The sequence below is a fragment of the Varroa jacobsoni genome, unplaced genomic scaffold (genome assembly GCF_002532875.2).
Source record: "Varroa jacobsoni isolate VJ856 unplaced genomic scaffold, vjacob_1.0 scaffold_1020, whole genome shotgun sequence".
NCBI lineage: Eukaryota > Metazoa > Arthropoda > Arachnida > Mesostigmata > Varroidae > Varroa > Varroa jacobsoni.
The window spans coordinates 18,097-90,185 of record NW_019213922.1 but is presented as its reverse complement, the minus strand read 5'-3'; the positions used below and the strand labels follow the sequence as shown (position 1 = coordinate 90,185).

At 41.9% G+C, this 72,089-nt stretch overlaps 2 long non-coding RNA genes across 5 annotated transcripts; one reads left to right on the top strand and one right to left on the bottom strand.

The window, feature by feature from the left end:
• Positions 1-13,049: 13,049 nt before the first annotated feature.
• On the bottom strand, positions 13,050-18,114 carry LOC147752754 (uncharacterized). The gene is made up of 2 exons (XR_015313235.1): positions 17,294-18,114; positions 13,050-13,494 (listed from the first exon to the last, which is right to left on the bottom strand). It is a non-coding gene; the product is annotated as an uncharacterized LOC147752754 (long non-coding RNA).
• An 8,400-nt stretch (positions 18,115-26,514) lies between these two features.
• Positions 26,515-71,280, top strand: LOC111265882 (uncharacterized). 4 transcript variants are annotated; one of them, XR_015313233.1, is made up of 4 exons: positions 26,515-26,647; positions 27,818-27,897; positions 31,888-31,960; positions 69,927-71,280. It is a non-coding gene; the product is annotated as an uncharacterized LOC111265882 (long non-coding RNA). The 4 variants fall into 4 exon arrangements; XR_002683735.2 differs by lacking the exon at positions 69,927-71,280 and adding an exon at positions 35,804-36,076; XR_015313234.1 differs by lacking the exon at positions 27,818-27,897.
• Positions 71,281-72,089: the final 809 nt, after the last annotated feature.

Genomic DNA, 72,089 nt, shown 5'->3' with positions numbered 1-72,089 from the left:
TTGCTTTCTCCTTTTAAATATCTTCTTAACCCTAGTATTGCGCGTCGTTTCGTGTATAAGTGAAGGTTCTTATCAGTTACTCAACTTTATTATCTGTACGCAGTACAACAGCCGCGCATCGGTGGTATACTATAGCAACTTTTTGATTAAAAGCGCTTTCTCTCTGCGAAGTAGACCAGCCAAGTGCTTCTATTCGGGACGTCAGACAAAAGCGGAACCAGCTGACCGTTGGTTATAAGTTATTCGAGTCACGAAAAATCGTCGCCTAGAACCGCATTGCATTCGTTCGATTAGCCTGTGTTAAGCTTGTCATTCGCTAGACACTATTACCAGCAGTGAGTACGACCATGACGCTTGCCGCTGCTGCCGGTGGCAGCGGTGGGTAATTCTATTTTGGTTGATGTTGACCTATGACCGTAATTGAAGGCTATCAAATTTGTCATCTGCAGATGCGTTTCTTTCTTTCCACGATCACTTTCGTTGCGACCGCTTGCCGCTCTGCCAGCTACCTCTGGTAAACCAGAGGTAGTCCCTTTCACTTCAGCGCTTTTTTGTGCTTCAGTTTCGTGTGTTCTCCTTTTCTTCGTAGTTCCCCCGCTTAAATTCCCTCTCTTCCAAAGCATCCACAGGCTTCGCTTTCTTGGCATATGTTGGAGCTGCCTAGCGCTACTGCTTCAGCTGCTGCCGTCGCTAGCCTGAACCTCTCCATCACTTCTTCTTTGCGATCTGTCAGTTTAACAAAGATGATTCGTGCACCGCTCTTGCCGAAAGGGTCCGAGGCCTGCGCCAAGCTCGCCGCCGTTACCACCGGTTCGTGTCTGTGTTGTTTCCATTCATCACTGGGTTAAAAATATAAGGACCAGGCCTCAAGAAGAGGCCGATAGAGAAAGTTAGATAGAGGTGGAAACACTGGTAAAGGAGTGCGCGGGCAAAGATAAAAAGGACAAAGTGGGGCCTGGGGATGAGTCAGGGTGAAGAAGGAATGGAGGGTAAGGAAAATAGCGAACGAACGAAACCCAAGTGACTGGGTATGTTGCGTTGTCATTGTCTGTGCAAGCGAGCAGGCGAACCTTTCGCAGACCAGCAAGTCTGGTAGAGAGCCACTATATCCATTGCCTGCTGCTCCGTCCTAAATACACTGTATCTTTCTTGCGCTCGCTCACGTTCTGCTGGCGTCTGCCGGTGACGCCCCGCAATTCAATCTAGCTGTTGTGCCCCGGAGCAGCAGGCAGCGGCGGCGCCGGTTTCGACAATAACAATTCGCTTGCCGGCCATGGCCCCTCTTTCCACCGCTGTCTAAACACTCCTTAGACTTTTCATCGAATTAAATCTTCCGTTCAGAATTAAATCAGACAAACTGCGACCGAAAACGACTGTTGAGGAAGAGGAGTGGTCTGCTGCAGTGGCATAGGGACCTTGACTACAGCTACTTCATCACCTGGAGATAAAGCTCTATTGTCCTTCTGTCTGAGTACACGAAGCTCGTAAAACACTACACCTGAGCCGATTAGCAATCCGCAAACCACGTTACAAACCACAACCACAATAAACGGACATGCGTAATTTTGTCGATTTTTCCGCCGTGTAGCGGTACATGCTCCTTATCGATGTCAAATCGTTTCGTTAACTGATTCAGTCGTCTTTTTCCGACTTCATCTAGTGCCTACTGCAACGTAACGCGCGCGTCTGATTTACGACAATTATATTGCTGCTCCGTATCGACTTCTATATCTCCCTAAGGTGCAATCAATATTAAATGCAATCTATGCAAAAAGAGCAGGGCAAATATGAAGTGACAAGCAATATGTATGCGACGGAAAACAAGACATCTCTCCTGGTACGTTGTTAGTATGGCTTCAGAAGTTTTATTTCCTCGTTATGCGTTTCTTCGCTTTTGCTTCGGGAGAGAACAGTATGCATCAGACTGAGGTTGCTTTGCAAGACGCAAACTTGAAGCTCCATGAACAAAACACACTAGGTCTTCGATTGAACCAATTAGCACAAACGGGAGATGATGGTGCCGCTCGTTTTGTTGCATCGATGGCATTTGGCTGTCTTAACCTACCGGAAAATACTGCCATTAATTTTTTTACCTATCTTGTGTGTCCATTAATATTCATCTTCTCTGTTTTCCCGCTCGCTACCCCCATCAATAAATGCAGTAGTCTCAAAACCGAAATCCACTGAACATTCTCAGCAATAACTTTGTACTGTTCACAATTCTCCATCGCTAGGTAATACAACAGCGGAATTGTGGCAGGGTAGACCTATGGTTGTTGCTGCAGGCGCACCTGAAAAAGTTGGAATCGATGTAGTGGTAGTACATAGAGCAAACGAGATTCCACGTTTTGGAAATTGGGAGGTAACAAATGTGAGCCGCGGAAGAGCAGGGGTTTTGCTAAGGATCATTTTGGTACAGAATGAACCGGATGGCTCAGCGGCTGTAATCGCCTGGGATTTGGCGTTTACTGTCGCTTCTTGTCAGGCCTCACCCACATTGATCGTTGATGAAACTTATGAGGCTCTGGCGTGACCCACAGCGGTTCAATTTAGTTCTGCCCGCAGCCCGGGATGCCCTGGCTTGATATTTGTCCCCCGTTTGTTTGCCCTACTGTCGGCAGCTCAATACCCGTTCCTGACCTCACTGTCGCCATTCTTTCCCGATTCCTATACAACTAGTACCGTTAACACAGTTCAAGTGAACACCAGACAGAGCCGAATGGTTCCTTACGGATAGACTTTACTAGCCCCACAGTATCCCTACACGAGGAATCTTCCAGCAATAAACAACCAGACAGCTGGAATATTTCCTAATTTTGCAGGTGTGCCTCCTTTCAACTACATGTATGGCACCTCCATTTCGGCCTGTCTGCTCCTTTATATGTATGCCCCATATGTATTGCGATTCCCACTTTACGGGCCCCGACTGCTATGCTCAGTGTCTAGCACGACGCGACTAATGCTACTAGTAATATACGTTGCTAAAAATGTATTGAAGAAATTTGCATAATTGACTGTCGGCGTTCAATGGGAAGATTCGCGATAGCGTACGTACACGGACTCGAACGCTATCGAGTACGAACTGACTGTAGTATTAACATCTTACAGATGAGGGTACTATCGACTGGTATGTGGTGACATCGCCGTCAACGGAAAGAATAATGATGGCTACGATCAGATTGTACCACGCTGCCATGGTGATAATAGAGACGTCGCCCCAATCAAACTACTGCAAACTAATATCACTGCTATTTCTGTTTAAATGAAAATTCGGCTGTGACGCTATCGATGAATACGTTGCGAAGATTTCGTTACCCAAGCGAAGACGATTTATCCAATGGGAGCTTTTGTTTTTTTTTTTTTTTTTATCTTTACTCGATGTATAGTTGAGATTATGGAATTGCTTTTGCGAGGGATTTAAAATAAGGTGGATTGCTCGACGTGTGACAACATTCGGTATGCGAATTTTCTCCAGGCCGATGAAGGAACGCTATTACGCACAAGACTGGGCGGACGTGATCCTTCCGGATTCAAGTTAGTATGGAGTTGATATTTCTGCCTTGCCCCAAATGAATCTAGCTTCTCTTCGTGACTTGTGGGCTAAGCCTGCTGCGTTCTACTAGTTCAGCTAGTTAGAAAATAAGTTGGCTGCAAACAGCCTACCTCAGTATTAGCCTTTCTTCATTCAACTCGTGGCATACTTATATATTTTTTTTTCTCTCTATACTTTTTTGTTCAAGCATTATGGCTATCGAGTTTCCTCTGCTGTACCACGTATAGAGCTGTACCAGCTTAAGTTTGCCTTGGGAAGTTTAATCATATAGATTCACTATTTGGAAAACAGTGTTCTAGTATAACAAGTTATTTGATAAAAACGACAAAGGAACGTTTAGACGTAATGACCAGCCGCCGTTAAATGTAATGCTGTAGTTGTTTGCGGCCGTGGTCTGTTGGGCAGTTGTACCGTGTTGAACAGGCCTAAGTGTTCAAAATCGTAGGTAATCTATTACATATCTGAATTTCGCTCAGACCCAAAGGATTTTTTCGGGCTAGCGCTGGGCGTTATGGCTAGTCAGAGCCGTTCGGCCTTATTTATTTCTGACAATGTAACAAAAGTCATCGATAATACAACAGCGCTAACTCGTTTCGACTCACCAACACAGGTACGTTTGCCATACACAACTCATAGCAGTCAACCAATTTATATGGATCATAAAGTAGTTTATGTGTAAAGTACGACTGCCGTATGTAGACACGCGTCTAACACTAAAAGTAGATTAGATTTAAAATGTTCCGAACAAAGTGCAGATATAATGAAATAAACAGCCAGACAGCGACTGACAACTTACCCCCGGCTTCTTACTAATTGTCGCGTACCTATCAATACGATACGTTTCGGTAGATAGAGTCAGCCACGATGGGTATTTTTCATTTGTAAAAGTAATTTCTACTGGCAGAGTTTAATGCGCCCAGTCCCTGAACCGATCTATTCAGCAGTTTGTTATCTCGTTGTTTACAGAGAACGTTGACACAAACAAAGAAATAACAGGAGGTCAAAAGGTATTAAATTGTGCAGCGTACAATTTGGACCATCAATGATATCATCGCGTCGATAGACACTCGTTTAAAAACGGATACACCAATTAATAACTTATATTTTACCATCGGATACTACATAATTGAATTTAAATCGATATTGATATTCATATTGTACAACAATGTAAGAATAATTCGAATATACGTTGAGGAAGCCAAGTAAGTGTATGAAAACAAATAGACAATTTCCTTTTTTTTGCAGTTTGTAAAAAAATGCTGAAAGACTATGGAAGAAGGAAATTTACTCCGTTCAGAAATTGTCAGTTGTCATTAAGGATGTCCCAACGGTCACGGTATCGGTAGAGGCGATGGACACTGACCTGGGTTAATAAGAGGATTGAATAGCCCATCCCTTGGTGACCCTAACGAGGTTAAGTTTGATCATCTGGAGATGTTACTGAACTAATTATTCGCCTGGCGTGAACGCCCTCTCCGTTAACCAATTGTCACGTAGAAGCCAACTCCTTAAGAGGAAAGCGTCCATCACCACGAAATGGCAGTGATAAAGCGCGTTGTCAAAAAGATTTTCAATGATACGATATTGCGAATACGTTTTCACAATAGGACACAGCTCGTCACTAAAACAAGAGTCGTCAAGTCGTCTAGTTGGTCTTTGAATTCAGTATACTGTTTTCTCAGACAAACTCTGAGGTCCGGTTGCCGACCTTAAATGATCTGAACGAGTTCTAGCTCAAAATGGACAATTCCCAGCCAACAAGCTTAAAGGTTTACTGTATCGTCCACCAAATAATTTTACGAGCATGCTATTATTATTATTATTATGTCCAGAATTTCATGTTATAACACACTTAACCCTTAAAAAGCTGATTACCACGTGTAGGCAGATACATGCGTTTAACCATTAATAGAGCCGTTAATCCCTGATACCAGAAGCAGACTTTGTGGCTCCAACGTGATCGACCGTGTAAGAAAAGCTGCAAATAGAAGAACGCTGGCTATACTTAAACTTACCAGCACAGTTAGATATAGACGTGTACTGGATACGTGGCATCCACATTATCAGGCAAGCACCCCGCTCCCTACTAGCCTTATAATAATACTATTATCATCATAGTTGTGATCACCCCAGACGCTGCCATCCATGCCACGGGCTGTGTTGTGTTATTGATCTTCTGTGTTGCTGTTGTTTTAGGAACACATTTTGGGCTCCTGACGTCCATGGTATAAAGGATGATTATCTTTCTGTGGAGAAGTCTTCTTTTCTTCGCAAATTTGCCTTCGTTTGGCCTTGTATTCTCTTCTAAACAATCGCCGTCTCCTAGCGCGTTTGACTCTTCACTACTAAGCAGGAATGGTAGGCTTTGACGCGGGTAGTCCTTTTCGTGGAGCTCTGCTTCGAAGCGACGGGTTCCCAGTGAGTGTCGGCGGGTTGTTTGCCCTATCGGCTTCTCGTGTAATGGACCCTTTTAATGGGCCTGCCTGTATCAACTGAAGGCAACGCAATGGACAGTCAATGTCTCCCTAGCGCCTTTATAATGGCAGTCCTGGCATCGTCGTTGGACCGTTTTGCCCCAGTCGATTTTACATGGTGGGATCATTCTCTCTCCTTTCTGTTTGTATGGCACGATAAATCCCAACCAACTGTTAGATGATGGCATCGCTGCTGGAAACCTTCGCTTGTCCTCGTGTTCTTACCAGCGATCGACTGTTATATGTCGTAGCAGTAGATGTATCGCGTATGTAGCTACCTATGGATACGATAGAAGCTGCAAACGTTAACTTTTCTTATTGGTCCACTAGTGTTAATATCGTTATCAGTACTGACTTTTCCGTGATGCTATTGATATACGCAGTCTATGTTAGCGGTCATTCCACTAGTTGCCTTTCTTGACCAGCACAGCTCAGTGGGTGATATGCTCATCGAAAGTGGGATCACAGAAACGGTAAAATGACCAAATGTACTACTATTGGTCATGGTGAAGATGACGCCAATAAGAACAATGACTCCTGTGAGCATTCTGCACGACCCTGTAGCCCTTCGCTTTATTCAGTATGGAATGAAGTACTGAGCAGGGAGTACAACAGGCTATTGGCGGGATAGAGTATTTTACAATGGAAATGTATAGAGGAGACTGGATGGACCCAATAACACAGCTCGTTGGCAACCGAATCCGGGTAAATGAAATGCACGAGGGCCTTAAGGGTTATAATAAGACTGAGAGGTAAGAGGAGACATAGAGGCGCAAAGAAGAGGATTACCTAAATTCTGCTTCGTTTTTGAACGACGAATAGAGCGCGAGGAGATCAGAATGAAGATCGATCAGAAAAAATAGTAAAGAAACTGAAACGACAAGCGCATTCCGAAGTAAGATTGGAGGTTGAGTCCGTCGATCTTTTAGAAGTCACAGGAAGCAGGTTCAAATACGAAATGTCTTTTTATACCGGAAAAAGCCATGCTTTTCACGTTTAAGCACCACCGAACGAGGGGAATGAATGGATGGGGTAACACCTGCAAGCGATGGATGAAGTGCTTTTTGACAATATCATATTATGCAGCGGCACTAAACAATGTATTCTGATAATATAGCTTACAGTCAGTGAAGATATAAGTAGCAACTAGAATCCTCAGAGGTGTTAGTTTGCATTTAAAAGGGCAATGGTGTCAGCTAAATTGCGAAGGATCTGCTTGTCAGAGCAGATTGTTTTTACATAATTTAACCTGGTTAGGCTAACTACAGGTTGCATTAGCCAGTTATATAACTTCAGTTAACGTTTAGCAATTTTTAACTTCCAGCGTCTTTTCTGCCTTGAACAACTTAGAGTATTCCCGAACAATTTAAGGGTAGTAGGTCGATACTAGCACAAAATTAATACGACAAAGCTCTTATGCTTGTCACATCCAGAGGATAAGCGAAGTTGAGAAAGATGAAGTCAATAAATGGGTGCGAAACATGATTTTAGGTAGACTGGTCACCAGTTCGGAGGTTCAAATCGTGCAGAGCTCTTTTTGGTAGAGAAAGTTAAAAACAGAAACGACAAATTCTTATGCTGATAAATTTCGCCAAAGTATACATATATTAAGCAGGAATTACTACACAAATCAATGATGCTATGAACTGGGAAATCCTAAAACAAATAGAAGGGAAGGGTAAACACTGAAGTGGCGAAGATCTGTCGTCAGGAGAAATTGGTTTCCAACGGGAATGGTCAACCAAAAAATGTGAGTGAAGGTAATTGTTAATGTGTAAATAAAAATATTATGCAACCCGCGAAAATTTGAATCTTTTTATTATTCAGAAATAATCGGATTACAACAGAGCTAAAATAAACGCGGTCTCATGTCTTGTGTCCAAAGTCTCCACCAAATTGCGCTCTGCTCACCGTAGGAGGGCCAACAGTGTTCGAATGCATTAATGGACAAAAAAACTCGGAACTTCCACTTGTGCAGTTTAGTTAAAGTTACCACTGTATACGCTCTGATTTGGCTAAAGCACTTGATTTTTTTAACTCGAGTTTTCAAAGCCAATTTCGAGGCGTAGAGACCCAGGAGACGATACCGTGTTAAGTCGCCTTAGGCCATACATATACTCTTTGACGGGTAGTAATCTTATGGTGAGCTATGATAGGCCGACGCTTTTTTCGAATGACCAGCACGACCTCACCAGACCCCAGCTCATCGGCGTTCTTTATTTTAGATGGTACTGAAGATAAAACTTTTCTAGGAAGACCTGTATCATAACGGCGAACATATATTTTACTATTTGCAGATCTACGTGTTTCTTACCTCTCTTTCAACCGTAAACTTATCTTCACCCCCTTTAACATACAATATGGTTGCAGACCGCTGAAATGTTCATCTATGGTAATGCTCGCCAGTTCTTGAAACGATAGTAGAATTCGTGATGAATAGTTTAAAGACCATGAAAGTAAAGGTCTATGTGAAGTACACGAGAGCACAGCCGGCCTTCCGAAACAGAAATGCGCCGCTAAAAATACGTCGCAACAAAATTACTGCGGTTTTGAAAGGATGGTCAACAATCTGTCGTCGTAACGTTCTTTTGCTCTGGTTGACGACTTCGCCTCCGGATACAACAATTAAAAATACATGAAAATCACAGTCGACGAGGAGCGTATGTTAAAATATACACAAACCACAAATATTGAAAGACGTTTATTAAACGTACTAACAACATATCTAACAACAGTCTCGTAGACGTCTGCTATCGCTTTTTGCGCACTGACATGCACAGGCCAACTACTCCGCTTGATAGGAGGTTATTGTTATTATTGAATGACTGCTACATTTTGCCCATTATAGCACGTAGCTCTAACCGAAGCCGCTGTTAAGTACTATGTTAAACAGGCTCTTACTTTTTCCGACCTCGGTTTCACGTTGTAATCTGTGCCTCAACTGCAAATCTATCTTTCAAACTGTAACCCCGCTGCTTCCCAGCATTTACCCGTAAAGTACGACGATAGATTTCCAAGACTACTCTTGTCACACCGTCCATTTTGCTGGAATCTGTTGTGAATATTTGAAAGAGCATGAACGCGGCGAAGGTCCACGGGAAGCTAGCAAATGTCCAGGTGTTCCTGGACATGAGTGCGTCATTGATCTTTGCGCTATAGTTACTTCGGAAATATATCGCAATAAATTGACAACAGGTCCTTCCGAGGTCTGATCAACGGCATTACTCGCAGATACTACGGCTAAAAATATATGAAGATTACAGCCTATGTACGGACGTACGGCAAGCAGTGGAGAATTGACGCGAAGAAAGAGTGTACATGGATGATCCACAACATTCACTAAAATCTTCTATCGGTTGCTGAGTAAATTCGCGTCCGCAGGTGGCTTGTGATAGAATGACGACTTAGATGTGATAGGCAGATTGTTAAGTTAGAGCGAAGAGAAAAATAGTTCGGCGCCCACCTGGACCTAGGAGTTACTTGAACGACAACATCTCAAACCAATTTTAAGGATGTACAACCAGTAAATAATACTCGGTTGATTCTCTCTCTCGGCCTTTGGAATACATCTCGATCTGGTTACCAATTATGAATTTCATTTGCCTGGCGTGCGATTTCGTACCATTGTAGTAATTTACCCATTTTCGAATTTCGACACCGCCATAGATGATGACGATAGTGACTCAATAGTAACAAAACAGAGAGCTTACAACGCAAAACAAGACTAAGTACCTTCTTACCTGTAGATGATCGGTGTGCTAGCTTCAAATACGAACCTGTTCATCAATCCAATTGAACTTATAAATTAGTAGCTTTCATGTACCGGACGACTACCTGCAGGCTCCGACAATGCTAATAAGAATCACTTCAGCTAGCGAACTACCGAAGAAGTTCCGCACATGATCGACGGCCCGTGCACAACTTACGACTTACGACGACGACGCTAGTGTACGTATATAGAACGATGGAAACAATGAAGGATTACGCTTTGAACTTCTGCAGAAGTCATTTGTTTAAATGGTTCCATGTATTACTATTATTTCCCTATTTATTTTTGGCGTTATTGAATCAATGCTGATTATTTACATTCTACAGGACGGTTCTGCCGCCGTTGCATCCGTTATCCGTATTGACCGAAATACGCTTTGTAACTGTTACGGTGCATGGCCGAACGCTGGCAAGGAACATTTTTCACACAGACAGAAAATGGAACAACAGAGCGAGGCCAGCGAAAACCGTTATCACTGTTACTATTGCTAAGGTTTTTATACATCGAAATTTATGCAATTTAATTGAGTACATTGTGTAGTGCAGGGAAATAGTGGGTAGGGTAGTCAACTACCTCACAGGGGGATTAGCTACCACTCGAGTATGGCTCCATCCGAGACGCGATCACGCACAAGTGATATAACACTACAGTATAGGTATTTCATTATGGAGTAAAATTATTAGTGTAGATGTCGAAAATAGTCGATGTAAGTAAAGTTTGTGTAGTAATAATCATATTTACGAAAAAATAATTACGTCTAAATATATTAGCGCGCAGGTACCACGAAATCATTTTTCTGCCCGACACGTGCCCAGCTGCAAGATCCGTAAAACTTCAAAATAGTAAATAATGGTACTTCGATGCCGGGTTCCTGGTACTGAAGCTCGCAGTAACCTGAGAAAAATTGTACATCCTAAGTAATCGCGAGTTGTTCGTGCTTCTTGAGATCAGCATTTATCAAGAACCACTCAATTGTCGATCCCACAATATCCACAGCTCCGTGGATACACTCGTGTTGCCCAACGCATCGGAGTTCTGAATATAAAATCACAGACATCATTGAGGTCGCATACTTGAACATAAAACGCTTTCGCGATGCATATGAATAGCACAAGCTATGGTAGACTATGAGTCACATCGCATCCAGAACTGAACTTTTAGAATCAGTTGCAATGTAATTTTAGGAACAATCAAATCGGTGCTATAAAAGTCAGCAGGGATCTATAGCGTGAGGCCGATTTGTTTTATACAACTTTATTTTTAAGAGGCGTAATTGCCTACCCCTTTAGACCAGTTCTTATATGTCGTGTACTCAGTTTGTCCTATCGTGGCTATTTATATCTATTCTGTCTAAGGTACGTAATAGCCTTTACATTTGCTATTGAAGGATTGGTTCAGCTTTTGGCAAACATTTCAATACGCAATATCGTTGTACCTTATTAATGCGTGATATTCATGTGCCTCGAACTGGACGACAATTTAGTCTGCTTTATACATATACATACAGAAAACACAATGTTGATCTATTCTAAATACCGGACCTTTTTTTTGCAGACTTACTGTACATGGACCTGAAATAGATTTATAGTAGAGCAACATCTTTAGCTTAACTTTTCCCAAAGTTCCCCTCATGATGGAATTTTGGCGCGATGCAAATTCAGAAACCTAACATTGAGGAGCAGGTTAAGCTGGCGACGTACACGGCCAAGCCGCACTCATATGCGTCTTTAGGGCGCTAAACAGGGCCAAGAATTCTAGTACGTCGAAGTGAAGTCCGTTATAACGAGAAAAGAACCCACACACAGTTAGACGAATCCTTCATTACCTCATTTGAGATACGGTCGGCTTTCAGTCCGCCGATAGATATTCCAAGGATTGGCCAGCCGCTTTGCGTGACAACCAGGATTCTCACACCGCAGGGAAAAGGAGCTGCAAGAAAAGAAAATCATTGGGGCCTACGTTGAGCATTCTACATTGGCAACTCAGTTCATGTTGGCCTATACTCCATTCTGTTCCATATATATACTTACGTAACATTGCGATAACTACAAAAACTATTCATTCTCCAAGTAAACATGACCTTTTTTTCAAAACGGGAAGTTGAATAATATATTGTATAGGTTCTCTATAGTATCGTGATTCCCTCAGACTTCTTCAGCGTTGTTCCGACTCTATGCCTCGTATGCCGGCGGTTTTGTAGTCAGTGCAGGAACGATGTGGACCAGTTCTGTCCGGTTTCTTTAAAATACTATGTCCGCATCGTAGCTCTGTAGCTTTTTATGGCCTTTCTTTGCATGAGCTTACTTCGATCTATTTGTCTAGACAGGACAGCTAGGAAAATACAGTAAGGTCCTTCACTTTTCCCTTCTACCCCATCTTATATCATATGCAAACAGGCAGTACACTATTAGCGTAGAAAATGTGGATACCGTGCGTTGGCCCCTCACACTTCAACGGCAATCACTACCTTATATATGAATATATAGATTCGAAAAGGTAGCTTCAATGCGTACGTCGAGAATTTCCTTTTACTTTTGCGTCCGTTTACTTTTTATTCACCTTCGATAGAGTTGCCTTTTAGCAGCAGTGGCTAAATAGCTGAACGAATGCACAGAGATCTGCAGACTGAAACAATGGCGCTAACGTTTCGGACGGTTCCTGAAATTACTGCAATTTTTGTTAGGGAAAAATGTATCCTGACAATCGACTCGGGTCTCGGGACTTTCGAAGCGATTCTCGTATATGGAGGAAAGTAAGCTTTGCGTTCTGATTTTAGAAGTACTCCCGGTTATTATTACATCTTTTATTACTAGACGGATCACAAAGTTATGGCATTTATACACTTTAAGGCATTATAATAAATTTATGACAAAGCCAAAGTTTATGTGGGTATTCGTTTGTGTTCATATTTGAAAATGTGTGAAATAGTAAAAAAAAAAAAAAGTTTAACCTACATCATCTTTTTGATCATAAACACACGGTCGTCTAAGTGGTAAGACGATTCTATCACCCATATGCCTTAGTATATGATGAAGCTCTTATTACTTCTAGCAGTCATCGAAGGGGATGAAGTGAAACGTTTTGGCTCTGTCCTGGGGTCTTGTCTCTCTTATCTCATTCAATATAGTAATATCGTTGGTCGTAACATGTCGTTAACTAGACTTGAATCGTCATTATAATATCGTCCAGTACAATGATGATTCGCATATATCCTTTAATGATAGAACAAAATCAAAGATCGAGCTTCCTGGGATTCCAGAGTGAAAATCTTTTTAAATATTATTCATAAAACAGAATTTTCGACTGTCGACGCCAACAGTACTTACATTCCTAGCTATGCTTTTATCGGTTTTTCTTAAACATGTCCCTATAATATACGATCTGGCCCGACTATGAACATGGCCGGTGTTCCAATAACTTGATTGCATTTTATCCTTAAACTTCAGAAAACCAGTGCCTTCGGTAACTTTGACTCGTTCTTAGCCATACAAAAATTCCTAAGAGCGTACACTCAGCGCATTCACTTGGTCTGTTCTATTGCCGATTAGGCCAAGCTCAATTAAGTTTCTAAAATTTTTCCGCCCTTGATTGATGCTGCTAGATAGATAGCCCTCTAGGTCCTACCGGTGCGGGCAGCATGGGACATTTAGGACGCCACAGTTTCCTTTGTTGAGAGTTGGTGCAGCATTTAATTAAAGCTGAAAGAAAAAAATTAAAGGATGTTCATTACTGTCGTTTTAATATCAAAGACTGAATCAAGCAAGATTTGTAATAGTTGTCGATATTTGGCAGTTCTTTCATTTTCAGTAGTTTACTCCCGCTGATTCCTGATAGTCCGCCGTGTCAACTATCATAGTATTCAAAGAAGGCCCAAACTTGCGAGAAGTTCTGACATAACAAAAAGAAATTAGGCGAAACGTCATGGCCTAATACCGTGACAATTTTGTAAACCGCCCTTCGCTTGGCCGCTGTAGAGCAAACATTAAGCTGGCGATCACGTATAACTAATTTTATAAGCAACCAATTTAGATCATTATTCATTAAATATAAATAGCACTTCAGGCTGTTTGTTTTCCTGCAGACGGGTGATCAGAGGACTAGTGAAGGACAGTTGACGGAATTCGTACGTAACACCTTCAAATAGGGTTTATTCTTTTGTGAGAACGTATCGATAAACAGCCATGTATAAAGATGCTTGGTTTTGAAATGAAATGTAGCATTTTCTTAAGGGAAGACTGCACCTGAGTGGTTATGGCCGTTTATCAGCCTCGGCAATATTACGGCCTACGATGGGTCGCTGCCCTGCCGTTAATAAAACTACCAGCTGCCAGTTAATTGACCTTTTTCTATTTGGTAATAATAGCCAGTGATGCAATAGTTAAGATATTTTCCTCTATCTAACTTCGGCATTGGAAGAAGTAGAAAAAGTCATCATACGTCTGATTACGTCAAACCGGAAACCCGCTGTCTGAAGACATTAATAGCAGAACACTGATGAGCACTGAAGCACAGATGTACAAAGTATGATACTCAAATAGTAAGCGAGGGCTGCAAAGTTTTAGAAAATTAAAGAAGACGAAATTATTCATCGCTGTTTTGATAGCTCAGCACAGTATCCATTATCAAGTTATAATACATAAATAGATACTGGGCAATTTGGGGGTTACTTATAATGATCGTTGAAGAGTCTTCTAGTGAGTCGAAGAGAGATGAAGGCAAATAGACGAGGAGCATTAATAAGACATTTGTATTAGAGCTGCTTAAGGCCACCCTATTTTTCACTCAGGCCAAACTCGCATATGCAAACACACGTGACGGAATCGTCACAAACATTGACATAAGGCGAGTCGTTACATTGTACCTAGCACTGCGCATCTATAGCACGAGGCAAAGGTCGCCGTACGATTACATTTCTGTCCGAGTTCCTATGCTAATTTTTTGACCAGGCTTCATTAGCAAAGATGCAGACAAACCTGCTATAAGGCATAACCCATGAGACTGATTAGTTAAATGAATGATCTTTTTAGGCCTGTTAGACTATGACTTTCCTCGGATACGACACCGGTGAGAGGAACAGTCAAATAACTATGGCGAAAACAAAGACACCACTTATCGTGTAGATAAGGCTGCTCGAATATATTAGTTAGCTATGTTTGTAGTGTAATTTAGGCCGTTGGCCAAATTTAATTCAGAAATTAGTAGCTTTTTGTCAGCCAAAGCCGTCGAAATCGTTTTGCGGCCAAAACACTAGAGATAAATGACGAATATATTTTTCAATGGCCTCAAAAGGGCTTTAAAACAGCTCGGCTTAATCGGTTCTACTTGAATTGTTACACCTTCAGTGAGTAAAAAGAATGGTTGGTTTAGCAGTGCATCAAGAGTCAAACGTTGTTATGAAGTGTAGCAGGTTATACGAAGTTTAGCCTACTTGCTTCACAATATATGGAAGCAATATACTTACACAAAGTCTTCATTATGTCCCAGCTCGCAGATCTTCTTCGCCTTGACCCTTCTAGTTGCCCTAGTTTGGCCTAAAACGGACCTTTCTTAGCGACACATCTTCTACTACTATAGCTTTATGTGCAAGATAATTTTTGCGTAGTTTGTTCCGATCAATCTATCCGTTTAGATCTTACTAGTGTTTTTTTAAAACATCACCCTTACCTATGCTGATAAACCAATGAAGTAGATAACCTATTTCTTTGCGATCTAACTAGGGCGTTCTGCATAGCTAGAGGAATTATATGAACACAAATCCGAATTTCCCTTTTCAGTGGTAAACGCGTGGCTTGAATCGGCAACAAAATTTGCCGTTCTGCTTGTTTCCTCTATTTATATTTATTTATATATTTTTTTATTTATTTATATTTATTTATTTCCTCTATAGTTTAACATTTCTGAAATGTGGCCTCGCCATGGGTCCAAACATAGCGGTAACTCTGGTTGTCCAAATGAGTATTATCTATTTGAAGCTTCCATGAGCTTTGGAGCTCAAGCCTCAAGAAATTAATATTTTGTATAAAGCAAATGGCAACTTTGTTTTCGGAAACCCAAGCAAGCTAACCGTTTTGTATAAATGATGTTTTTTAGTCGCAGCTGCTAGTTAGACTGCACTACAGTTTGTACACGGTTTAATGACACGAGCCAGACTATTTCACCGCGTTGCCTACTTAGGTCGTATGCGACTTTCCGTATATTTCCCTTGAGATTCAAGCAACGGTTTGATCAGCTGATTTTTTTTTTGAGTCAGCTGTGACCCATTTGAACGATCACGGGCTCCACTTTGAGGATGGACTATCTTTGTATTGATTCGTTTACATGTGCGAGAAGCGTGCTGAGGAGACGTTATCCATAGCAAGCTAATGACACTGCTAGAGCTTCACAAATATACATACGCACACCGCAGTGAAACCCACCAGTTTAAAATATGTAAATCCCTGCTAAATTTAAATACACGATATTCAAACGCACTACCCGCCATTAACTAGAAGTGGAGGAAAATCGCATGTTACAACAATGACCGGGTTTTCTATTACCGCTCTAATCACTTCTACTCCTGTACATGCTGAATCCTTTATGCCTATTAATCCCGAAATCCGTTGCATAAAACGAGTATAAGTCAGCTCTTTGTTTGCGACCTGCGTGGACGGGGCATCGCAGACCGACAAGGGTAGCTCGCTAGCGAAAATTTAAGCCAGCTAACATACTACAGAAACCAATTAGCACACTTAATTAATATACGGATAGAATGCATACGAAAGCAGGACGCAACGCCCTTATGATATGTATGACGGCCAATGGTGCAGCTGTGTTTGTTGCAGACCGATATTATAGTCCTTTCGGTCCCGGTAGCTACTATGGTGGACCAGTCAGGCTCGCCCCAACGTTATTATGATTATTACCATGCTCTGACTGGTCACTTGCAAGTTGTTGCTTGCCCCCACTACAAATGCGTCTGTCTAGCAAACAAACTCAAAGAATGGCATCAGGACGTTGGATGCTGGGGCTGCAAGACTTTTCGAAGAGAAATGCGGAGACCGCTAAATGAGCAACTGGTTGGGCTACTGCTCCGTATGTGAGTGAGTCAGTGCGCACGGCTATCGCAAAGAAATATAACGGTGGGGGAAACAAGGTCACCCGCGCGTCGTGCTCATCAACATCCACGCACTAAAACGTTCGGGATTTTTCCTGAAGCCTCAAACGCATGTCCATGCAATACTCTTTATATTGTGAGTCACACAGGATTTTAGTGTGTATTCGAGGATGCGGACCACGAGCCCACGATTGTGTGATCGTTTTCTAACAGCAATGCCGTAGTTTATCAGAACTATTATCTTCATTAACCGCTTGTAGCGTATTGATAGACTGTGCTGAATCAAATATACATGCAATGACAAACCCACATACACCTAATTTATGAACAACAACGGTGTGGAAGTAGTAAGTCTTCGACTAATAGCACTACCTGAATTTGTAAACATTGATCTGAATATTTACCATCTTGCCGAAAAGAGCTGCTTTGGCGTTCGCTTCGCGTAGATCATGATGAATGGCAACAGAGATCATGTCATACACACAGAAACGCGCACTCGAAGTGGCCAGGTCCTAGACAAGCAAGGTAATTTCGAGCAGTAGTTGCACTCGCCGAGTCGAAGGGGCATGTCTTGGGGGTCTGTGTCCTTCCCCTCCGCTGTTATCGTCGCAATCGCTATAACAACGCGCTTCGAAATCATCGTTCTTCTCTTGGTGAAAGTGCCATGTCAGCCCTTCGGCTGACTTTGGTCTGCTCAGGTGTTTGGCTTTCCAAGGTTGGCAATGCTTTTTCGGTCGCACTACTACTTACCAGCTTGGGCGGAAATTAAATTTAAGAGTCGAAACGGAAGCGACGCCGGAAGTTCTGTTACGATGGTCTTCGAAGTTTGCACACTCATTCCGCGCGATTCTCGCCCCTCGTCGTCCCACCACGGTCTCCCATCCCAATCTCCGTTGCCCGTCGGATCCCACTGCTAAACCACCTTCTTATCGACGACTTTACTCCGTGTCCTCTGTTCGCTGGCCACAATCAGGGCTGCAGCGAGCTCTACAACTCCCTGATGTCCATCGCTGTCATAGGCTGTCATTTTGCGTTCGACGCGCATGCCTTTACTTCGTTCCTGAAAGCCTAGCAGATTCACGCATATAACAGGCTAGGTAGCCTCTCCACTAGGCTGTTATGCTGGAGAACTTCGACAGTGCTGGTTCTGTAGCCGTCGTTCTCAGTCTAATCCGTAGCAAATGCTGGAGATATTTGCTTTGAATTCGTATGGTAACCTCAAAAAGCGGGACCACTGCCACAGTAGAAAACTGCAAACGAAAACTGTTGTTGCGGCTCAGATAAACAGTAGAACTCCCGATTTTATGAATGCTGCCCTGTGTCTACCCAAGCTAATAGTAACTACTGCCCTTAGTCGTTGTATCTTTTCTATTTCTCGGCCGGCGGAGACGAGATTAGTCTAGCCCGTTGAATTGAAGTGGTAGGTTAGGCTAGAGCCAAAACTAAGATAGATATAGAATAAGAGGCCGGCGTACCTATAGGTATAATATAAGCTTTTCTATAACGGCCAGCTTGCTCTCATCGAAGTATGTTAAAGTCTCTGCCGATGAAGCCTGCACGCCATCGTAGGCTCAACAGCCAACGTCTTTACGCGGCACAGACAGTGAGATCGATCCCGACACAGAGAAAAAAATCTGGTAACCAAAAAAACAATTACTCAGTGACGTCATTTTCACACCACTTTTTTTGTTTCTTTTTTTCGCTATCACATTGTCGCTTTGTATAGCTGCTGGATCACGGCCCGGGGCGCACGCCACACCTGCGAATCCTCGTCCGCTGAACAGCCGTTTGATGAAGGTAGCTATTCAGCGAGGCAGATGCGTCCTACCTTTCGCAATCGTTCGCATGCAGCTCAATGCGGCCAGGTTTTATGAAGTAATTTTATGAAAAGATTCATTGGTGCTTAATAAAACACGACTGTTGCAGCGGCAATGACGGTAGCAGCAACGGAGACACTAACATCGTCAAGAGAAGCAGCCGCCGTCGCAGCTGGCACAGCAGCAACACGAATACGCACGTCAGCTATGCGTAGGACCAGTTTCCAAAAGGCGCCGGCCAGTGAAATAACACGCCACACCAGCGCCAGTGGTATAGGCTTTAGCAGAAAGCGCCAAGAGGAATACAATAGGCGTCTCCCTTTCGTTTTCTTTTGCATGAAGGTACAAAATTATTATTCGAATTAACTCATAGGTTGGTCGTACCGTTGTCTCGCCGTTGTTTCCGTCCAGGTACTTCTGCCGTCTGCTCTAATGCTGCTTCGCAGACAGTGAACGCATCCATGCGCAGTATGTGTGAAAGAACGAAGTAGTGCATGGTGATGATAGGGGAACTGGAGAAAAGGGCAGTGCCTTTGAACAATACGGGTTCATTGCGACTTCCCGTTTTGGACCCCTTCAGCCTCCTCCGCACCCGCCCCGGCGGCAGCCCTGACAGGATCATAGCAGAGTCAGGAAAGTTGGAAAGGAAGCAAGCGATGGTGGCGTCCCCTTGCGCATGTTTGTAAAAAGCTCGGAGCAACTTGATCCGATTATACGAACTGTATAGTAGATCATATAACTTCATATAAGTTCTGTGCTGTTCACACGAATAGGTCTCTCAATGGGGCAGGTAACCAGAGTATTTCTATTTAGAGCATTAATTTATGAACACACGTGCTCTAAATACACTGTATAATAAGTGCATGGGCAATTTCTAGTGCAATCATGCAAATATGGTGCTTTCCAATATTGCAGCTTATTACTACCACTGGGAAAAGTACCTGTCAGCGTATCTACAGTAAATGTAAAGCTTTAAAAAGCCCATGCCGAGAAGCGGCTAAGCAGATATTCGATAAAATCGTTCGATGCGTCCTCGGATTTCGTAATTTAACGTAAGCCCTTCAAAACAGCTCGAAATGATACTAGTTTGCCGGAATACTAATGACCCTTTTTCTCGCCGGATAGCATTTAAGCCTTATGTTTTACGTCGCGTCAGGTCAGCGTTGGTTGCAACAGAAGCTGGGATTTGGTAGTAGTAGATGCGCTGAATACTGTTTGCATCTTGAACATGGGTGCAGTTTCTGAAAACAAATCGCTATATGTTTCAATTTTGCTAAGAGGCACAAACGTTACCCAGGCCCATAAGAAAATTAAAGTTGTTTGTAATCAAGATGCATTATCGGACGAAACGGCCTTTTCGTTCTGGAAATTTTGACGTTGAAGATGCTCCTCGTAATAGGCGACCAATTGCAGAAAAATTTCGTGGTGTTAGGTAAGATCTATACGGGGACACCTATGTTATCGGCGAGGAACGATCTTAGGCCGCTTGAAGAACACTGAATACAAAAAAAAGGCTCGATATTTGGGTATCGAAATCGGAGCATTTTCAAATCGATTGATTACAAATAATAATTGATGGACCAGCTACGATTATTATGCGCAAATTAAAAAAAGCAATTCACTGTGGCAGATTGATGCTAAAGGTGTTTGATTGAAAGGAATTGCGCATTATGAGTAGATGCCACCAGGCAAAGCAACTGATCCAGATTTTTACTGTCAATAACTAACAGAAGAGAAGCGAGCCATTGAAGAAGATCCAAATAGTAAACAGCAGAAGAACCACGACGTCTTTTACCACGACAACGCCAAATTATATGTTATTTATGATTGCCCGATAAAAACTTAGGAGAACCTGGACGGGAATCTTTAATGCATTCGATTTCCCCTTTGGTTCGGTCTTCGCAAAGTTCGTTTAATAGAGGGATGCAAAAAATCACTTGTGACGGAATTGTGGTCATCAATCAACATAGCGCATATTCTGTTTCGTGACATTATTTTAGGATATAAAAAAGGCACCGGTAGCATTGGTTTTGGCACGAGGGAAAGCAATTTCCAATATATAACGAGTAACGGAAATAATACATACACTAGTCAAACGCAATTGGATAGGAAACTGATAGAATAACTTGAAAAATATAAAAGATCACTGTTTTAAAACGATATCTAACATAGTTTACCCGTTAATTTCTAACTAATTCATCAAAGATCTGAAGTAATCCACTCCGAGCATACGAGTTCGAATTAGCTTTCTAAAAGAGGCATATATATATATGCATATTTGAGTAAATCACGCTCCAATTTGGAAAATGGAAATTTACTAAATATGTGTTGGAGGTATGAATACGCTTATACAGATTTTGGTATATTTAAATATGTATATATACTTACGTATGGCTATCTTGAAGGCTTCTCCCGCCTATTGCTTACAACTGGTATTAGTTATTTACAGAAAAAGGTCTTCAAACGAACTTACGTTCTTTTATATATATATATATATATATATATTATATTTATATATATATATATATATATGGCTACTTCAAACCAGCAGACCTTGAAATTTAACTTTTGAGCTATGTGCCGCTAAACTAATAAAATATGGATGCTAAGTATGCCAGTTTTCTAGCAGCTTGTGAGTAAAACTGGTTGAGTTCTCCTGGAGAAATTTGTGCAAAAAAAAAGGAACATTTTTCTCGAACATCTACGTTACGTGGTCAAGTTTTTGTTCCTAGAAGGCCACAGCGCTGCTCATCGAAAGTTGGACATTACAGACAGAACAAAAACGCAGATTAGAGCGTTGAAAACCAGCAGGGATACGATCAGATGTCAGGACTCGAAGGACACGGGCACATTGCTACAGTCGAGGAAGCTTCTGGCACAATCAAAGCTCGGAGTTAGAAGGCTAGAATCGATATTTCACACGTAATGTGTTATAGAATTTTAACTCAGATACTGAAAATGCGAAAGGTGACAACGCCGGAGCTTATCATTATGCCCTAATTACTTCCTTGATTAGGCAAATTGAACATTGAACGTTGGCCTACTCTCCCTATCCAAGTCCGTGATCATGCCATGTGCTGTACTCTGACAAGCTATAGATATATAGGAGTGCATATGGTAGGTATATAACTGTTTAAAAATGAAGACCAGTGTGTAAAAATAAAAAGAAAAACATCTAACAAGATCAGCTCAAACATTTCAAAGCCAGCCAGCCAGATTCTTCTGTAATAATTTTGTAATGTACAGAATTAGGCAAAATTTAAATCGCGTGACTGTCCAAAAATTTAAGAGTCACTCTGTAAACAATTTATAGCGAAAAGACATAGGACCAGAGGGCAAACGTTTTCGGTAACGAACAGTATCGAACTGGCGACAATTTTTCTATCTATTGCTTTGTTTGTAGTCTGTCTCATTTGATTAGGATCGTTCATGTTCTGTTCCTCCTCTGAATCTGTGGACATGTTTATATCCGTCGACTTTATTAAAGATTCGGTCTCTCCTGCGTTTCTTTACACGAACAGCAACAGTTATTAAGCAAAGCAGACAAACTTCCTTGGGTCGACATAGTTTATAGAGGAGATGTGAAATTTATAGAATATAAATCAGGGGCAGATGTTTCATAGCGATGCTACGCGCGGTGTTCTCCCGACAGGCTGTTGTGCTTGCATTCTCGGTATAAAACAAAGACAGTCCTATATCGAGTTGCATAACCATCCCCACAAATGAATATTTACTAATTTCGATTCCGGCTAACGAATGGACAATATTAAAATAACAAACAATCAGGAAAATAGAATCCGATATGTACTTTATCATAGTACCGATTATTTTATGATAGGTGAGTGCCCTGCAACTTCGTTGGTTTTTCTAGAAACAGAACTCCGCATACTGGTACAATCTCTCGTCTTCCCCGTTCCGTCAAGTCCATTATGGGCGTGCTTCGCTTCAAGACCTTGGCTTATTCAAGGACAAACGATCGCCTAGTAAGGACGTTATTAACGACTAATAAGGCTAAAGATATATAAATCTTTGGCCTGGTGTTATTCATCCCCGCGAAACAATTGACGACTGAATGGACATGCCTTGAACAAATCAATTCCAAATGGAACATTATTTTAGTAAAACAGGACGGGGGTTCTAGCACCTGACTAGACTATATAATTGCAGGCAGTAGTAAAATACAATTCCAGCGGTACCTCTTGAAAAGGCAAAGCTGTGACTATCGACAATTCCTTCAGAATCTATAGATGATTGATTGATATGGGCCTCCACTTGAGTTCTCTTCTTATTTCATGCGATAATGGCAAAAAAGCAGCAATGAAAGTTTTCAGTTAAAATAGCAGTAAGTTAGAATTACCGGTACTAGAAACTGCAGAGTATCCAAATCGCATTTTGAACTGCACTAACGACTGCACTAACTGCACAAGAAGCACTAACGAAATAAGTGATCCAGCTTTACTGAAATCGAATTGTATAAATTTACTAGCCTTGATCCTTCCTGAATATGAAACCTGGCTACAAGCTCTTAATTTAAAAGATCTGAGGTAAAAACCATGCCACAACTGACTTCAAACGTCGTCGTGTCATTCACATGATTCATTCGTTTAATGAAGCCTTTTTTTGCTACTAACGCAGTATGTTTTTTGCCTAAAAATCTTAAGGCCTCATCATCAAAATTTTGTACTCCGATAAAAACCCTGTTAATGATGTCCTCAAAATGCTTTTATTTCAACCTTGTTTTTAGTAGAGTAATATTTATCTACAGTTTTGTGCAACATATCTCCTCGAACTTGTTGACATATATATATATATAAATTTCCTGGGTTTTAGGATGTAACAATTTAGTCGCTGTATAAAACTCGTAGCTTCTTGACTTCCATCTATTAGTAGTACTTTGAAAAAATTTTAATTCCATTTTTCTATGTGACACGGTAAAAATCTTGTCTAGCTGGGATAGTTAGCACTACCATCTGAACAAAAATAGATTATTCTTTCAACGCCTATCCTACATTTTTTGTTAATTTTTTCATACTAAAAAATTCTCTTCACCTACCGTATTAGTAAGAAGCGGCGCAGTTGGCAACATAATTTGATAAAATTAATTATGGAGATTTTATGTATTGTTTAACGTATTTATTTTAGCATCCTCACGTGGCGTGTTGAGGCAAGGTGTGCATTGAAAAAAACGATTTTGTTATTAACATTTTTAGATCAGAGTTTGGATCGACAACTAAGCCAGTAAACCATTTTCGTTTAGTTCTATTTTCTTCTACCCAGCAAAGTTTGGTGTTGTGACAACAGTTCGTCATGGTAGGTATCTACAAATAGACAAATACGCAGATGTTTCTGATACAATAATATATATATAGGAACTACAAAAGTTACGCGTGCGGCTACCGAGCATAGCTGCTACTCGCGTCGCGTTTTTTGCACCGTTTTTTTCACTGTTCAGTGGCGATGATCCCCGCCTAGTCGCCACGAGCGTTCACGGAGCGAAACGGAATGCGGAAAACGAAATCCGCAACACGAGGAAGAATGTAGGTGTAGAGACCGTGACTATCTGTTTTTGCTGGACCTAGCCCATTGTGGGATGTTGCTAGTCAACCAGAAGACACCCCACAGCTAGCCGGATATTTTCCGTTTCCAGCACACCTCCTCTAACTGCCCGCCGTCTTCTTCCAAACAGAAAATCTTTTCTGGGTGTTTGCCTTTTTTCTATTGCCGCTCTCCATATGCTGCTCTTACTGTTGTACTTTTGATTCAAATGCCGAACAGTTCTCTAGCCAATGCCTCGTCCGTTTCTCGGCCCTACGGGGTTCTTCGTAATCCTTCCGCTTTCCGGCGTTGAGTGACTACATCGCTATACGTTTTTGTATCTTCTACTTTTTCGAAGCGACTTCGTATCTTGCTATGGTTAGGTCTAGGATTTTCGTGTACCATTATACAGAGTTACTCATTCGTTTGATGTTTAACATAGCTGAGCATCATAGCCACACCCGGTACGGCTGACGGAACCTTGCGCGACGTGCAGTTGGATACACAGAATGGGTCGCCGTTTCGCTTCTGTATCTTGCTTACTATTACTCAGTGTATCGTTTTTGAAGGGTAGAATGTGTCCTGGGGGACCGACCGCAGCCATTGGTGCAGGAACAGGCTTACCCAACAGAAGGTTGCTAATGACGTAGCCACTGACTGGATGGGCCTTTTGGCAAGCGGAGACAAACCACACGCCACGACATCGAGTTTGGGGATCTTTAAAACGATTACTAATGTTGGAGTGTTATTAGCAGCATTGTTATAACGAGGCATCGCAAAAAACCTTTTTAAATTAAATGCTTTACTTTACAAACTGAGAAAACGTTTCGTGGCTAGCCACGCTGTCGCTTAACATTTGTGGATATTAAATAACGTAGATAGTTGGAATAAGTAGTAAGATATTATTTTATAAATATAAAGTACGATTTTTTATCGCATACAACGCTAACAACAGCCCAGGTTGATGCTCCAGACCAGGCTATATATACATCTTAATTAAATCAGTAGTTTTAGTTCTTTTACGATGATTTAATATCAACCTATTTTGCGCATCAACTAACACTGGATTAAATCAATTGTATACAGTGAAACAGATTGTTAATTAAAAAATGCCTATGCCTATGAAGTTATAGCTATGTTATTTGGTTAATCTTTAGAACGTTTCCGCAACAGTTACCTCTCTGTACGATTTACTACGATGGCTTAAAATTTGACTACCTAACCTGCTTGCGGATTATGTTTTCAGCTCTCTCAGCGCCTGCTTTCGGTGTATGAGTAGTGATGATAAAAGTACGCGTTCTTATGGCCTTTATATATATCAGTGTACGCCCATTTTGCGTGTTCGGCTTGTCCCAGAGTCGACTACTATATGCGCTACACTCCTTTTTGCCCAAAAACGTTTCTCCGCTTTGAAAGCGCGTCGTCATTCCACTTACAGCAGCAGGCAAGAGCTTGCTGCTAGGCGTATGGCAGCAGCGGTAGTATCCTCCGTAAGGCCGTTTGAAGGCGCCTTCTATGGGAAGTTATAGGGAAATTGTGGAAACCTTCAAGGGATGCCGGGAGGGTGAATGCTTTGTGTTGATATATCGCATAAGTTCCCAGGGGTCAGTCTCCTCGTTTCTCTTTCCCGCGCTTAACCGTTACCGACAAACCAAGTTGGGCCAGCGCACTCCACTGCTATGCCTATGCGAACCCTCCTCAGCTTTTCGCCTTTTAGCTTGAGCTAGACTGCAGCTCATATATAAGGGTGTAGGAAGGGGCAGCGACGGAGATGTGGGCTGAGATTGAGTAGAGCGCTGGACGTTCTTTTCCTCACAGACGCTTTTTTCTGTACCAACTTGCGGGATACTAGGGATTGGCCGGTACTGGTCGGCCAGTCAGACCCTTTACCCTGACAGCCAGGCCCTCAGACAGATGTATATGTGTGTGCATAGCCGAGTGCACAGTTAACAGGGCAGAGTGCGCTCAGTGCCAGCTGTATTCTGCTGACGTCTTATGGTAACAGCAGTTTGCACTGGAGGCGCTCATTTTTAGGGTTAAATATGGCATCGAGGATAGGACTGGCGGATTACTGACGAAACCGGCCTCTCCAGGCTATCCGCTGCATGACAGCGGCTTTGTCCTGTTGTTGGAGGGCCATAGGAGTAAATGCGACAAGACCGTGGTGTGAGAGAAAGACGGAAAGGGATGGCAACTGTGCTTGGCACCATCACTTGGCTTTAATAGGCAACAACTGAGATAAACGGTATCGCTTATATACGTATACGTACACATATTCTGGTGGTCGGCTTGTGTATGATAGTGGTCACGTAAATTCTGTTTAGACGTAACTATGTGAGTGGTAACGACCGAGGGGTGCTGAATAGTGGAAATAGTCTACTTTGACTTCACTCATCACATCCTTGTGTACGTATGCTGGAGTTTAAAAATATGGCTGGTGTAATTTAATAATTTATTTTTATATTTATATTTAATAAAATAACTGGTGAAGATTCGAAAATGAGAAAATCCAAATTTAGGGTGCAATCTTTTTATGTGAGGCGTGCCATCCAAACAAGTTTATATGCTGCTGAATTATCGACGTACTTTAGCTAGCATCTGCACAAATGTGACCTATTAGCTATGTAATTATTTGAGGTTACTTTACAATAAAAAAGGCACATTCTAGAGATTTCTTTTTTCATAGAAAATACATCTTCAGATTAGCGTTTCGTAAGGGAGGATACGCAAATAAATGAAGATAAAATGCGGATGCATACTTCGTTGGGGTGTTTATGTAGGACGTATTGACCCGTATGCCACTCGTAGTTTACCCAATGAAGAGCAATTTCGTGAATACAACGGGCAGTTGCAACTATTTGCTTCACGTGCTGTGTACTGCATGTATAGTGTAAAATCGTTCATTATATTTTGCACGATGCGATGTCTTCCATGAACGTGTCCGCTATATTTGACTGTGAAAATTAAGCAGAAATTTTAGGTGATGTTTACTCTGTGATGCTAGCTTTAAAGCCTTCGAACGTATACATGCTCGCTGGACAAACAGTTCATAAGTTATCATATGATCAGACACTGTAATTGCCTAAAAAAGAATCGATTTTCACCGTAACGGCCTCTGCGTTTAGATACGATTAGGAAATAAATACAAAATTCAATAATACCTTAGCCCTTATTTGCGCGCTTGGCATCGCGATGCTTCTGCTTCCTAGGACCGGGTAGTCTTTATATCGTTCCTTTTGTGAAGAGAAAAGGTTCGCCAAAAGGCGCATGCAGCAGCAGCTTCTGTACGAAAACAACGTGGGTCTCATTAACGCCGCCGGTGAAACGCGGCGTGGATTGTGGATCGGCTGTGGACGCGTGTTCTTCGGCTTTATCATGTTATAGATAATCAGAAATAACCCCGTACGTACTGCCCATCTGTATCGCTGCGACGATGAACACGTGGTTAATGTTAGCGATAGTGTCTTTAGGCCCACCCTATACTACCATAATGTATCTAAACCATTTTTTGTTTAACGTTTTACATAGGGAGTACAAGGTAGCTTCATTATCGATTTGTTTGTGGTGCGCTTCCAGGGGCAAACGGTTATCAGCTACCGTGTCGAACTTTACTTTAACAAGGGCAAATTGTCCTTCAGGATCATCGGAAAAATTGGGTAATTATTCTGGAGTTAGCGATCTTCTTTTCTGTCTTCTTCCCTTTCTCCCCTGAAACGCTTGCACGAGTTCATTTACTTGCGAGCTTTGTCAGACTTTTCAATCACTGGAATGGTCTGTCCCAGGCCGTCCGCTTGACAAACAGGAAAACTTTCCTCTAAGTTGGTCTTGCTATTTGGAAGTCACCTCGTCGAAACAGCTCCTCACCTATACTGCGCATTAGACATAATTGCCACACTTCTATCGTGAAGGCAAGCTGGCTAATAGTCTTCTATTATCCGGCCACGGCCTTACGCAATATTAGGATTGCGTTGATGATAGATACGTAGGCGAGAGTACACGTATCAAAATTATAGGGTGTCTGTGAGGTATTCCGCTTGCAAGAACCGGTGCGCCTCAAGACTGTACGATGTAGGAAAAAAATATGCAGTTCAGAAAATTAAGGCTCTCTTCGATCACTTTGCTTGAAGCTATTTATACGTGAATGGCTTTGCAGGCCACACTGACTGCCGCTCAGGTATCAGTCCAATTCAGTATTGACCACTTCAGTGACACCGCGCATAGGCCATTACAAACACTCGATTGATAGCATCGTTTGAAATCGACTTGAACGTCATCAGCTCAATTATGTAAAAAGATGTAAGCGCTTTACTTAGTTGTTAAAACGGCGTACGTTTAGCCCTGATGCGTTCTATCACTGGATTATTCTTTCAGCAGCAAGAGTCTGCTTTTACTAGATTTTGTCACTTAACGACACGGCAGCTATTTGACGTAGTATTCAATCAAGAATAGTTGAAAGTACACGTTTCGCCTTATGCCTATGCGGGCCAATATCCAGGTCTCAATATTTGCCTTACACCTAGTTGATCTGAACAGATCGTGATTTGTTTGTGGGCTCCCAGGTGAATATATGGCGCTTAGTTTTGGCTTGAAACGTGGTTTTTGTGCTCGCAGCGCACAAATGACATTTCCGTCCCTGATCAGAGAGAGGCTTGCGGCGGAGCTATTTAAGTCATATTATTTGCGATCACGCAAGACAGAAGGATCGATAATGCAGCGGTTCATGCAAGATACTTAACCTTTTGCACAGATAATATTAGAAAAGTGTAATAAAAACAAAGTTCAGGCTCAATGATACGATACATATTTTTGTTAACGAGATTTCTACGAGAAATAGCCTATAGAAGTTCGTTTCATAATCAGTTCACGATAATTTTAGCTAGAGACTGGTTCCTCATACTTATCTATCATGTGTTTATAATTATGAAGCTTCTCTACGCTTTGACACATATTTGATTGTAGTTGGTCAATGTAGTTTTTTTTTTATAAACACGCTTTTGAAATAATCTTTTCTCAGTGTGAGTGCATTTCTTTGTAATTAGGCTTCATATGAATTATCCATGTTCTCGCTCGACAAACAAATCAAAGTGTGTTACCGAGCGAAAGGGAAAATCAATATTTAATCAACTAAATAAATTTAGTTAACAAACAAACATTTCTTAATCTAAAACGGCTGCTTTGTAAATATGGCTAGTTGAAAATATTCGACAAGAAGTCAACTAGGTATAAAAGTCTAGGCCCAACGCAGTATACGATCCTACAGGCCTCACAAGATAATAAGAATAATAAGATGGTCATTATAAAAGCAATCAATATAAGGGCCGAGGAAGAATCACAGAGAAAAGGAGCGATCGCAAACAGTTTCTATCTGTCCGTCGTTACCTCTTCGCCGCTACAAACATCCTTAGGAATATCAGTTACAATGAAAGTAAAGTCGTCAAGAAAATGCTTGAAGAACTCATAGCTCATCGTCGTGTTCCTCAAACACGGAGACCTGCAATGTCGCACACGCATATCCTCGTTGGCTTCATGCTTGTACTTCCACTACGACCGGGCGCCTTGCTTCACACGAGGACTGGATGAATGGATGTCTCACGCAGTATCTCTTCCCGAGCGGTCGAATGCTGCCGCAGTTCTACTGGCAGGGGCCGAACGGGGAAATTCCTTCGGCCTGGGTCTTTGGAGAGCATTTTCCACATGCCTGTTTTCTTCTGAAACAGTTAGAAGAGTAGGGGACACGTTTGAGACCCACTCCACTTTATTATTTGGTGCTCGTGTCTGCGGCTGTTCTTGCACCTACGGCTGCCGTCTTTGCCGTTTTTCGCGTAATGCTTCTCCGTTTGCTTTCCCGTCTTCATTTCGTTGGGCTCCTTCGCCTTTTCGTTGTGTTACTCATCGCCCTTCTTCGGCTACCGTCCGTTGTTTCATCGCTGCCTAACCCGCCGTTATTACTGCTACAACAGCGACGAAGCGGACGGACTGCTGTAGTTATTTACATATTCAGGATATATTTTTCATGAATTCTCTTGAGAAGAAAGGTCCCGCAGCAAATAAAGCTCGTGGCTCCAACGGCAGCTAAGACGAAGGCGGTACAGAGCACAAAATTAGAGATTGGTATATGGCAAAGGATTCAATAGGAGGGGCGCCGTTTTTTCGTGTCCTTCTAACAATACGAGTGAATATCCTAGTAGCAAACTTCCCACTGCCACTGCCGCTACTGTTACTTTTCGCGCTATTACGAGGGAGCTATTCTCGGTAATGGTGACATGGCACACAAACGTGCAAAGCTATAACAGCTGTCGTCGTTTAGACACCTTGACGTATGCGAAGGGAGAACGCAACAATTGAGACGGAACTTGAATAAATGCCGTATTTATTGGCCATTCGTGTTTCTTTCTTCTAATTTGACGACAGCATATATCCGTATAGTGAACATGAGACTACGTGTATCGATGCATAGGTATACGGGTATAAAATGTACGAAATAATTGTTTGGTGATGTGTAAATTTCATACGATCACAAATACGATCGTTCTTTTCGACGTTATAGAACGCATGTTGTCACATTCTGGAAAAACAGAAAACTACAATAGATGATTTTTTTCTACGAATATTTTTTACACAGTTCTTATTCAGGTAATCATGATACTTTTCTGATTTGTTCCGGTAGTTCTGGTACGACTTTTGCATGCTACTGTTTAACCGATGCGTACTGGAAATATTTTGTTTCTCATTTCTTTTTTGAAGGCGTCAGCTTACCTGGGCCGTGACAGTCATATTGGTTTATACCAAGACCGAGCACTAACCAGAAGCAGGCCTAGAATAGACACAGATCTCGGTGTGAAGTTGGGGTTCTACAGAGTTGGCCAAGCCATTGATCTACCATCTTGCCAACCAATGGACAAGTAGCTCCCTTAGCGGCTGGAGCCTGCCGCAAGCCGCTGTGGCAATACAATAAAACATTTACAGTAGCTTGGGGTCCATTAATGCATTCATATGTTACGACTGAGGCGGCACTGGATATGTAGGCTAAGAAATGCAAGATGTCAAAAACAGTATGGATGAAGCAGTGCTGAAGTAAGCATCAATGATATTTGCTGAGACATGTCGCAAAGGACGGTGACCTACTACGCACACACACTCTTCGAACTGCGCGACTTCATAGGTAGATGTCATTTATAGACAATGCAGAAACCGAAAAGTGGAAGACGTCCTGTTTATTCGAGACAGCATAGCGACAAGTAGTGTTCGCCTGGTCAAAACCCAGCTTCGAAAAGGAGAATATAACGGACCTGTTGTGTCATTGTTAGCGTCCCCTGAACGAGCGAACGCCTGGAAGCTCGCTAGGTCTTTGAGCTACTTAATGCAAAGGCTAGTTTCAATGGTAGCGTCGAACAAGATACTCGTATGCATTACAGATATTCATAATTATACTTAATTAGTGTAATTAACTCGACGTATTCATATACAGGCTCTGCCACCACGATAGCTGCTCAATAATGGTATTGCGCACACTGGGTGCGTGTTTTGGGTACATGCAAGGCTGAAGAGTCGCTATTAGTTTGGTTGGACATCATTAGGTTCATACAGGAGTATTGCAGTTTATCAATAGACGGTTCGTTTACTTAACAAACGATGTATTTTTATAGGTCCTGAAAGATATATGCATCGTTCTCGCATCAAATAGATTGAGCCTCACCTGATCAACATATTCAGCTTTCTGTGAGTAACGTATTATTTGTTATTTGCTCAAGTATCATCTCAATATGTAATAATATAAGTGCCAACATACTTATGATTACCCAAAAAAAAAAGCTTTCCGTGAACATTCAATAAGTACTTCTAGGAGAGTAAGTTCTTTGCCTTTCCCTCAAAATTGTTTTTTAAAGAGATATATGAGGACATATATCTAGTGGCTATTGTTTTTCGACAACGACGGCACGAAGTCTACGTGGACGAAGTACGACGGACTACACAACGTAAATGCGTGAATCCGCAATGGCGCTAGCATAGTGCAATGATGTGTCGGCGCGGTGATATTGGAAGGCTACGCTTAGTGCCACATTGTTGGTTTTTGTTAATGTTGTTGTTATTCTTGTTTTTGTTGTTGCTGACGGTCTTTGTTTAAGAATAAGCTTAGAGACGTCGACTGTTAGTTACATACCGTAGCAGCGAGCATGTTGGGTGTGCTGATTGTATTTCTCAGTTGTTCATTTCGAGCGGCTGGCAATACTGATTTCATCAGTTATCTGATGCTCGCATTTTCTCTCTGTCTTTTCCATCTCTCACTACGCGCTGTATTGAAATGCTCTTTCTTTTCCTTTCTTCTTTGCTAAACCATCGTCAGCAAGTAGAGGAAGAAGAGCCGGCAAAAGCTAGCTGGTCGCCCTACCGATAGGGTCAATTTTATCGTTGACCGAATTATGGATCTTTTGACAGCTTAAACAGAACAGGTAGCTAGATGGAATTGCTTCAATGCATGGCATTTAAGTGGCTGTAGGCTCTCAGTTTAAAATACGCGTCTCCTGTCAAAACACTTTCCCTTCGTTTTGTACTTTCGTATGAGTTTACTGGCGTTCGCTAGCCCTCCTTGCATTGGCCTAACTGGTCGTGGAATCAGTCGTTTAATATGACCGCTTCGAAAAAAAGGCTTGTTCCAGAGAACCATTCCACGTAAAGTTTCAAGTACGCCCATGAACACCTCCAGTCCACCGCCATCGCCGCGAAAACGGAGATGCAAATTTTCATTTATTTCTGGTTGACTTACGCATGTTCACTCTGTATTGTATGTGATGGGCGCATCTATCGACAAGCTGTCTTTTATTTGCCGGGCATTGGAGCTGTGGCTAGTGCCACTGCTACCATCGCCGTACTTCATACGCGTTTCTAAGTTTGAGCAATCGACCTCCGTACTTGTCGGCGTTACGTGCGCTTCATAAATAAAAGATTGGCTGACTTAAATACGAACGTTATTTCTCTCACAAGCAACGGAGGACCGTTTTACACTGTTGCCCCTCGATCCGCCGATGCCCGCTCAAACGCAGCGCTGCTGCTCCGTTCTTTCAGTTTAAGCCAAGATGGGAGGGCTGGCAATGCTCCAGTTTTCAAAAGCCCCGCACCTTTCTGCAAGGTATTCATTGGCGGCCTTGCAACGGCTTCAGCAAGGATAGTCCGTTTTAACTCTCCCTCTGTCGGGTTTCTAACTGAAAGATTGATGCAGTCTTCTTTCTATCAATCCTGCCCGCGACATACCCTGTGTATGGGACCAACTGCCTGTTCAACGCGCCTAATATAGAGTAAATCAAAAAAAAAAAAAGCAAAAAAAAATGCTAATAACAATAAATTAACGATATTGTCTTCTGCTGGAGCTATCATACTCTGGCTTTTGCACTGCTGCTGTGTGAACGTAAACAATCGCTAGCTGTCATTTGTCTCTTCGTGGCCGATCATTGTTTTCGGCATCCAACTAACGGAGGGCATACGCTGTATCTGTTCAGCGGGGTTTAGTGACACAGTACGCCATTGCCAAAGGGGTAAAGTTCGTCCAAGGGTAAGAAACAGCGGATGACAAGAAAAACGCCTGACGCTGGCGTGTTTTATTTCTGCGAGACCCTTTATCTATGCCTGCACCCTCTGGGGACAAATTAGCATCTTTGCATGAGGGAGTGAGAGGCTAGAGAACTCGGGGAACTTGAAAAGGATCAGGATCCATTGTTCTTTCACATAGGCATCGGCTATTGTCGAGCGAAGATATTACAGCTTTGATCTGCCAGTGCTGCTATTGCTAAGCAACTATATTGTACAAGCCGACAACGGTAAGTCTCCACGCGGAAAGGAAAACGAACGAGGAGCAGATGAAAGCCTGTGATAGAAGCCGTACTGATATAGGTTGGGTATTGTTTTAAAGAACTAGCCTGAATAATGAAAAGGAAGGGATAAACCTGACATATTTGGGTGGCAACGCCGGCCGCAGTGCCAAAGTAGATGAGCGCAGACACGCACGAAACTGATATTGGACAGTCAGCGAAAAAGGTTTATGATAAGGCTATCCCACCGATAATTATTTTAGGCCGACTGCACATTAAAGATCTGACTGACATTGAATAGGCCGAAGAAAAAGAAAAATAAAATCGAATGGCGTGTTTTTGACGCTTAGGAAACGTTTAGCAATAAAACAACTTCAAAGAGGTTGTTACGAGAAACCACGACGGATCTCCTATTTGCTGTTGTCTAACACTGATACACAGCGCATCCGCAAAAATCGGAACTATGTAGTAGACTTAGCCAAAAGCGTGACCGAAATGCTCACAAACAAATGTAATTTCAGGTAACTTACGTTAACAAAGAGCAACCAGGGCGTGATAGCTTTCGAAATTATACTACGTATAGTTTTGAAATAAGCCTTTGTTTGAATTTGGCGCGACACAGGTCTGATTAACATTGCTATGATATAACACAACCTAAATCGACGTTGGGCTCGTCAGCAATATAAATACAAAAAAAAAAACATATATAAGACTGATTTCGAGTAAGTGCTATCGAATCTGGTAAGCCTTACGCTACGTTTGTTAGGGTACCAGTCAACGCTATAGTAGGAACATGCGTTTATATTCTAGGCCATATTGATTTTTCACGCAGTTCGTACGAATACACACAATCAAATATGTATAAACATACTGATGTATATTAATGTTGCTAGGCGAGCTGGTGTAGTTTGATCGCACATCTACAGCAGCAAGTTTTAATACATACAACTGTAATTCCTATCTGGCCTATAAAGCCTCAGAAACTAGACATTTCGACATAACAATCTATTCTAGTGTTTTTCCAACCATATTCAGTCTTTACTATTCTATCCCTATGTTTAAATTAGACTGCTGCTCCCCGAGAATAAAAAGGACAACTTCATCAAACATTCATATCTATTCCTGTGATTAATTATGTCACTTTGGTACCTCAATTAGTAAGTACATTACTGCTCTTGGCTCCGGGGTTTCGAAATAATAATCCCAAGCAATCCTAAGCAGCAGTACATAGTGATAATGAAATAAAGGTGGCACGGGCATATGGATGAGATACTGCTGACCCTTTTCGTGCAAAGAAATGGAAACGTATGCGAGAGAGAAAGAATCATTTATTTGTCTTTTCTAAGTTACGTTCTGCTTCTTTCCACTACTAGCGCTCATTTACTTATTTAAAATCAGGGGCTTCACGCATTAAATAAATTACTCTCATTATCGTAGAGAGCTTTGAATATACTTCTCCTAAACTTTGCTATAGCTGCTATAAATATATATGCACACTTATTTTTTACGTTCGCTGTTTTGTGTATAGTAAACGCAAAACGATACATATGGAGAAACAACGTTAAAAATGGAATAACTAAATGAAAGACATAGCATAAAACGTTACCATAGTTTTTCGCTGTGCCGCGCTATTCAAGTAAGGCGTTCATGGACATGAGGTTATGTGGCGTCCCCCATTCTTCCGCTTCTGCACCGAGCCCATATGTGACTTCTGCCTGACCTATGGCATCCGTTTTTCTCGTTGTCGAATGAATTCCAGGTAAGCGGGCGTTTTTTTGTAACCCAATTGGCATTCTAGATCTTCAGTATACAGCCGCGTATTCGCTAGCAAATACACGGACCGATTATGGCAGGACATACAGGCCTAGTGCTCTCTTGAGAACAACAGGCCTAACCCGGTACAGTCTAGACAACTGAGGTTCTTCCAGATGAGGTTATTGCCATATGAGACCATCGGTATGAGTTTGGTATTCAAGAGGCGTATTGTCGTATTCTACGAGAATAACGACGGCTTTATATGGCAACGCTCGCTACAAGTGAGACATGTTTGGTGTAGTAAGTTCTGAAGCAGGATAAAATTAGCCCTAGATAGCAAAAGCTCTTCACATATTTCCGAGACGTCGAGTGCAATCAAAAAGTGTCGTTTGTTGCTTGTCGCTTTGCTTTTTGAACCAGTTAATCGTTTTGGTCGTTCCAAGTTGATTTCTCCACGGGCATCCGTGACGCACCGTTGAAGTCAGATCATTGCCGGTAGACCGCGAGATTATCGGCATATGGTAGAACATCTGCTATGACAGGCTCGCATTTCCCAGTTATGCTGCTTGAAATATCTGAGATAACTAGGAGGCTAAGGTTCTCGCCTTGAGCCACCCCTGTCACCCGTTGGAAGGGGTCCAGATTCGGCGTATCATTTTGTACAGTAAGAGGATTTTCCCGCAGAGTTGAAACGATGAGCTGGTGCTTACAGCTGATCTTATCTTTGGCAAGCAGTCGTTGTTGACTTTTCTCTACGAAGGCCCTGTTGTCCATCCGGAATTATGACTCAAGCTTCTAGAAAGCGAAGAGACGCGTGATGGGTATGGTTCAGAATGCTTTGTCGCGGTAGCTTTTTTCTGCAGTGCCTTCAGCGAGCTCGATTTCCGAAGACTCCATTTGCCGTTTGAGATAACGGAGAGAAGCGCCTTCTGTCAGCCTTCCGGTATTCTTCTATCGTGTAGACAGGCGTTGTAAAGGCGCTGCTGCTAGTCCATCGAACGTGATACCGGCGCCATCATCTGGCTCGCTTGTTCATTACAGTGGCTCTCCCTTGATGCGGGGTTTTTGAAAGTGAATATCCGCCAAGAATGAGCAGTAAGGATATCTGATCTTATGGAGCCAAGGAGGATTTAAACCGTTTTAATTAACTGCACGAATGTTACTTCGTTCTGAGCACAAAAGCTGCTTTAACGCATTAAAGCGCTTCCTTCGTTCAGTCCGCAAAATAATGAATAGAAAAGGCATCCTTTGCTAGATTATGGCCAGTCGGCAGGTAATTATCTGGACCTGGAAGGCACTTCTGCATACGTCGTTGAATCATGGGGCATTACGACAAGGTTTGACCTCATCAGCTGCGTACCTTAGGGTGAACCGGAAGGCGACGCTGTACTCGTTCGTACTGGCCTAAAACGTGAACGAGTTCACTAAGAAGCTCCTGAATTTTGACTTTTTATGCTCAGCAAGCTTGCCAAATCTGTCTGCTCTGGGACTGCTATGTAGACTTTTGGCATTATAAAATAGGTGAGTTTTAAATGAGCTCCCAACGTGTGAAGGGTTCCTTGACCCACGGCACATGATTTGGGAGACAGGCATGTTGGTCGCGAACGCGCTGCCAGCGAAGGACTATTGTGCAGTAAATATCGGTTTTTCTTTGTCGGATATTATCCAGTGCGCAGTGTGCGTTAAGGTGTTAATCGCCGGCCTTATTCGAGCCTTTGTTGCTTAACCGTTCCTAACTTAAGGTTGTTTTATAAGACACGCTACATCAAGGCAAATAAGACATTCTGCCCTAGATGGCGTGATTTCGATTTGTACAGCCATCATCTAAATTAAATCGGTTTATCCTAAAGCAAGGACAACGATAAATTTTAACCTGTAAAAACAAGCCAGATCTCTTTACGTATGACTGAACTAATTTGGACACGTCGTATCGGCAGACTAAACGGTAATTTTCTCCCTCATAGCAACTGTACGCCATCTACCTGTGTTCATTGAAGAAGTTTGTTACGCTTTTACTTGCGCCCTGAGAGAGAACTTATCGCGTCCTATTGTCCAGAATCGTTTCATAGTCCATTCTGTGAAGATCTTTTGTTGGATGTTCGACTAGCTAGGTAATCGATTGATCGGCCGATATGAACACGAATTTTTTGCTTTCTTCATCATTTACATCACGTGCAAAGTCTATCTACGCGACGATTTGCTGGCAGGCGTTAATGAAAACATTCGGGTATAAACAGCTTCCGAGACAAACGCAGATCTTTCTGACCGGTTAGTAGTATTAAGCCATTAAAAATAGATACATTTCAGTATAGGAATTTGAAGAAACTATAAAAAAAAAAAATGTATAACTGTAGTAGTGGTGTTGATGCTTGGTTACGATGCGTAGAACCGTTGCGCTCAGTAAAGCTAGTATAGAAATAACAGGCCGCTGGATATTCTTAACGACCGTGACCATGTCACCGCACTACGTATACAAGGGTTTTAGCGAGTTACAAAAAATCCATTCTGGTATAAACTATCTGTGGCCTACTGCGATTAGGCTGCTTGTGTAGCCAGGTAAGTTGACTGCTTGTCGAAGGCCGCTGGCGGTCTGCGTAAGCTCGGCCGACAACATGGATTCAGTAAAACGTCTACATCCCCGCATAAGGAATTTTGCGTTCACGTCTATAACGCGACATTGGAACGCGTTCCCTGACGGTTATAGATGCTTTCCGTCACTCAGCAAGAAACATTCTACAGCATTCGAGACGAACGTTGCACAGAAAATAGGCCACGAGCCGCCAAAAAACTAGGTAAAATTCTGCATAAACAGGAGTGTTATCATGAATGTAATCAAATAACAACAGTTATGAGCCAAAACGTTTTCCGTTATGCGTCGACATTTATAGGCGACAATCTAAGTTCAAGTAAACAAGGTAAAATGAGATGCTTGTCCATGATCTTAGCCTATCGCTGAGTTGGAACTCCCCTAGTCATTATCATCATGTTAGCTGTTTTTCTTTGACCAAGAAAGTATAGTGGCACTTTGAGCCATTGCGTGATTTCATCTGAACAGGTATCATTGTAATCAACTGTACCTTTCCATATGAGTCATTATTATACAAGTTAGTGCAGGAATAATTCGAATTTTTCTTTGGAGGTGGAAAGCGAAAAAAATTTTGTACGAACTACACGGGTATTATACCGCTATATATATATATATATATATATATATATATATATATATTGTATATTGTATTATTATTACATATAGTATTCTGATTAGATCTATCTATATTAATATATGTATATAGATCTAATCAGAGTTACTCCGATAGTGTAAATTTCAGCTTATGTACAGCGCTGCCTGTACACGATGTTAATAACAATATTTTCTGCCATTCGTTACCTTATGCAACTGGTAGATGTGGTCTTTAGACATTTTTCTTAACCGGACATACGGTTCAATACAACACGCATACGGAATTCGAGCGTTGTAGAAAAACCCGAGGTGATCCTGATTCTTCCTTTACTGGATTTGGTCTATGTGACTCTGCTAGCGCTTCTTCAACGCGATAGCGTGCTGACTACGTGGTAAGCTCTTCAGATGTTCGAGTGCGTTCTGCTGTCTATAATGTAGCACTTGACATTTTAGGTGGTCTATTTGCCCAGGTCAAAGACGCAACCTTTTTAGGAAACGCTGTCCATTATTCTGTATCTAGACTTTTTATTTTCGTAGATATATGCAGAGTAAATCTTGTACGCTATATCCTGTAAAGACTGCTATGTGAAGTTTGCACATTGAACTCGTCCTCTAGTTGCTGTGATTAAATTGTATCGCTGATATATGTCTAGAGACGCCATATTGCACATGCTTTGGGCTAGAAATGTAAACCCATACAACCACTTTCTCCATCACCTATTGCAGCGATATTGTGAAGCCACACCATTCAGTGATACGCTATTGACGGACTTGTCTTATATAGAATAATGATGTATTTCGAAATATTTTACCGCTGCTCGGTATAGCTAAAATTATAGGAAGATTACGTCTGGCCGACTTAGGCAGTCCGCAATAAAAGGGTTGCTTTTCACGCTTCTCTCGGAACTCTAACGGATGACATCAGCTACGAAGCAGGCCCTGTAACGACTGCGATCTAAACCCTCGTCCTTCAAAAAGACAATCGAAGAACGATTTTGACTGCGCACCCTCCAAAATATCATGTTAGTGTCGGCAAAAAGGTACTTAATTTTTCTATATCAAACGAGCCAACTACATACGATTTTAACAGTCCTCTCATTTGTTCCAGTCAAACTAGTTTTACGCTGTATGAGTCACCCAAGGCATAACTTCTATTCTTTTCGTTTGCACGAAGGCGTTGTGGTCGGGCTCACCAGCTAGGACGCATTAGAAACGTCCCGCTGAAACCCATTCTATGAAAGACATCGCGTAGCTATTTGCGTGAGCTTAGTATGATGCAATTTAATGTAGGTAATTAACTAACTTATGTAAAGGCGCTACCATTCAATTTCTTACCCGTAACCTAATGTCCAGTTACATACCATCTCTATGAACACAGAGCACACTGAACGTGGTTGTTGCGAACAACAGCAAAAGCACCACACAGCCAAGTTAGTAGTAACTAATCTTTTATAACACTGAATGACCGTAAAGCTGACATACCCATCTGTTAAGCATTGTTGAATATAGCTAGCGTATTTGTAGAAACTCCAGTTAAACCTCCGCGGCCGCCACGACCTCCCTGTCAACTAGGCGTCATTCTGTTCCTCGCTGGAGCTTTGTGTGTGCCCGTGTTTCGTGATAGCCTGGGAGTGGTCTTTACAAGCCTGTTTGATATGTTCAATGTCCGAGACGGCATCCACTGTCCCAGCGCAACTGGCGTTGTCCATTCAGTCCGACGAACTTCGGCTTTGTCAGACTTCAAGCGTTGCTTCGGTGACTGGTCATAGCGACATCGTTGCTGTCTGGTGATGCTAATGGTTTTGGCATGATTGGGACTAAAACGTGCAAGCCTCGGTAAATCCCCTAGCGGGTTCCCTCTTTGGACGTGAGCATACGATGTACGACTCTGATCCCCCTTGAGGGTGGTACTCGATGACTAACGGCCGTTTCATTCTTGGCAGTGTCACATAGGATTGCGGAGCCCCATATATAAGCTGAATGCACTAATTAACAATTCAACGTTATCGTTGAGAGGTAGTTGTAGCGTAATAGCGGAGAGACTTGCAATGGAATGATAAGGAAGGCGTACACGCTAGTAAACAGGTGTATCTCTTTCTTAATTTAAAAAAAGTACTCCACTTTAAAGAATACTACTGTGACGTAGAAACAAATCGTTTTAACTTCTTGTCAAAGTTAATAGTTGTATTGTTTTCGATTACTAGAACATTAAATCATCTGAACCGCAGCATCAGTACTATTATGGTAACCTTTTTGGCTCGGAGTGTTAAACAACAGTAAGTAATGGCAGTACACCGAAATTGGTAAATAATATTTCCTGAACTGAACAAAAAAATTTACTTGTTTCATTTATTTATAATAAAAGTGTGTAGCTTGGTCATTTATTATAGATAAACACATTTCGTTGCAAGAATGGTGTTGACTTCGAAAATTGGTATCATTAAAATCAAAATAAGGCATCATGTCCCTAATGTAAAACGAAAAGTTCCACCGCACCGTACGTAGAACGATCATTCAACAATTTGCTAACCAGCAAAAATACAGAATGGCACCAAATTAATTAACACTACAGGCGATTATATCGTTATTCGATTAAATTTGGAAATCAGTATGAAGGCTTTGAGATCTCACAGTGATTGTCCATCTCGATGGATTTTTGCAAAGCAACTATCATAATCTTCATCGGGGTCTATCTTACCAAACACGTATATATACCCCCACGCACAAACCTCCGCATAAAAAAGAATATTCGCCACTTATCTTTACAGTCCTAGGTAGGTTAACTGAGTGAGGTGAAACAGCTGACTGTATTGATCGACTGCATCTCTGAGGGCACCCCACTAGACGTCACCGTAGTCAACGTGTTTTAAATTACAATCGCTGCTTAGACACGCACATTACCGTAAGTATTTGGAGTTGGGAAGCAAAAGAACACCCAAAGGGGTAAGAGAAAAGAGCGAGGGCAACGGTGGAGCACGTGGAATATCGAATTAATAAAAATATGTTATTGAGTACTGCTGACCACGCTAGACCACCGTCAAGGCTCTCGGAGCAGGCGGAAGCCTAACTTTTAATTAGAATCGGCCGTTTCGCAGCACGCAAGCCGCTCAAGTTACTTACCCGCTACTAAGCTAACGTAGCACTCAAACGACGGACAAAGTAACTGCCGTCGCCGCTGTGCTGGCGGCTGAACCGACCGTTGCATTTGGGGGGTTAGAGCGGATGGCGCTTGCTGGTAATGCTTGGCAGCGTAATTGTGGCTGGTCAACGGCACCCGATGCAGCCCGGCAGCGAGTCAAACACCATTTGAGTGCCAGGAACCCCTCTATTGGCTGACAGAGATAGCAGGGGGGTAGAGACGGTACCGCTGCAGTTCGTACCGAGCCAACCCCCTAACTCACTAGGCCTTGTGGCATCTGCCTCTAGCCTGGAACTGTGTTAGAAGTCTAGTGAAGTAGCCGTACGATTCGTGTGAGCAAAGCAGAGTAGAATCGAAATTGGAGTAAAACCTGCGAGGGCTGTCGGGAACAGTGGGCTAAGGAAAAGAGCGCACACCGGAGGAAGGCCGAGATAATTCAAGCATTTGTGCGGCGAACGCACCACAGACTGTCCGGCATAATACAACCTGCAATGCTGTGGTGATGGCAACAGTAATCTGGCTTAGTCTAGTGTAAAGTAAGATAGCATCCCACTGATTTGCGTAAGTAGCAATTGGCCGGGTAAGGTCGCCTACTTCAGGGGTGACTAGGACAGGACAGGGTCCAGCGGAAGCAGCAGCGGTATGTGGTCCATTAGCTTGTGATGGTCCATTAGAATAGACCGTGGAAGCCGGTCAGTATTGGCAACGGCTTCTGGATAGGGAAAATACAGACGGCAGATAGGCGAAAATCAGCCAGAGGACAACGAATGCCGAAGCCACGTACTCCGACGGGTGAAGGAAACAGATGAATGTAACAGGATTTAGGAGATGGACCAGGGTTAGCTTTTGCAATACTTTACTACGTATTAGTGGTACTAAAAGTAGTTTTACTAAACATTGAGGCGGACCGCTGTTCTAGCTCGAACTGACTAAAGGTCCTAGCCGCACACCTTCTCATAATCGACTATTAAATTTGTAGGCCAACTCGTTGAAGCTGCGCCATCATGAGGAGCCACGGGGACTAATCCTAATACTGCTAACAATACTTATTACAAATGTAGTGCCAGATCTTCAAGGTAGGCAAGTAGAACGCGCCTTTGCCGAAATCCGCATAGCAAAAACAACTGCAAAGGTAAAATGAAAGGGTGAATAATGAGCAAGTCACCAGAACTCTAAGGCTATGCCTCAACAAAACTGGATTAAGGTATTTTGGCACACATAGATACCTCATATTGCGTGGGATAAACGGCATACGGTAATGATTTTTTTTTACGATTACAGATTTTTTAAAGCATATAGATTTTTCATAACCTTAGAGATTTAGCAATTGGTAACTCTTAAAAAAAATCGTTCAATAATTGGATTTAAGTCTTCATTTTTCTTGGTGTCTAAGCACTGACAAAATAATCAACCTAAATATAGGCACCAAATCAGACGTTAGGTGAAAAAGGTCCTCAATGTCAGAGGAACACTGTGTTGCTATCTGCAGGTGAAGCACTCCTACCATATGCACGTCTGTAATTTGTTAAACGATATAATTCAAAAAACCATGTAAATAATAGTCGGAAACTTTGTTTCATAGAAAGGCATTCGGCAGTTTAGTCATTTAATGTTTTGGATAAATATAGCTCGATTTTAGCCGAAAGTCGTTTTTGGCTTTAGAAGGCAGGTTCCGACTTGCCTCGGGCTCTAAGGCAACCCATTGGCTCTCAGTAGGTCGGCCCTTCTCAAGGCTTACTCTTTACCATCAAAATATGAAATTGTTCTGGGCTGGTTCAGAATCCGTTTTCTCATTCCTGATGCACGCTTTCTACTTCAGCACGCACTCACTTCGCCTCCAATCCCAGCCTCTGCGCACAGTCACGTGCTTCTACTGGTATATGAGTTGATAGTAGAGTTTTGCTTGGATGCACCGAGCAGTAGAACTGAGTGATTGGCGCGTTCTGAGATCCAAACACTACCCATCTTGAAACAAGACGGACCTTGAATTCTGCACTGTCGTAGCCCTTGAAGAGAATGCAAGGAAGAAAAACCCAGCTGGTAATCTGAGTTCTTAGTTCGAGCCGCTCAGCGACACCGGCTGTGTTACTACTGTAGAAGGTGTCGCCACACGGCAAAGAGCGCCGTCGAAGCTGCATGCGTCGGGCATGGGTATGTGTCGACCAGACTAGAAGCTTCTAGGGAGCTGCACCTACTGTTGCTTTGAGGGACGAACAGCAGCAAGGAAATGCGAATTGAATTAAGAATATTTTAGGCTATTTATTATTTATACGCTGAGCGAGAAGTAGGACATAAACAAGGAAGGAAGAGGACGTCGGTCGTTTCGCTTGAAAAACGAAGAATAAATATTTGTTTCCAACTGAAACTCGTCGGCCAACTAGGCCACGCTGCCGCATTCGTTTACGAGCACGTGACGCCCCCAAGCAGGTAATCAATACAAAGCAAACTGGCTGTGGGTGACCATAACTGGCAGCGCCAATACCGGAGCCGCTGAACGGCGTCGATACTTGGAAAAGAACGTGTTACTCATGACTGAGGCTTCCATCCCGAAAGAAAGAATAGATGACGGATTGCCGGGTAGGTGATGGAAGCAACACTACCTAGTAGTGGTACGACGAAAGAGACGAAAAAGGTATTATTATATGTACGAGAAGTTTCAGGGTTGGCTCGGTGGAACCGGCGGCAGCGGAAACAACGGTGATGGCCTAGGGGCTAACCGCATCTGCATTGAAGCGGGTCGGTATGAGCCATTTAGGGCTCGCGGAGTCGGTTAGAAATTGGACTATGCGCAGTGTTTAACTGTGGCCTGCTAGCCAGGTATCGAAGAACGAGAAAACTGGCTACAAAATAGCGTAGGGATACACGAAGCCGGAGAAATACCCTTACTTAAAAAGGTTTCGTACAGAGTACGATAAAAAAACGGCAGCTTTAATTGTACGGATCTAGTAAATTGTAAGGCATCACCCACGACAACACGATAGGTACAGAGATGACCAGAAGTTTAATGTTGACTGATACCTTCGTAGAACGGTGTTGGCCCAGATTGCAAAAACTAACACAGAGAACAAGTTATTGCTGTTATTATTATGCTTTTCTTATATTAGATTATTTTGGCATATATAAAACATTCACCAATGTAACAGACATTCTCAATTCCATTAAGACAACAGTAATAAGCCGATTTTTCTATGAATGAATATTTACTTGCTCCTCAAACCACAACGGTTAGTTCTGGACACAAATCTATATATGAATCTATTCAGCACAGTTGGCTGCGTTGTATATTGTAGATATTCATAAGATTTTAGCCTCGAACATAATAAGCGGTAAACAGTTAGGCAGTAGAATAGCCCTTCTGTTGTCTATTCCGGGTTCTTTTTTTTTTATAAATATGTTTACCTTTTTGAGACACCTGAATCAAGTTGAATTATTTAATATTATCTCTTAGGCTGCAGAACATAAAGCATAAAATATGCTTTCTCTACGTGTGTATATACATATATATATATATATATATATCGTATCACGTCAACTTCTCTACGTTTAGTCTTATAAAGAAGCTGTTTGCATATACATAGCGCTTATCTGTCACAAAAAACGTATGACTTTTGTATTAAGGTTAATTAAGAAGCCCTCAAGTCCTTTTTACTACAATTTTAAACATGTGTGTATTATACACCTTAAGTGTTTGCCATCGTAACGTTTCTATACCACAGGTTTGTTTTCTGCTCAACCGCATCTGCTATCAACAAGAAAGAAGACGCTAATGGCACCACTAAGTACTGAATTTCGAGATCACTTTCATATGTAGTGGGTTTCTTACGTATAGAACAGAATGTTCGTGGCACCTTAACGGAAAAGCGGTTGAGTTTTTTATTTAGCTTGAGGCACCCCGTATAGCTGGTTAGTTGACATTGAAGAGTAAGATGTATTCGTTCCTTCCTATTTCTAACAGTGAGAACTAACGGAAAGACGCGATGCTGCCCACTTTTCACTTGGGCTACTCCGATACAGATAAATAACACGAATCCATTGAGCCCTTTGTCCTAGCTGCCCCAATAGACTGCTGTAACGCAAAGCAGCACTGTACCAAGTTGGTGGTTTGGACATTAGTACAGGAGCCGAAGTCAGGCCAGGAGGGGCAGCGTGTAAAATGGGAAGCAGAGCTTAATCTTCACGCTCTGCCGCCCTACCACAGAGCCCTACCGTAGCATCGCTTCCCTAACTTATGCACAGTTTCTATATCACATAAGTTACATAAAGAAGGACAAATATGTGTAGACGGGCGGGTACGAGTGGGTCTTGGGGAAGCTTCCCTGCGAGAACCCTGCATTTAAGCGTTGGATGGGTAAGAGCAGGGTAAAAACAGCTTGTGGCACGATATAGGAGATGGAGGAGAAGATTGAGGGAAGTACGTCAATGCGCCATGGGTACGTGAGAATGTAGGGATAGGACAAATAAAAAAGGGCCAGACCAAGTCGCAGCGGCAAGAGTGAGGTCAAAGGAAGAACGTCAACGAGAGATATGCGACAGGGAATCGGTAGGGTGGAACGGTCTGTCCCACGTTTGCCCCTGCGAGCGGCCCAGTGGCCTTAATACCTTGACATCCACACTGATGTCGACGAGTGTTCTAGGGAAATTCCCGTTTTGTCTTGCGCTGTAGGAAAATAAGTGACTATCGTTTTCTATCTATTCATTACGTTTGGGGATTCATCTCAGAGAATTTTAGAGTGCCAGTATACAAATTGAATTATGCTGGTCGAAATACTACTTTAGTCCAGTCAACAGTGGTTGGCCAAGTAACCTTACGATGACTTCATTGAAACGCGCACGTAAAAGCGTTATTAACGATCAATTTATGTTATTTTGTTTTTACTAAATAACAAATATGATGTCCAGAAGGGTCCAGACTCATACGCTGTCATAGTCGATCAACATAAAACAGGTTAGCAACTTACCTTTGAATAAGGGGAACCAAACGCAGAGATGACTCGATTCGATTACTCAATGGGGTTCGTGTCGTACACCTTCGAAGACACGAATCCTAGTTGCAAAGCACAATTCGGCGACGTTAACGTATTACTTATTCTCGTTATTGTCTTGCCATACAGATTATGTTACTTTCTATAATGTATTTTGGCGAACCTGGCCAAAGTCACTCCATTACCCTGGTCGGCCTTGGACTACTTAAGACGCTGAGACAAACCTCACACAGAATCCTTTCTCAGCAAGTTGCATAGAAGATCTATACTTTGCTTATATTTCGGGGGAAGCAAGGTATGCGAAATACGTGCGGACCCCTCAAACATTAACTGCCTGACCATGCGGATGCCGCAAACATTTTTTCTTTTACTTACCCTTAGGCTACCATCTTTGTGTGTATACAATATCAGAGCTGTACAACTTGTACAGTTTATCGAAAATCATGCAAAGATCATGAGAAGGCAGCATAACAATACGCTTCCTCATGGTAGAAATAGAACTTCGATTCAATGGTTGCATTGAGTGGAAACATTTGTTATTAATGTAGTTCTATGTTATAACGCGATAGATGGTGACTGCATCGAATTCCGGGTGAATCTGCAGGATAACGCGCAAACAAGAAAATCCGTTATGTGTATCGCTGGATTCTGACCCCTTTCAGACACAAAACCTAAAACAATTTCTAGGTCAAATAAAAAAACTGCACTGCGGCTTTCACAAATGAGCACCTCAAGCTGAGTAATAGCACATTGATTATTGGAAATTGATGAATGTATATGTCAATGTATGGTTCACTGTGGAAAAAACATATTATGGCTGTTTTCTACTTCGCTGATTCGTCTAGCTGGGCAGCTGTGTGAAGGCCAGCAATGTACCATACTATGATATAGCGACTGTTCTATATGGAGCTCATAGATTCATTTAGCAGGCTGCTATCTCTACGTATATGTCATGATGCTCGAAAAGTAACGAAAATTTTCTGAAAATGAATACAGGCGGTCTACTCGCTCGTCTATTGTAAACATTGCACCTCAACTCATGACGAGAGCAAAACGTCGTGTAGAATTAGTTAATAAAGGGTTGCTGGGTGCGCCTGGATGGAACAATGCCTGCCAATGAAATCAAAAAGAAATAGGCGGCGCCTAGGGCCCGTTTAAATTGTTCGCAGCTTTCCCCAGCAGCCAGCTCGCTAAATGGATATTTAATTTTGTTTGTTTTGATCCATGGGGAAGTAAGCTTTTCCTCAAAAGGTGGTTCGTGCTATATCTTAGTCTGTCGCGTCGTAGCGCTCCCTCATTGCACGTCGATTCTCAAGCACATTTCAGAGACTAGAAAAATCTGGCACAATCACTTTCAAAAGTCAGCATTCGAAAGAGAACTAAATGTGGGCTAAGTAAATGTGGGTTACAAGCAGATTATAAAAGAGGTGAAATTTGTGTGGCTGAACACTACTATGATAATTAGCTTACCATTAATTTACCTTTCCATAAGACCATCTTTCATACCGTTCTATTTTTATATTCTATATCTAGCAGCGTTGCTATAAACACTATACACTGTTCATTAACAAAGCGTGTATACAACATCTGTTGAAGGCTGTCGGGTAACAAGTGGTCCAGTTGTGCTAATATCTAACCATCTTTAATCGCCCTCTGCGCGTATCTACGTTGATATCTTGTAGGTAAAGGTTAATTAATTAAGTTAGTACAAATATTACTCACCAGGCTAAATATTTAAGCTTGTTTTTTTTTTTAATAAAAATAATACAGTACTAATGCTGTAAAGATTATTTATCGTATTGCACTATACATGCTGCACTTGAAACTGAAATGGCAAAGTTTTGTGTCGTTACCACGGGCAGTAACGGCCAAAAGTGGAAAAGATTTATCACCTTATTGTCCTGAAACCTACCCAAACTATTGGCTAGGCAAAAAGACTACAAGGGGCTGCAGTAAAATAATTTTGGGAACAATAAATCACTTGGTAGATCATCTCATACGCTCCTGTGATGCTTCAGAAATAATGTGTTTGGCTATTCAAGCTAAGGACACTTAACGAAGCGGCCTAAATTCGAACGACATGAACATAGTTTGCTTTGTGCTTGAAGGGGCCATTCGCCTAAAACAGTACCAAATGTAAAACTTGGAACATCGTTCATTTATTTAGATCATCAAATAAACATTCACATATAAAATGTCTACTGTTTATTTATAACATCGTTTTTTCGGCGAATCATGTTTGTCTATTGGAGTAAGTCTGTTTGATCAATGAAGCTCAAATCTGTGCAAAATAGCCAAGATTACGAAATATCGTAACCGTAAAATTTATTGCTTCATTGAGTATACATATCGTGAATTGAAGGTGAAGTTGTCATAGACACAGCGAGAATCTTCAGTTTAGAGAAGCAAACGAGTGGTGAAGCATTAGTGGCAATACAGCGTACCTAGAACACTCCTTGGAAGGTCGTTAACGGCGTTACCAAAACCATAAAGTTTACCGAATGGCTCAAGCAGATCAACAGTAAACTTTTTTCGGCTGCAGGCAATGCTACGATGTACAACGGGTCGGTAATTTTCGATTTTATTGATATATGCTTTTTTAATGTATAGGGTTACTATCGGCCATCTACATTGGATGAGACGTTTGCTCAGTTGGTAACATCTTTGAAATAAGTAGCACAAGCAAAAACGGTAATCGTTTTTTTTTTTAAAACAACAAGTCCTAAGTTACCTAATGTCTTCTAGGATCGTTGCGTAGGCCTAAAGCGAGAAGGTTTAGTCACACTTCAGTATTGAAACCTGAGAGCAACAGCAATACGTCTATTATAAAAACAGAAGTACGGAAGAAATTAAAATTAGAAAAAAATGATAAAAATAATTTTTAGTACGATTATTCATTTTAAGACGGCTTTCACGATCGCTGCCCGACCTTTCGAAATGCATGGTCCTTGCAGACGATCGAATCCAATGATGTCGCCGCGACCCTTCCCTTCGCAATTACGTACCGTTAAATTGCGCAAACACTAATTGGGTCTAGTTGATAATTCTTCAAGAACGGACTTATACAGACTCTTTTCGAAATTGCACACATTTAAGTGCAGTCTGTTACGTTTTGAGTATAGTTTTAAAACGTGTTCTTACTAAAAGATGGTCCTCACTGGGGATCAAACACGTCGATAAGAACGAATAGGTGATACGATTATATATCGAAAAAAACACCAAAATTAATACGCCCTCACTTACGACAACTCAAGCTGTCTAAAGATTGATTCCAATGTGTGCCAAAGGTATCGCGACCAGAACTATTGGCCATATGATCATTGCAAACGGACGCATTACGAACCACAACGCTGCTAATTAGATCAGAACGCGACGCCCTTCGCAGCGCACCGCTTACGGATTTGGCCGTTTGTTTCACTACTCGCATTAGGACTGCTGAGATAGTAGAGTTTAATGCCCCCCCTCTTCTGGTTTGTTCAACATTTGTCTGTCATCCTTATCAATACGTAGAAGATTAATCTTGTCAATAAAAACACGAAGCGAATCATAGTACGCCAAAGCATTCTGGCCAGGTAAAATCAATACATCTCATTTTATCGAAGCAGCCTGCGTTAGAATTCTGCTTAAAGCGGACTTTCCCAATGTCATTAAGTGCTATAACTTTATTTTGTGCTATGAGTAACCCAGGAACATTTTAAGGATTTATATGTCATAATACAAACATCATTTCCAACTGAGTTTGCTACAGCGAAGTAAACAATCGTCGATTTTTGGTGAGTTTGGAGCAGGCGCCAAAGGCTTGAGCATAGACTCGATAAAGGCTAGCGTATAGTACGCTCGTAGCAGATCAACGGCTCTGTTTGACGACGACAGACATCATTGTGGAGTTAAGGAGGTAGGTTGATTGTCACCTAATGGTTAAGAAGAGAGGCAAGCTACCTAGTTATATCGAGTGCATGCTGGATTTCCTAGGATATGGTATCAGCATGATGGTTCCAGGCAGATTCAAATCAACGGCTGGAAAAGGGTGACTGACTATTGTTCTCCGACAATATTGAGGGTTGATGAACCGACGAAATGGTATCGGGGGTTGTGCCAAATCCGATGAGGTGCTGGTGTTGTCTGTCTAGATGGATAACCAAATTGGCTAGAAGGGGGAGAACCCGAGGTATAAAAACTAGAAGAAGGTTTGACCTTTTGGTTTTGATAACGCGATGGAAGTGGGGGTCGGTGTTACCGGATGTCAAAGATGTGGTTAACAAGACGTAGATCACCGCCAGGTAATTTCGACTAGCACTCCGCTGTTTCTAGCTTACAGTATTTTAGGTTCTGGTTGTTGAGACAAATGCCGTCAAAGTTGATGCGTTCGAGTAGAACAATGAAGAACAGGAATTCATAGTTTTATTCCTAGAAAGCAGATTACATCTTTCGGTTAGAACCATTGGCCCGAAAGAGAAAATATTTCCTCCTGATGTTATGGATTTTTCACGTGAACTACGTTGTTACCGTAATATACTGCTCGGTACGCAACACCTTTAGTAAGATAACGTGTTTTAGGATATGGTTGCTTGCATCGAACAGCTTTCGAACGCACACAAGATAGTCTACATTACAACGAGTAATTACGTTGATCGAAACGTTGGAAAAACGTTTACTGGATCGGTTGCCAATGCAAGAAATTGGCCACCTATTTTTAGTCCCAACAATAGTGTCTTTTTATTCCGCGCAGCGTTTACTGCTGCCGAATAAATTTGGAGTAATTTGTAGCAAACAAGGACAGCTCCTCACCATGATTGTTTACTTCCGCGTAAGTGGTTGCTGCTCTATTTTAAATCAGGTGAGGTTCTGATGCTACGCGTTCTAGCACAAAATCGCAAAGCTGATTTTCGATTCAAAGCCTCGTTCCTCTTTTCAAGTCTGTGTCAGACTCCTGAAGAAAGATCAGCTAGAACTTCACGTTCACATGTAGTAAAATGTGCCAGAAAACACAGAAATATTTCAACAGTGCCAAAGCCACTCAAGCATAGCAGACCAGGCTAAAATCCCAAGCTGGAGAAACACCCCTACATGGTGGTTACACGAGTTAACAATTGACAAAAATATATATACCATAACACACGAACACACTGGAGAACGATACAGTTGCAACCCCGGAGAGCTGATACTTGATTATAAGCAGGGCCATAGAAGCTTGGAATTGTCGTATAAGCTAAAGTAACGGATACCGCGTGAAGTCAGGTGTTCAAGGTCGACATTGAACGGTGGAGCGAGGCCACCAACAGCAACAAAATCGTCACCACTTTTAAAGAGAATGACTGATGATTCCGTGACGGTTAAACTTATCACAGAATCACGCCAATAAGTTTACACCGCTCAGAAGAAGTTCCATGGGCACTGGTTGTTGGTGGACTTCTCAGGCGGTAATAAGCGTCGGCGAGTGTTCTGCGGCGACGAAACGCTCGTAGGCTAGCTAGAAGAACGGAAGATGAAAGAATGAATCGCTATCCAGCAAAGTTGGCCTGAAAGGATCTGCTGACGGGCCAAAGTCAAGGTACAGCGCAATTAAAGATGTCAGAAGGCAATCACATCGGTTAAGGGGGATAGATTAGAAAAGTCACGTACTGACAAGACACGTTGCGAAACTGAAAAAGACAATAAAAAAATACAAGAACAAATTCATTACAATCTTTCTCATTTGCTGATACCAAACGACAGAACATTCAAATAAGCGCTCATTTCCACAACTATTTTTTGAGCCAGGAACAGCGAGCCCTTAGACAACTGACTCTAAGGAAATAAGGTCGAATTGTAATTGATTAAGCGGTCGTGTCCAAAGACCTTCAACGCTGATGCAATTACCACCGGACCTCGTAATCACGAAGGTCCTTTTGACATTCTAGTTCGGCTGAAGGTAAATTTCAACAACTAGTTAAATGTTTTCCCTGCGGAATACAATAATTTCTTTCCATATATTTATAGCCCAATACGTTAATATCGAAACGATTATCAGCAGAAATGTAGCAACGTCTTGCGCTGAATCTCATCCAAAGTATCGCAAAAATGATATTCTTGACAAATAAAGTTTCCCTTGATTGAATTTAATATATGCGAACAAACGTATCAAGCTACAAAACGTAATAGCGCTGCTTAATGTTGCTAATCCTGCATCTGCTGACCAAGAAGCAACAGCAGAGATTTTAAGCCTACATCTCAAGAGCCATTGCATTCATTGGCTGATATAATTGGGCCAGCGAATCTTGCCAGCAATCATCATCTACCTACTCCAACTACACGCTTTGACACCAACGTTATATGCAGTGTTGAGTAATTGCGCTTCGTACACAGTACATTACATTTTCACCTTTTAGCGCCAGTTACGCCCGTCGATTTGCTTTAGTCCAGCAACTAGAGGCGCCTGCTTGTCCAGAGACCCATGTATATCCCACAGAACCGTCCGTGAGGCTATCGTAATTTTCACTCCACCCGTCGCAGGGTTTTACCAGGGTGGCAAGACTGCCATAAACATGTGTAAACGGCTGTATTACAAGTAGCGCTTGTGTTGCAGCGTAACGCTATGACGTGCAATATCGACCATAAGCCTTCATCCGTCTTTACAGCCTGATGCAATCCAACGGTTGAATTTTGCGTTTGTTGAGTCAGATGCAACTGAACCGGGTGCAGGTTGTCTTTGATGTGGCGATTCAGCGTCAGCAGAAGCTTGTGTTATTTCTGCAAGGCTACAAGTTTACGTGGGTTGCAATCTCATCTACAAAGCTGACGTGGACGCCAGTAATGGTTAGACGGGCACGGCTGGTGGACTGGCCGGCGCGCTATCGAAGTGGCGTAAAGGTAAGGCGACAAATAGGACACACAACGTCACACCCAAGCACGGTCGTAATACCCCATGCCTTACCATCGCACGATCCGCCTACAACTGCTGCTGGACAGATGGGTTATTGTGGCATATGATGCGCAAACCTCAGAGGACGTAACACAACTTCCGGCGTTACTTCCGTTTAGAGGACTAAATTTAATTTCCGCTGTCTCGCAGTTCGACAAATCGAGGTCGTGCGAACGGATGAAGTGGGGCAACATAAGTGAGGTCCTAGAAACGGAAGGCCACTAACACGGAGCCGCTGCTATTCGATAGAGGAAGGTAGGGCTAGCGTGCCAAGTGGTATCCAGAACAAGCACCCCCTATCCGAGCTACGGCGTCTGTAGGCGGAGTGCAAAAGAAGTTTAGCAGAGCGTTTCTTCCAGCGATTCCTCCAGTGCTCAAGTAAGAGAAACATATTCTCCCTCTTACCACCGACAGCTCCTTCGATCTCGTTTTCGTCTGCCACTGTTACCCGGCGCTGTTATCGGAAAGCATGAACACTATAGAGCTTGTTGATTTGTGCACGAATTGGGATACGAACCAAGAAAATTACTGAAATTCGAAAATAGAATGGAAATCGTAAAAAGGTAAGGACACGTCACTCAGCATTGAATGAAACATTTCAACAACGACTGAACGGTTGTTGAGCCACCGTGATACGTAGCAAGCGCCATTAGGAAGACATCGAATTGGAGGCGACGGTCTCAACTTTGAAGTAGCAAACAGTCGCATATGGATATATCGGGCACATACATATTATAGAAATCTTTAGTCAAGCAGTTGACAACAACGCTCAGTAGGGATTTGCCCTGAAGGAAATAGGTCCGCACATGGTGTAAGTGCGTCCTGGAAGTACATATTGCCAGGGGAGTTTATCAAGCATTGATTTTGGAATCTACCTTTGGAGGACATTTCAATATAAGTACCCTCGTAGTGTGCTATTAATGAGTAAAAAAAGATACTTATAGGTTTTTTCTCGGTGTTCTTCGACTTTCTTCATTACTACTATTTCATAATAGTAAAGTATATAGCAAATTAACTTATGTAATCCTTGGCACTATTTTATGACGATATCACTATGTTTACCCTCTATGCTTCAGTGATAATTATATGCTCATTTCTATAAGTATAAATACTGTTTGCTGCTGGAATATATAGCTACCTCACTAAAGAAATTATACATATCTGTCTGTTCCTAATAGTGTGTAATACACGTCAGTTACTCGCATTACTTACGTCACTTCAGCACTTGAGGAATATGTAAAATAATGAACAATGCAATGAATTTAAATATATAGTTGTTTCGAGTTTTACGTCCGATACGCTCTTTGACGGCCGGCCCCTTTCAACACGAAACGGAGTGTGCCTACGCCCGGTTTCAAAGATAGACCGTCTCACATGTTACTGAGTTTAGTAGACGAGTACATTGCCACTGCACAATGGCAGAGACTGCAATGATCTCTCAGGTCAATTTCGATTTTTCTATGTATGTTTGGCATTATTATTATTATTATGCCCTCGTGATCATACCAAGACGGCATTTAGACGACAAACCCCGTTTTCACAAATCTGTTCAAGCGAATAGTCGACTTAATGAAATCGAATGACGAAATCTAACTTCATTTTGCGACAGTACTAACTGGGTCTCGGAAACGAGCGAGTTCAGAAGGTGAGCATCTTCGAAATAGCTTTCCGTTCGAATTGTGAGTGTCGCCAACGTCTCGATGCAGGATTGTCCTATGAATAGGTGGCGGTAGGGGTTATTGCAAGCTGCCGCAGAGGGGCCTGGCGATGTGGAGATTATTAACTCAGCAATTAAATTCCAATGTCAGATCTCAATGATGTTTGAGGCCTTGATAAACTGCTTGCCCAGGTTCGCAGAAGCTTGAAGGGCGATAGTGGAAGCATGCCCATGGCATGCCAAACAACGAACGCAGAGTATAGTGTCTCAGGGAGGCATGCCATTGCAATTCATAACACTCTCAAATGGACTGAGAATCCAATAAGATTCGGTGAGCCAGCGCTGGAAAGTTCAGAAAAGTGGGCTGAAGCCTTACCGCTATCAAATATCATCCGCCCCAAGGTTTTAACACACATAGAGGAGCAGGTGTTGCAATTAGTTGTTTAATTAAAAAACAACCATTCTTCTAGATAACCGCCGGTGAACCGTGGATGTGAGGCCCTTCAGTCTTATCGAATATCACGTAAAGGACTATTTCGTCAGATGTTTCGTAAGCTCTCCTCGCTTTCCACACACATGCTACAATGGTTTCAAATTTTCCTGCTATAATAGAATATGCTTTTACGAGATGCACTGCAAATGGGATTTACGGACTGGGTTTGGAGGTGATTGATTTTCGCTTGTGCGATAAAACTATATTATTGTCTGGGGCCACCAACAAGGGGGATAAGAAAGGCAAAAGTAGCTTTACGCTTTTAAAAATGGAAGCTCACACGCAATGAGAGAATTTAGGTTTACAGGCGGGAAATGTAGGTCTTTAGTTTGAGCCGAGCTGGCAAACAGTTGTTTGCATACAAGAGATGTAAGACCCGAATAACAATCCTTGGAACATATTTATCAGATAGAGAACGTGTTGTTAGCTCTCATTATTACACTGGAGCCGTTAAAATAGATTAGCCACGGCCATATATCGACTAGGTCAAAGCTGCGGAACGTCTATCCGTATCGATACGGACAGTCTGTGAATTCACCCCGTTGACGAGATTTAACCGCGAAATTTGAAATTTTCAATTGATATTTTCGGTCATCTTAGCGGCTACAGCCGTACATATAGTCAACTTAATCTTTAACGCCTCGTCCGAATGTGTGCTTTTAGCAATACTGTAAATTGTGCGCTTCCTTATATACTCTTCAATTATTTTCGTAACGCAGTACTATTGCAGTCAGTGAAACACACCTAATCGCGTACTGAGATGATAAGAAGAACTAAATAAGATCTTGTTGCTTTTGCAACATTGCCTCTTGCAGTTGACAATGCTACATAAGCCGCATTTGACAAAATAGATAGACGTTCCTTGTTATTACTTCGAATAATTATCAACGATTATTCTGTATTGTTCATGGACCGATTATTATTTATGAACTGAATGGTTACTGTCAGTACGGTGACGTCTGTATTACTTAATAATAATAGAGTTATTCGAATATTTTCTCTCTACATCGATAGTTTTCTAACTTAGTAATTGTTAATATACCTACTAAGCTCATTTCACTGCTTTAAATATAAAAGCACGGTGTCCGATGCTTGCGATCCCAAAAATGTAAACGTTACCCTCATGATGCCCTTAGCCTTCGCATGCCCCGGTGATAATTTTATGTGAGCAATTATTATGGCAACAGCATAAAAATGTAAATAATTGGCTTTGTTTGCACGCTGCAACGGCCGCCATTTGGCGATGATATTGCATGTGGTTTAATGATGAGGATTCGAGCGAAGACTGTCCACCTTAATATTATCTCATATATCGTCATGTTGGGGAGGCTAGCAAGTGAGAACATGGCCTTGACTAGGCCTACTGAACGTACTGATAGCCAGGGCAATTTTTTATTCTATCACGAACTTATATGATCTCGATCTAAACTTGACATATTAAAGTAGGAGAATGCTTCAGTGATAAATAGCAAAGCTGTAAATAATTCACGATTCAAGCAGCTTCAGCGACGTACATGTTATGATGTCTGCAACATGTAACAAACGTCTCCTTTTTCCACTTTACTATAGATCGTCATTAGTATTCCTTGATTTCCAATAATGATCACCGCTTTTGGAAAATCTACCACAGCCTTAGCAGATTTCAATCAGGGCTGAATGGGTGGTTTTTGTGTTTGCCTCTAAATTTAAGGCAAAATTGTCTAAATTTCGCATTGAACCTTCAACTAGTCACAATAACTTTGTATGGCACACCCTGATGAAGCTACTGAGCTATTCCTTACTAATCTCTAATAATTAATAAAAAAAAATAAATCATGGTGATTGCACCCTTTAACTTTGCAAACACCTTGCGGATTCTAAAAAAGAGTATGTCTGCATTGAAAGCACTAATCTCGCCAGGTCTCTCGAGTTAAACCCTTAACTAAAAGCTCGAGACTAAATCTATCTAGTAGTACGCTTCGTAGAAACATCATACATTATATATAATATTAATTTACATCGGCGTAATGCTTTTGCGGCTGAATTGAGATTTCATAGCATTTGCTGCCGTGTAGCAACAGTAACGGTGACGTCGAAGCCAAATGGACCGACTTCATTAGTCACACAGGAAACGAGCAAAAGGCGGCTAAACGAACGTGCACTCTATTCAGACGAACGCGTGCGACTGGGTCGCAAAGCAAGAGTTAATAGGGATGACACGACTAAATGGAAAATGAATTAGTAGTTTCTAACAGCAGCACTTGTGGGTGCCCATCGCTATTCACGGTAACCAGAAACTACAGAGACGATCCTTGCTGAGCAAGACACAAGAGTGGATTCGCACCCGAAATGAGCCAGACACAAGGGAAACAAACTTCTCTTTGGTTTTTGGTTTCTCGGTTACCTCTTGCCGTCGACTGCGCGGCTAGATTGGTTTGAAGCAGGGGCCTTCCGCGGTCTAGCAGCCCACTATAGCGTTTCTTGGCGAACAAGAACCTCAGTATTGGCTGGTTGGCTGGCGCTTGGGGCCTTGGCCTCACAGGCGTTACCGTCAGCCTCCCTCCGCCCATCCGTCCGACCCACGGGGTCTTTTGTTAAGACAAAAGGATAACGAAGGCTGACAGCCAGAAAGAAAGGGAAGCGCCCCGTCATCCGGATAGAATGGAACGTGGAACAAAGGTCTCACAAACAGCTGCCGGCGCGATTGCACTCGCCACAAGTAAAAAGCGCCCGGCCCCTTCCATAAGAAAAACAGGAAACACAGCGCCAGCAGAGCAAAGCGCCCCCCAACAAAACAATCAACCAACCCCCCACGGCATCGTACCATCAATGACCAGAGTCGCAATAGCTACAACGACAGCAATGGCAGTAGCTAAAGCAAACACGCGACGATCATCTGGATGAATAAGCAAACGGCGGACAAATAAATAAATGGCGACTAGACGCTAAGCGATAGAAAACCGTGCGGAGGGAGGCGTATAGGAGACTCGCTGTTAACAACAACAACGACAACCAAATGAGAATGAACACAGGTTCTGCACAGCTCCGTACGGCAGACCTAGCAGAGGCTCGAAACGTTTGCACAGATGCTGCGAAAACGTGACGTGTATGTGAATTTGTTGTTGGAAAATTTTACCTTGACATTGTAGTAAAGAAATAGAACGCGAGGAAAAGAAGAGCGAAACCACTCAGTTGATTAACCGGTTCTGCCGCGAAGCATTGACTAATCGATAATCCTTTGTCTTCCTAGTTCTGAATTAAGATTTCATATGACTTTGCTTGCTGACAACTAAAGATGACAAACAGGATACGTATCGCACAGACATCAAGTCGCTGAACACGTTATCCGATGTAATAATAATGATGCAAATCGAAATCCTAATATAACGCGTGGTAGGTTTATAGACTCGTTGAGGTACATAGTAATATTGTATGCCTCATCGAATAAACATACAATCTGTTCGTACTGGTTCAATTATCAAAATTACTAGATCCAATTGATAAACGATAGTTAAGACCGGTCCGATATCATCGAGCGTTCTGGTCTTCATGCATGCAGCGTTCGACCTTAAAGACCCGACATAACATTGTTTTTTTTTTCAGTTAATGGCTTGTAAACCTCAGCATACTAATAACGAAGTGCTAACAGTGAGGCGTACATTGTCATAATCGATGTCCGAGCGAGCGTGAAGCGAAATTCGGATCAGTACATCAGCTCGTACATAAACTTCATACGAAATCGTTTTTATGCGCATAACAATAAAACAAAATAGGTTTGCTAATAATTGAAACCGTTACAATAAGTCTGTAACTAAAATCGGATCTATATTTAGTCAGATTGTGGGCAAATTGTTAGAGCTGAACTGAAGCAGAGACCTCCTCCGAGACACACCCCAATTTTATTTGTACTGACATCGTTGTAGTACATTATCATGGATTTAAAACAAAGAGCTTATGATTATATTTTGGACATCATATTTTAATATAACTTATATATCTGATAAAAGTATATTCATAATTAGCTTTTTGTGCGTTAGCAATAATTTACGTATAACGTAACCGTAGAGAGGTGATTCTACTTGGTCTATGACTGCGTATTTTCACTCTGCGCTGCTACCAAACGTATCACTGTGATCCCGCCTTGAGAATAGTAATTCCTTTTAAAAAATGTAAGCTATAAAAAGGACCTAAGGTTCAGCTAACTGCTAACACACGAAGCACAGACGGCTTAGCGCGAGCTGATGGCCTGCAAACAAGTCACCAAGCTAGTAGAGATTGATGATCCGGTGGTCCGCCCTCTTCAGGAATGTCCTCCTGTTCATCGTGACCTTAAAGTGATTTTTAAATTGATTTCGAGTAGAAAGGGTGGCCTTTGGCAAGCCCTTTAATGAACTGAAATTAATCTATTACAAAGTTCGACGAGTGAATAGTAAAGATATGATTGAAACCGACTATTTTGACCTCGGTCGATACGAACTTCTCAGTACGGCGCTTGTGCGTCGTAACTAAATGCACTACAATTGATCCGAGGAGGCTAATTTTTCCGATCAATAAGACGCTTGGCCGATCTCGTAATGGCTAACTATGGAGCGTGACGTAAACACATTTCGAAGAAAAATGTGCAATTTACGAGGGCATTTAGCGTCTCTGTTGACTGCGGTTCCGTTTTGCCTTCTCTAATCTATATGAGACCGCACAACTTTTCTTTGAAAACTATTCCACTGTATCGTATTCATAAGGTTATTTAGCAAACTTTTACGTATTTTTGCGTAAAAGGACGTAAAATAAAAGGACGTAACATGACATGTTTTCGTCTATTTCATTTATTTCGTTTATTTATGCTACATGCTATGTGTATATGCTTGTACTATATATTGTATATTCGCTATTTTTTTTAATCGCATAACGGGATTTTTGAGAATTTCGAAAATTAGGGTAACGAGCATTTATGCAGTGAAAGATGCCGCTAATGAATGGTAGATGATCTGCGAAGAATCAGATACGGATCAGTTCCCATTTTACTAAATAATACGCAACGGATTTTTTAAATCAATACCATGAAACGGCTGATTTAATGTACAGTTAGTCTTCTTGAAATAGTAATGCCATGCTATCGCGCTCGATAGTTCTTTAACTTAAACTGAAGGTGATTTTTTGGAGTTTGGGTATCGCGCTTCTTTTGCGCATATGCAGGCAAACAATGAACTCTTTTTGAACCGTTTTTGTCCTGCGAAATTATAAGATAAACAAATACGACATGCTTTATCAAAGTACTTTATGCTGATAAATTTCCTGCAGAATTTATACACAAAGGTGTCCTGTTGTAATAGCCTTCATCATATGATCCATTTTAATTTATTGGACAATAGCCCTAACAGGACTTGTAGAAGCTTTGAGCATGCGGACATTCGTCCACTACCCACAATACCAAACGAAAGCCAGTGCTTTCTAGAATAAAGGAAATTTCGATTATGATTTCATATTTTCGCGCCACGCGTATTTCCACCAAAATGAGGATTTCCACATCTTTTTACCTTATCGATGGCCTACGTGCTTGTCGATACTCAAGCGACACCTGAACAACATGAAAAATTAAAGGATTCATAAAGCAAATCGGAAGATTAAAACTCAAAAGGTCGTGAAAATGGCCTAGAAGGCTATTTTTAATACCCTCAGCTTTCCGTAGCAACATAAACCGCTGCCAAATAAGTGTATTTATATGTATGACAGGCCATGTGTGAACGGTTTCGAGAACAGCTTAATTTTGATTCCTTAATTATCCGGTTGGGCCGAAAAATCTGAGGGACAGCTGATTCGCAGAGAGCTTCATTTTCATATTCAAGAGCTCTAAAAGCGACCTGAATTGCATAAGCTAGCAGAGAACATTGTTAGCTTTAATACAGTGTGATTTTTTTCGCGGCAGCGTAAAATAAAACGACGGGATGCACCAGATAAGAATCGGCGGCATAAAACGTTCGGGTCCGTTTGACTTCGGCCGGATAATAAAGTGTGCTAAATAGCGACCGTTGTTTGATTTAGACACGGCTAGAAGCGGCTGATTAGGGTAAATAAAATGTTAGGCCATCAGCTTAATCATGCCTCTTCTATGTATGAGATAAATATCTTAAAATTGACCGCTAACTTCAGTTTGTACGTCGGTCATATAGCGCTGGTTGTGGTGATGTGAAATTGTGAGCACGAATTCAGCAATGTTAATGTTACATATATGGTAGCAATTTGTAAGGCTTATACTTAGGGATAAGATCAAAAGGACCTAACTTGTTACCACTGGACCGCCTTAGGGACCCATGTACGACTTTGCCAGCTTTTAGTCTTTAATTGAAAAGAGAATTATCCAGTCCATCTTGCAGCGTAACATATGTGGTGGAACAAAAAAATTCAAATTTTCCAGTTCCCAACAGCTATAGCCGGGACATATATATATGGTGAGGCAAAGGCTAATAAGACCTTCTTCATTCAACCCGCTTTGTTGCGATAAATTGCGTAGCTCCTGCTTCTCTTCACAGATGAACTCTTCTACCGTCAAGTGACTCCAAAAGTCCATATATACGTGTATATGTTATGCGCATTGATAGCTGGCACGTACAGCGTAGCAAGTTAGAAGCCACTTAGCGTGCGAGCAGCTTGTTCTATTGGCTGTACGGGTGCTCGATGTTAGGGACAAGTTCCTTGGCGCTTTGGCGAGCTGCTCTAGATAGGCCGCTTCGTTTTGTTAGCCAGCGCTTAGTTCGTACGGCACAGACGAAAAGCGGTGTCGGCTTGGAAGCAGATGTTGAAAGGCCGCATCGGGTCTCCGAATGGAATCCGCTGGACTGAGTAATGTTGATGGACTGTGGTTTTTCTAATGAATAATTATAGCTAACCGGCCGAACGCACCCGTACTATACTTAATGCGACGACACGTCAGCTAAACTCGTTAGGGTTAACTATTTCTATTACCACCCCTACCACGACGGAAATAGATACGCGACAGTTACGCGTGTCGTGTCTTCTAGAAGCGTTCAATTTATTAGACACACAGTATCTACTATTGTGTATTGCGTATTCGTGGAAAGTTTTCCACTTGACGAAAAAAATCATTTTTCGTTGGAGCAGTACGCCGTTGTGCAGCTTGTACCAACGTTATGTTTCAAATCACGCTAGACATATGGATCATTTTATGTCTTAGTAACTTATTGACGCTGCTTACCGCTTCGTTTTACCGAGAAGTTTCTTATAAATAAAGTTTATAAATGTGCAGCAATTGCCATAAACCAGCTTTGACTTGTACATGCCCAGCGTGAAGTCAGTCAGGGGACCCCTTCAATATATACAAAGGAAATCTATATTTTGCATTGCTAACAGACGTGTAGTGGTCTCCAATGATACCGTGCGTAATGTCGTTATCAAAACATTAATTACGAGTTAGCTACAGCCAACATTGTTCAGCATAGTTGACCTCGTGATGGGGTACGCGTTCAGAATGCAATCCAAAACACTACAAGCCACCTTAAGTATTGTTTTTGTATGGTATTTCTTGCTGTTTATACATGGATGAACGCAGAGCCAATATATATGTTCCCTTTGCCACTGCTTGCTATCGAACAAAGAGCATATTACCAACGCCGTTTCACTTAGAGGCTAGTCATATATTACTTTTAAGCTTTTTACAGTTCGGTTAGGGGTTTGAAATACCCTTATCTAGTTACGGAACGTATGCTAGATGAACATTCAGAATAGTTAACTCCTAAATATCGCCATCAATGCCATAATAATAACACATGGCGGGCATCTAAATCTGGATTTTTCTTATACGTTTTTTTTTCCAGGAGTTTAGTAAAATAAAGGTGAGTGTTTCAATGTCCTTCTTTGCGTAGTTAGAAATGCCATTTTTGAGAGTCATGGTTAATTATTTTCGATCTTTCTTAACCAGCAGATAACGCCAAGTAATCCCTAAAATGTAGAAGAAAAAAATCTCGAAAAATAAACTATTGGAGCTTATCTAGGGGACCTAGTTGGCAGCTTGCCTGTTCTTTCCCAAAATGACTGTCGACACCTACGTTAAAAATCGGGGCTTACCGAAATAATTTTGGTAAATTCGAGTTCTTTAGACCTAAGCGTTTTCGGTTTTTATATAAAAGCCCTCGTCGAATTTCTCAGAAATCAAATGAAAGCTGGCAATTGCGTAAGGCGTTTTTTTTTGCTATGATCAGTGTATTGTGTTGTTCTGGAAAATATTGACTTTATATCGATGTCAGTAATAGGGGATGAATGAATGAATGCCGAGTGAGCTCGAATTTGAATGCCCCACACGGTATATAAAATATACGATGTTTTTTGTCCCTTTTTATATCTATACGCCGCTATTCTCCGCAAATCAAGGTCAATCAAAGCTAATTAATTTTCATATTTTAGTTTTTGGATGACAGGGGAAGCTTTACCCACAACAACACACTTTCTATTAAACATGCATAAGATCCATCCCGCTGCTTTTCCTCTCGTACTCAACGTAGGTGCTGTGTATCCAAACTAATGCACTACTACTACGTCCGCTACTGCTGCTGGCACTGGATAAATGAGCAGTTATTTCTAACTAACCTGCAGGTCTTCTTCGTCCTGTCTTCCGACACAGACGAATCCAGCCATCTCTGCATTTATCCTTCGTTTTTAAGTAGCTTTCTCTGGCTTTGCATATCTCTCACGCCAGACCGTTTTCTACGAGACACGCGCTCAGCCTCCTTTTCCTCTTCGTTCTCATCCACTGACGAGATGGCAGACGCCATATCCTACCGGCGGGAGCTCGGCGGCCATGGGTCGCGAGGCGACTGACGGTACAGTAGCGCTGGCTAGGACATGGCTGTTGGCTCCTGTTTTCGCAGGAATGAAACGTGTCTCTGGCGCGTTCAATATTGTTTTTATTTCAAACGCCATGTATAGACATTCTCATTCACCTTCCTTCGTTTTTCTTCTTGGGAAGAGTCGCTCCGACGTTTCTTCCTGCCTCTGTATGTCTCATGTACGTTGTACGAACGAAGCTCGCATCCACTTTCGTTACGCCTTTGGCATTCATTATTCCGCTCCAAAACACTGTGGCCCGTTGCAGAACCGGCTGCCACCCTTAGCACCCACTTCCTGGGACCTACCTGCGCAGTTCCTTTACAAGCACTACGAGCATAATTTCCACATTCGCTCAGTCTCGCTCTCACACAATGCTAATACGGTAGTTATTTACATATTTGAGCTCGGGAGTGCTGTCTCCTTGTTCCTTTCGGTGCTTTTGTTCTCCTTTGTTTTTTTTCTCATTTCAGTGTGTACTTACATGTGTCTAACCAATATGCTCGTTGCTCCTCTAGTACTTTGGCTCGCTAGCTACTGGCCATCTCTGTTTAACGGTTCGATTACCCTGCCCCTCTCTCCTTACATAGTCCTACTTCTTAACGTGGCGAGCCCATCGATAATGCGGATTTGAAAGGGAGGGCAACGACAAATGAAAACCGTCGGCAATGGTGCTGCCTTCACCACTGTTGTAGTAAGCAACGTAGAAGTCAACACACAGTCATTGAAAAGCTTCAAGACGATCAACATGCCCCATTGGCAGTACCGGCCACAGTGGCGGCAAAGCGAGGTAGCAGCGACGTACGACCTCTTCACCTAGCGCTAACGTTCCTCTGTACGTTGAAACGCAGACCAAGTGAATACAAATAGGACGATAGCGGCGATAAATTTCGATAGCGTCAAATAACGATGTAACTAATGTGCGAGCTTGGCTAGTAATAAATTATACCATCTACTTATCGTACGGTAGCAAAAAATAGTACTGTCAAATGAAGTTACTAAATGACGATCGAGTAAAATGATGCTGTGTATGAGCATATGCGTGGATATCGAAACTGTTGAAGCCTTTAAATATGAAGATACTAACAGCGAAGGCGAGGGCTATACATCAATGGATAATTAATTGCAAAAGTAAATTTTATGATAACTGATGCTAATACTGGCCGTAAGGTGTCAACAATAAATACCACAATATTAGTAGTACAGCGTAGGCCGACACATTTGTCGTCTGTCTAGAAAACGCCATCTTTCTTAGAAAGTATCTAAATCTAATGATCTTTACTTTAGTTCAGTGTCACTATCGCGAATGAGATAGGTCACAGGTAGCTATTCCTAAACTACCATTACGATGAACGGGATGCTTAGCTGACTGACTTGTATCATTGCCGTCACACTGAATACCTGTAGAAGCTATCTTCTCAGTTCAATACTCGATAAAGATAACTTTGCCCCGGACTATGTCCCTGCTAAGGCTTTAATGCGGATTACATAAATACATGGATGGCAGCTAGCACTTAATTTGTAGGGAAAAAAAGGCCATCATGGCGTACCTTAATTCGATTCCTAAAGTATTCGTCGTATATCACCGAGCTGGGTCATCCAACCCGCCCGATCAACATCTACGATACTCGTTTAACTAACGAAAACGTTCCGGAGACATCCAATCCTCAACGCCAAAAACCGCCAGATCCGCTCATCCAGCAGGCTATTTTATATTGTTACTGCTGGTATCATTGCTAGGTTAGGGTTCGTGCCATGCACTACATTCGAAACAAATGTACGACAATGTACGATTATATGCTCTAATAATTTATTAAAATAGGAAACTACCTACATTGTAGGTGTTTTTCTATAGCTACCGATGAAACATATAGTATAGCGGCACGGTTTCCATCTATGGGCTAGTGAATTTATTGAGATCTATTAAAATGAGCATGGCAGGTTTAATACAGAGATAACCTGACGTAACATAAAGACGAAACTAATTCAATATCCATATCTTCTACCAATTCAGATGGAGTTATCTCCCGTTCGTTTATTTCCATATAATTTTTACCGATATTTTCAATTTTCTCTCGAGCTGTTGCAACTATTATTCACATATTAAATATATTATAAAATCAACATGTTCATCGGTAATCACTACTAATTTTTATGATTAATATAGCGCAGCCTTGAACGGCTATAGGTAACCCCTCACTTTAGTTCTATAAAGTGCCCGTAAAGTTTTCGTTTGCATATGCTCCTATAGTATCCTACTACTGCAAGATATAATAATCGTTCATTATAATACTGGTAATAATAATGGTAAAAAAATTGTCGATTTAGACGGTTATGAGCCCGTGCGGTGTGTGGCTTGCTTTATTTTATATAGTACTCCGGGGCTGGATTTGCAGAAGCCTAGAATTCAACCCTTCATAGATTTGCCAGGCATTCTATTGCTATGGCCTTCGTTATATCTCCCAGATAAAAAAACAGATAAATCCTCAGTCGTTCACAACGATCGGGATCGACACGGTGGCTGATCCATCAAAAGACTCGTTCGGGGCAATTTCCAACGCCTCTACCGCTGTATAGCTGCCACCGCTGGTTCGAATCGCGGCCCCGGCACACGATGGCAAAACATTTATGCGCACGAAAAACCCCTAGCCGCAGAAATGGTTTTTCAGTCGCTGTCCAAGTATTTCTATGTGAGAAACCTCGGATAGCTTCAGCAAAACTCTTCCGGATAATTATCGAAGTTTTATCAGAAGCGGATTTAGAATAAATATCTACTTAGAAGGGGACAGTAATATTGTAATCAGACAAGAAAAATTTACATAATAGTAACCGAGATAAAAGTTTATTGAATTGTAACTTTTTAAAACGGTGAGCTCTAAACTAGTGATATATTCCACAGTTACGAATTGTCCAATTTGTAAAAATGAACCTCGTATTATTATTATTATTAACATTTTAAGTGACTCAGTGCACTTTGAGTTTTCAGAGTAACCAGCGGATCGTGGGTCAGGATTTCGAAAGTCGTCTAACGTAGTGCTTCAGCTCTTCGAGCTGCGCATTGCAAACACATTTGCATGTAACAGTTTCGTGTCCAGTTTAACAGTCAGGATTCAGCAATATTTTTCAGAGGTGGTGACACGAGACGTTATTTCTATCCGGGGTTCAATATCTATGGAACATATCGTTCGACACGTGCAACTACGCGTTGCTGAAGTAGAGGAAAACTATAATCCGCACAGTGGACCTTCGGGAAAATGTAGGCATCGATACAGGTGGCGGAAATCGCCTTATAAATAGATTTATGAGATTAATGCACAAATTTTATCAGCATAAAATCCGTTTGTCACTTGAATGTGTGGTTGTCTAGAAAAAAAAAAAAAAAAAAACTAAATATATTCAGAGTGTGGATAACAATGGATGAGACAGATACAGGGAGAAAGCTAAGCGCGCCCGAACCTAACCTGGCTTAGCCCTCAGGCTGTGCATTCAGATAAGATGATAAAAAAAAACTTATTCAAGTTACTGTAAAACATTGCATACTAATTAGATCCTTCAGCTGAAGGAACAAAGTGCATCATTTGTTGTAAGTCGCTGCACAGGCGTATGTATTTCATTATGGAGAAGTACATCTGAAAACACGACATCGTCATTATCACTATCATTATTATCATCATCATCGTGGGTATCAGTGTTAGCTTTTGTGAGTTCCGAAATGAGTCGTAGGTCTTTTCGGAAGCTACGTTAATATCTATCTTGCCTCAAACAGCCAAGCTAGCTGCCATCCGGCGAATCTAAGCAGACTCGAAGATTTTTAAAAAGAAGACAAATTGTACCCTTGAGACTCTCGAAACAGCGGCGTCTTACTGATGCGCCGCACGGGCCGTTGAATCCGAAAGCAAATACGGAAGCTGGGCAAAATAAGCACGCATTTATTTGACGAAGTATTTAGGCTAAGATATTGTCTCAAATATATTTGTGAAGTATACAGCCTATTCAAAAAGTTAGATTTAGATGCAATAGTGTTCGATCTCATATAACCGGTCGTTCGACCAAGAGTCGGCGTAGACATTCGGAGATGTGAATGAATTGAAGTTTTCACGATTCCATCAAACTGCAACACAAAAACACATCTAGAACATTACACAAATGCTGTTATATGGTTTTGCACTGAGTCGATCACCTTTACCTTCATGACCCTGAAAACGTAATAGCGTTTTCCTGTCCTAGATAGATCTTATGCTTGTATTTGTGAGGATGGTCGTCGTCTCGCTGTGTCCGTAAAGAAACTGAAATTCGGTAGGTTCACTATAGTGCGCTGCATAGCCCTGCGTGATGATATTGTTACCGTGAGCACGAACTGCGTCACGTTCTAATTCGCTACTGGTCGATTGTATTGGTATAGTGGAATAGTACCTTGGCTGCAACAAGCAGCCCTTGCACAAACAAACTACTGAATCTTCTATGAGCGCAGTCCTAAATATAGGAACGACTGTTTCTTCTTGACTGTCTTGGTAGAACTGAACATGTTGTATAGCAGATTGGGTAGCTTTTTAGTAATAACTAATCGGGTGAAACTACTTATAGACGTGCTGTTCAATTTGGCCGCGTACGCGCAGTACTATAGCAATATGTGCGTGGTAGCTCAATACCTTTTGGCCAACTTAGCTTCTACGCCAAATAGTATTTCCTTCAGCACGAAAATGGCAAGCTGCCAGAACAACCTCGTCAGGGCAAATTGTACTCTACGCCTAACTGCCAGATTAATACTTTTTCCTCAACCAAAACCCAGTGACCCTTTTTACCCCACCTACAGTTTATGCTTGACACTAGTAACGCCAATGCAATCAGAGATGACATCGTTGAGATCCCTTTCCCTTTTCCGCCCTACCCGCTACCCATTTTCCATGTCTTGACGTAGAGAGGCGCAGTGACGAACTAATATTTATTTTTCATTTTTCAGCCGAACGAGTTTAAATAAAGCAACCACCGTGATGGCAGGACGATTATGTATGAAGGGAGCTTATGAGCTGGTCGGACGTTGAGAGCCATGAAATAGGGTACCCGGTCGCGGGCCGCACCGTAGCCTTTGCCTTCGTCCTGCCCGATCCTACTTCGTCTTCTTGCAGAAGGCCGTCTTCGCCCGCCCTACCGGACCCATCGTCGTTCCCTCACGCTCTATTGCGATAACCAGACGATATCGCGCGGGCGAAGAGCCTAACACTATTTGGGATACCGGTTTCCGCAACGCGGCGATCGGATTCTGGTAGCAATTGCCGCACTAGAACCAAATCACAATGGGAATGAACGTGGAATAAAATTGAGAGAGGAAACACACGAACGTAGGCCTGCGTACAGAAATAGCCAAGCTAGTTGCTACGTAATCGCAGTAGTGGCGTTCGTGCAGCAAGGCGGTGGAAATTTTTTTGCAAGCGATGCCTATGTTCGAGCGCTCGGCGTTGGCGTTCGTCGACTCGAAGGGCGATAAAATGGGAGAGGAGGAGAGAGAAAAATCTCAAAGAGAGTGAAATGGAACGAAGGGACTTGGTGAGGTTGGAAAGTTTAGCCCATGTAGCGTGCGATTTTAGAAGAAGCAACATTCCTTAGACCCGTCTTTTCAGTCGCCCGCCGCCGGGCTCGCAAGTGCTACTCTTAAACATGGCACAAGAAGGGAGGCGAGGAAATTATACCGTTTTTTTAGAAGTGGTTAGTGTGCACCCACGTGAACGTATACACAGACGGGCACTCCCCCAGCTAACGGGTTCGATGGGAATTCGACGACCTATGTGTATGTGGCGTTGTACGCCTTGAAATGGAATAAAAGTTGGAAAAAGGAAAGGCTTATTTAAATCACATTCAAATGGATCGGGCGAGCGGAGCAGGCATGCAGATCGGACCCCACCGCTGGCAACGAAATGCGCCGCTGTAAAGATTTCCTGGCTGAATCACGAACGTTTTACCAATATACCAACTGATTACAATGCAACCTGAATTATTTGGACCGCAAGGGTACACGTCGGAAAGCCAGAAAACGAACAATATTGAGAAGCAGGAATTCTGCTAAGAAAATTTGCCCATTTAATAAAGCTTTCACAAACGTAAATTTTACTTCGATCCTTGTGGAGCCAGTGAGCACCAGCGTACACGGACAAATGTAACAGAAGCAACTGCTGTAATTTATTTTTGAAAAATCATTTTCGATGGTAACTAACCCGGCGACGAAATCGCCAACAACGTGTTCACTGATGCCGTGTGCGGTTATTGAAGTATTGATGATGATATAAAAGGATAGCGCATACCGCTAAACACGAAATGAATTTTCTGCTTTTTCTAGTTGATCTTTAACGTAGACTCTCTCTCTCTCTCTCTCTCTCTCTAAATATATATATATATATGATTTATGTATATAATATATACAAGTTCTCGATTCTACTGCTCGAAACATATAGTGATGAAATAGAAATGAATATGGTATCGAATCTGAATATCTGCAGCCGGTGCTGAAATTTTTTAAGTTACATCTTTTTTATCAATGTATCTGTAGAATTGTTTATTTAAGCGACGCTAGGTAGTAGCAAAAGCGACTTGGTGATTCTTTTTCTGACATTCCCTATCTGTCGCAGTCTCCTGGCAGGCCATCTTCTTCGGCGTTCTATAGCATAAATCGTTATCGGATGAACTTACGTGGCACATGTTAGCACACAAATCAGATAGAAAAAAAGCACTGAAGTATATGTAGTATGTGTGTGCGTAGCTTCTCTGTATGTTCCTGCGTCGACACTATTGTTCGTGCCAGCTTTGTCCCTCTTCTGTACCAACCTGTCAATACGATATATTTTTAGTTCCCGTCAATTTCGACTAGTACGTTTTTGAGTTAAGTGCAAAGGGGCACATAAATGTATTGTTAGCTAAGGTGTTATTTGCGTTTTTTTAATAAGTAGATTAAAAGTATTTTGTTTTTCGATACATAGCTTAATCAAAATTAGTGATATATAGATACACTGACGCACACACACACACACACACACACACACACACATATATATATATATATATATAGGACTGGTCATTAAAGTAAACAAAAACTGAAATACGTCGATATCTTTCAAGTGATGCGCTAGAATAG